Source organism: Corylus avellana, chromosome 10, assembly GCF_965113065.1.
Source record: "Corylus avellana chromosome 10, dhCorAvel1.hap1.2, whole genome shotgun sequence".
NCBI lineage: Eukaryota > Viridiplantae > Streptophyta > Magnoliopsida > Fagales > Betulaceae > Corylus > Corylus avellana.
The window spans coordinates 2391307-2461475 of NC_142499.1; the positions used below are offsets into that span (position 1 = coordinate 2391307).

The 70169-nt window shown below is 34.2% G+C and overlaps 7 protein-coding genes and 1 pseudogene across 9 annotated transcripts; 2 read left to right on the forward strand and 6 right to left on the reverse strand.

Moving 5' to 3' along the window:
• Positions 1-2226: 2226 nt before the first annotated feature.
• LOC132192281 ((21S)-21-acetoxyl-apo-melianone synthase SDR) lies at positions 2227-3755 on the reverse strand. 2 transcript variants are annotated; one of them, XM_059607563.2, is made up of 3 exons: positions 3648-3755; positions 2640-3441; positions 2227-2504 (listed from the first exon to the last, which is right to left on the reverse strand). In XM_059607563.2, exons 1-2 carry the CDS (start codon positions 3656-3658, stop codon positions 2649-2651), a joined length of 804 nt encoding a protein of 267 aa, XP_059463546.2. In that variant the 5' UTR covers positions 3659-3755; the 3' UTR covers positions 2227-2504; positions 2640-2648. The 2 variants fall into 2 exon arrangements, with proteins under 2 accessions (XP_059463546.2, XP_059463545.2); XM_059607562.2 differs by having other exon boundaries at positions 2227-2524.
• Positions 3756-10337: 6582 nt separating this feature from the next.
• LOC132161879 (small ribosomal subunit protein eS17-like) lies at positions 10338-11479 on the reverse strand. The gene has a single exon (XM_059572092.2). It carries the CDS (start codon positions 11171-11173, stop codon positions 10739-10741), a length of 435 nt encoding a protein of 144 aa, XP_059428075.2. The 5' UTR covers positions 11174-11479; the 3' UTR covers positions 10338-10738.
• Positions 11480-16777: 5298 nt separating this feature from the next.
• On the reverse strand, positions 16778-17690 carry LOC132191706 (short chain aldehyde dehydrogenase 1-like). Its single transcript, XM_059606799.2, has 2 exons — positions 17665-17690; positions 16778-17573 (listed from the first exon to the last, which is right to left on the reverse strand). Exons 1-2 carry the CDS (start codon positions 17688-17690, stop codon positions 16778-16780), a joined length of 822 nt encoding a protein of 273 aa, XP_059462782.2.
• A 4857-nt stretch (positions 17691-22547) lies between these two features.
• LOC132191707 (short chain aldehyde dehydrogenase 1 pseudogene) lies at positions 22548-23517 on the reverse strand (annotated as a pseudogene).
• Positions 23518-27411: 3894 nt separating this feature from the next.
• LOC132191708 (short chain aldehyde dehydrogenase 1-like) lies at positions 27412-28344 on the reverse strand. The gene is made up of 2 exons (XM_059606800.2): positions 28319-28344; positions 27412-28207 (listed from the first exon to the last, which is right to left on the reverse strand). The coding sequence occupies exons 1-2, from the start codon at positions 28342-28344 to the stop codon at positions 27412-27414; spliced, it is 822 nt and encodes a 273-aa protein (XP_059462783.1).
• A 3063-nt stretch (positions 28345-31407) lies between these two features.
• On the reverse strand, positions 31408-36397 carry LOC132191431 (TLD-domain containing nucleolar protein). The gene is made up of 8 exons (XM_059606445.1): positions 36315-36397; positions 36117-36219; positions 35929-36033; positions 35715-35800; positions 35072-35313; positions 34182-34371; positions 32872-33055; positions 31408-31915 (listed from the first exon to the last, which is right to left on the reverse strand). The coding sequence occupies exons 1-8, from the start codon at positions 36365-36367 to the stop codon at positions 31613-31615; spliced, it is 1266 nt and encodes a 421-aa protein (XP_059462428.1). The 5' UTR covers positions 36368-36397; the 3' UTR covers positions 31408-31612.
• A 140-nt stretch (positions 36398-36537) lies between these two features.
• On the forward strand, positions 36538-42562 carry LOC132191433 (uncharacterized). The gene is made up of 6 exons (XM_059606446.2): positions 36538-36643; positions 36749-36888; positions 37024-37198; positions 39224-39655; positions 39844-39925; positions 42425-42562. The coding sequence occupies exons 2-4, from the start codon at positions 36751-36753 to the stop codon at positions 39409-39411; spliced, it is 501 nt and encodes a 166-aa protein (XP_059462429.1). The 5' UTR covers positions 36538-36643; positions 36749-36750; the 3' UTR covers positions 39412-39655; positions 39844-39925; positions 42425-42562.
• Positions 42563-42576: 14 nt separating this feature from the next.
• On the forward strand, positions 42577-50178 carry LOC132162021 (uncharacterized). Of its 2 annotated transcripts, XR_009438194.2 has the most exons (4): positions 42577-42665; positions 43294-43473; positions 48992-49271; positions 49955-50178. XR_009438194.2 is itself a non-coding variant. In XM_088510965.1 (3 exons), exons 2-3 carry the CDS (start codon positions 43315-43317, stop codon positions 49157-49159), a joined length of 327 nt encoding a protein of 108 aa, XP_088367091.1. In that variant the 5' UTR covers positions 42577-42665; positions 43294-43314; the 3' UTR covers positions 49160-49361. The 2 variants fall into 2 exon arrangements, 1 of the variants encoding a protein (XP_088367091.1); XM_088510965.1 differs by lacking the exon at positions 49955-50178 and having other exon boundaries at positions 48992-49361.
• The last annotated feature ends 19991 nt before the right edge of the window (positions 50179-70169 follow it).

The window sequence follows — 70169 nt, forward strand, 5'->3', positions numbered from 1 at the left end:
GTGTCGAAGATGGTGACCCCGGCGAGAATTGGGTCATGGCCGGTGAAACCAACCGGCGAGACCCAAGGTGTGGGTCTGGTCGGCCAGACCCATGCTGTGGGTCTGGCCGGCTGGTCTCGCCGGAAATGGCTGGTCTTGCCGGATTTGTTTGGTTCCTATTTAGATTGGGTGTTTTTGTTCTCATTTTAATTTGTTGCATTTTTCTTGAAATGATGATGTGTCTCATACTTATTGGAGGCTGCAAAGTGGCTTGTTTATGCACCTTCTGCATAATAGGGGCTCCCAATAGAATATTAGCTAGCCTATCTTATTTGTAAACTATTTGTAATTTGAATTTATATTTGTAATTTCTTTGTAACAATCTATCTATATGTACAAATCCTTAACCACAATTGATGGCAAGACAGTATAACCCAAAGTTATATTTTTAACATAAACTATTCATTTTCTTAGGGGTCGTGTATCTCACCCCTTCCCATGCTATTGATTAGAAGTTTAATTATTGGATACCGAAAATTGAAGAAATAAATAATGAAATAGAAAAATAAATAAATTGCGGAATAAAGAATGTAAGAACAGAAAATTTTACATGGTTCGATTTATGACTTACACCTATAGAATAAAATTTTAAGGCTACATTATCCTTTTATTCACCTGATGATTAACCATCAAGTGAAAAAACGATATAAATATCAAATCAAATCAGATTTTTAATTATATTATTAAATATGATTTGATTTGATTACAATCAATGACAATAAAATCATATATTGTAATATATTCTAACAAATTAATATCATTGTTAAAATTGGTATTTTGTTTACAAAGAATTGAGAGGTTGTGTTTGGTGTTTATATCAGCAAAGTTCAAAAACTCCCTTTTTAGTGTATCGAACTTTAAAAAGTTTACAATCTCACTTCTCTGAATCCTCCCGTATAATTTTACCAAAAATCTTAATGGAGAGGTGTGAAATTTCCATAATACCCCTTGTATGTTTCCCAGCATTTTTTAATTGTAATTTAAGGATAATTTTTTTTTTTTTTTTTTTTTTGTAATTTCATAAATTTTACAGGCAGTGGCGGAGCCATGTTGCTCTTTGGGGGTGCCACAGCACCCCCAAAGATAATTTTTTTTTTTTTTCCTACCCACGGCACACCCATCTGAGCCTAACGTGAGGTTTCAGACCTCTTTTGAAGGCAAAATGAAAATGGAAGACAAATATTCTTGGATATAAAGCACTTAGAAGAGGTTTTTAGTAATTTTCTTCAATAAAGTGGCACAGTTGGCAAAAAATTCTCCTTCGCTACAAAAGGTTTCAAGTCATTTATTTGTTTCCAGGAAGAAGAACTCAACCCAATTAATTTTGCAGCAGTCACTGGTCAGCTTTGGAACTTTTGACACTTACTTAGCTTTGAATCCAAAAAATGCTTAAAAATTATTTAAAATTGACGATATATGTATGATTACGGAGAAGTATTATTCTCTTAGATTTTTCTAAGTATGACAAAATTAATTTGAGATATATGTGCTTGTTGATCCAACATTACAAAATTTATCTTCCATTGCAGAATTATGCCAAGGATTGGCAAAGACAGAAAAATTAAAAACAAACTATCTTATTGATAGATTAATTCGTCTTATTTTGACTTTTCTAGTGTCTACAGCAACTACCGAACGAGCATTTTCAGCAATGAAAATTGTTAAAACATGACTTTATAACAAAATGGAGGATGATTTTTTTTTTTTTTTTGCAAATAATTTTGTTCTCTATATTGAAAGGGAAATTGCTGAGAGCTTCGATTTAGATTCGATACTTGATATTTTGTACTTATAAAAGACTATAAAGTGCAATTCTAGACACTTTTTTTTTTTTTTTTTTTGTATTTCTGTCTTTTTGATATAGTGCCGACATATTATGTTTCTAATATATCAATTTAAGTATACATTTATGAACTTTTATAGATATTTTTTTGTGATGCATATATTGTGTGAATTACCAAATTTTTAGGGTGAAAAAAACTTTTAGGACGCCAACAAAATTTTGGAGTGCGGCACCCCCAATATGAATTGTCTGGCTCCGCCACTGTTTACAGGGGTGGAATTGTCATTTCACCATTTGACGATGTTTTATGTAACCCCAAACCCTAACAAGAGGGGTGATATTGTAAATTTTTTAAAGTTTGATATAGTAAATTAAGAGTTTTTAAACTTTTGAAGATATTGAAAAAACGATGAAAGTTCGGAGTTTTATTATTTTTTTCCATTCAAAGTGGAGGAAGGGAAAAGGGAAATTACAAGAAAATAAAAAACAAAGGCAACAGAGCCTTCTGAAAACAGTTGAGAATGGGTCAAATAAATGACCCGGCCCATCAAGCGAACTTAAATAGCCAATAAAAGATATAATAAATGGCAAGATTCTATAAACGGAACAAAACGCATCATGGTTACCATCACGACCATCAGTGGTTGGTAGAAGACACCAAATCCAACCATCGATCAGTAGTCTGTAAAGAGATGAAGAACTCTGTCAAAAAAAAACAAAAAAAGTGGCCAGTTCAAGGAACATGCTAGAAAATAGAAACACAAAGAACATAAAATTACAGGGGAAAATAAAAGAAAAGCAAATAAAATCTCTGTACCGTCTTTTATTAAATATTCATAAATGAGCTTTGAAGCTTCATCATGCTAGGATTGACCACACTATACCCTCCATCCACCAAAAGGTTGAGCCCACTCACATAATTTGCCTCGTCGCTAGCCAAGTAGAGTGCTGCCCGTGCAACTCCTTCTGCCTTGAGAACCTGCCCCTTCAGATTGCCCACCTCACTCAATACCGCTTCCATTTTGGGTACGTCAGCTTCATCGACACCTCCAGCCATACCAGTAATGACGCCATAAGGCGACACGCAATTTACTCTTATACCATGTTGCCCAAGCTCAGCTGCCAAGTTCCTTGCAAGGCCCAAAATTCCACATTTGGACGCTGCATAAGAATGAGATGAAAGCCCTCCAATTGCTGTAGCAGCACTAGCAGTAAACAGTATGCAGCCTTTACCCCGCGGAATCATCACCCTTGCGCCATGTTTGGCTCCTAGGAAACCTCCAACCAAGTTAACGTTGAGAACTCGCTCTAGATCCGATTTCTTGGTTTCCAGAATATTCATGAAGGGGATGTCCACGATGCCTGCGTTGTTGTACATTATATCAAGCTGTCCCTGTTTGGAAATTGTGGTGTCAATGAGATTACAGATGTCGTCTTCATTTGTGACGTCACAATGGATGTAGCTAACATTTTTTCCAAGCTTATCGGCAATTGCTTGACCCATTGTGTCCTGAATATCGGCTATGACAACCTTGGCGCCGTTTTCATGGAAGAGTTGCACAGCACTTGCTCCGATCCCGCTTGCGCCTCCGGTGATGATTGCCACTTTCCCATCTAGCCTGAACATGGAGGAACGTACATGGCACAATACCCACGTTTAAAATTAAATTTACTACTGTAAATATATATTGGACGTAGATGTAATACAAAAAAAAAAAAAAAAAAAAATCATAACAAAAACATGGGAAACGTAAAACCTAGCTATCATGCGCCCTCTGATAAATGGAAGTAAAAACTTAGCGACGCATCATATGTATCTACCAACCTTTTTGCCATTAAGCTAATAGAGAGAGATCAGAGAGAAATTAAGAGAGAAGGAGAGGATTATTTCTCACTCTGCGGAATATGGAACTTAGAGCAGAGAGACTTTTCAATTTATAGGCTTGAAAGAAAAGCCAAGGAAAGGATCCTGCCACAAGCAGCCATCAGCAAGAGGGCGCTTGCTCTAAAGTCTACGACGGACAGACGTCACGGACCCTAACGTCGAGTGCTAAATTGTGTTTAGATCGGCTAATTAATTATTTTAGGGGTAATTTTACTTTAGATCTCTAAATTATCACGCGATTTGATAAGTTCTTTCTGAACTTTAAAACTTCTCAATTTGAATTCATGAATTTTCAATTGCAGTCAAGTTACCTCTCTCTCTCTGTCAATTTTTGCCATTAAAACCCCTTCAATTTTCTTTTTATTAAAAAAAAAATAGAAAAATTTTTTTTTGAAAAAAAAGGGTCACAAGGTGGCCCAACCTTGTGATTTTTTTTTTAATATATTTTTTAAAATTTTTAATTTGAAATTAAGAGTAAATTTAGAATTTTATAAAAAAAAAAAAGATATAAATATCATTGTCTCACTTTTAACGTTTAAAATCAGACGGAGATGTTCAAATTAACTGCAATTGAAAGTTCATGGGTTCAAATTGAGAGGTTTTGAAGTTCGGGACTTGTCAAATCGCGTGGTGATTCAAGAGTTTAAAGTGAAGTTACCTCCATCATTTTATTTGATTAAGGGTATTTTTGTCATTACAAAAATATTGATATTTTTTTTTGTAATTTGGGTGGACATTGTTCTAATAAAAAATTTTGGAGAAACATTATCAATTTGGTAATAGTTTCATCAAGATAGTATAAATATATATGAATTTTCCCCATACATTTTACAGTTTAAAATTTCAGAGTATCAATTACACCTTTTTAAGTAATGCTATACAAGTCTTTATAGAGTCTTCCTAATTAATTAAATAGATTAAAAGTCAATAAATCACATCTTTAATTACATTTTTTTGGTTAAGGCAATGCCTTTAACCAACCTAGCGATTGGGGTCCTTTTATTTGGAAGTCTACCCCAATACACCGCGTGTGAAAGTCCGGATAAAACCGCATATTTTTTCTACAACTTCCAAGTAGAATCATTGTACCTTTTGATTAATTTCCAATAAAAAAAAAGGGAATGATTCGTGCATCTCTAGTTTTACCGTGGTTTCGTGTTGGTTGGGTCAACTAAAAAATGATCATGTCTGTATCTTCCATTGAGTTTGCTTTTTAGTGCATGGGTGTTGGTAAAGGATGTGCATATATCGTACATACATGGTTCCGGTCAACAATCGCATTAGACCCCCAACGAATTGAAAGAAGAAAAAAATGACATCTTTTTGTAATTTTTGTGGTGGATTTATCCTGCAGCGATCTGCATATTCAATGGCATAATTATATATATATATATATATGAAGACCGTCTTCCATCTCTTCCAAAGCACAGTCCAGGTACTCCCATGGCTACTGGGTGCCACAAATATCCTATCAAGGAAGCCACAAGCGTTACAAAGTGTATATTTAATTAATGGACTACGTTTTAGCCATGCGGCGTGCATGCCCACCTTATCCAATATAGTCAGTAGATTTAGGTGTGGCGGCCGCCCTTGTGGTTGTAATCTCTCAACCTACGCATTGGGAGGTCCTCCATCTATCCTATACATTTGCTACAAAGTCGGTTGCCACCAAACATATTCTTAAACAACTTGGACGTACAGCAAGGAGTACCGGAGCCTCCGGGAGCGGGTTGACATATATACTAGCTAGTATGTCATTCTGTGCCGTAGCTAGTTTAATGAGTTATTTAAGTTAGGTAATGTTTTGGTAAGGAGAAGCCACTTGGAATGGAGTGGTTTTTTTATTCTTCTCTTTAGTTGTAGGAACGTACATAATAGTAGTGGTGAAAATGCATATACGATTAGTGTTATTAGTTAAAATCGCTAACCGGAACTGCATAAGCGGATAGTAAAATTGGATAGCCACTTTCGTTAACTGTTTATGAGGTTAGCAATTATTTAATATGTGCCGGTTACCGGTACCGCACTGCTATTCACTTTTTAAAAAGAAAAAAGAGAAGAAAGAAAATTAGAAAATATCAAAACAATGTCTTTTTTACAGTAATACCTTACTACATACGATGTCAACCACTTATATATATATAGTGGTTAGCAAGTGGTTAATATTTCAGCCCTACATAATGGGCTTTTTATTTTTATTCTTTCTACAAAACCTAAATTTTATATTTTAAAAAAAACAAAACAAAACAAGTTCAATGAGGTGACAGATTAGGTGATCACCCCAAGAGATGGCCAAACACCTATAATACATACTATGGGGTGGTGCAACACCTCGATGCCATTGGAGGTGGTGTGACCGGCCAGTTTTTCCAGTGTTCTGCCATGGGTATTAACAGCCCCTTTTAACTTTATTTTTTTTTTAAGTAGAAAAAAAATATTGTGTATTTTAATAATTTTGGTTCAATTCTAAGAAAGAATCATGTGATGTCACCAAACTAAAAAGTAAGAATGATTATTCCATTGCAACTCTTTGTATTCCTAAAAGAATGATCATTCTTTGTACCTTAATTATATGCCCTTAAGAGTTCATTAGCCATTGATAAATATCTTAGTTCAACAAAACTATGTTTTATCTTGTGATGTTACTATAAATTAAAGTCAACAATATTTCAGAAATAAAAAACTTCAACATGGAATTTTTCATCTTTCCCTACTTAATAATGTTATAAGCAACCATATTGGAATGGAAATACTAGAATGGGCCCCGCGAAGAGGCTCTCAATACTAGTTCTCATTGGGCCATAACTGTGACCCAAGTGCATGATGGACTTCCGAATGGGCTATGTGAAGAGACTCACAAAACTAATTTTCATTGAGCCACTACTAAGGGATATGTTTTTTTAATAGTTATTAGACACGTGTTACTTTATTAAATTGGTTTGTATGAATTACATACCTACAAACCAATTTGTAGCTAATTTTTCTCCATTTCATTATGAGTTTTTTCTTTTTCTTTTTCTTTTTTTTCGTGAGTGTTAAATAAATTTAAAAATTGAAATAAATCCTATAAAAAAAGAGTTTTGAATGGGTCAAATTGATCTGACATATTATTACAAACATTCAAACATAATCCTAATACAACTTTATCAATTCACAAACGTTTTTATTTTTTATTTTTATATATTTTGGTCCCAATCCTAAACCTTAAATGTATACCGCACGAATACAATAATTCAATTCAAAGCTTTGGTCAAATTACGACCCAGTTCACAAGAAGAGCGTGAGAGCATCTGAGCAAGGACGTCTGAACTGAACATTTCACGTGAACGAAAATCCACGAGAATCTCTTGCTCGGTCACGCGCTCTTAGGGGTGCAAAGGCGGTTACGGTTAGCGGTTAGTGGCAATAACCGCTAACCGTAACCGCCCTAACGGTTAGTAAATTTCACTAACCGCAACCGCTAACCGCTTTTTTAAAATTGTGTTTTTTTTTTTGGGCTTTTTTTTACCCTCATTTTTTTTTCTTGTATTTTTAATATCTTCTTTGGCCCAATTGCTATAAATATTTGAATTGTCATTGGATCATATGATTAAGTGTTGATCTTATAAACTTACAAACAAACAAAAATACTTCAATTGTAGTTATAAGTAACACATTGTTTAATCCAATGTCAATTACTTAATTTGATATTATATGAATCACATTGTCATTGTCATTGTACATGAATAATTGATTAAGTATTGGAATTGTAATTGGATCATATAGTTAAATATTTATCTTATACATTTATATTATTCAATATGCATATAATATAACTATAAGCAATTATATATATATATATATATATATATATATATATATAAAATTCAAAATTGTTCAAAATTGTTAATTTTCTTTTTTTTTTTTTCTTTCAAAAAATGGTTAAATTTCTTTTTCTAAAAAATGTTCAAAAAATACATTAATACTTCAATTGTGATTATAAGTAACACATTGTTGAATCTAATGTCAATTACTTAATTTGATATTATATAATCATATAGTCTCATTAAATTATATCATATGATTCATATGATTAATTATTTAAATTCTTATCATATTTACTTATAATCTTTTTTCTTTGAATTGAACTTAATATCTAATGGTAAATGGTAATGTTCAAACTCCTAAATCCTAAATTCCTAAAGTATCTAATAATGCTTTAATTAAATTGTAGACTTGTAGTTATAAGTAACATATTGTTTAATTCAATTGAATCAATTGTGATTATCATTGTACATGAATCATATGATTAACTTGTAGACTTATGACTTATGAGTTATGTCATATTATATATGTATTATTTATTATTATATAATCATATGATTTAATGATCAAGTCATCATGTGATATAATCATATCAATTATAGTGATAATATATAAATTACTAAAATTATAATGATAATACATTAATACTTAAATTATGTTTATAAGTAACACATTGGTCATTGTTTAATCCAATGTCAATTACTTAATTTGATATTATACGAATCATATCATCATTGTACATTAATAATATGATTCACTTGAAGTCTTGAATAAAGTATTTGAATTGTCATTGAATCATATGATTAACTATTGATATTATACATTTATATTATTCATATACATATGTAGACTTATATAGACTTATAGGTTTATAACATACATTGGAAATAAGTCTCTAGATATTTAATTGTTGTATTAGTATGAATTAGTATACTTATGAGTTATGTCATATTATATATGTATAATTTGTTATTATATAATCAAATGATTTAATAATCAATCTCATGTGATATAATCATATAAATTATAGTGATAATATATTAATACTCAAATTGTGATTTAATTATTTTTTTAAAAAAATTGTGATTTAATGATCAAGTGATTATATGATATAATCATATAAATTATAGTGATAATATATTAATACTCAAATTGTGATTTAATTATTTTTAAAAAAAATTGTGATTTAATGATCAAGTGATTATGTTATATGTATAATTATAAAAATATATTATATAAAAAGGCGGTTAGCGGTTAGCGGTTACAGTTAGTAGACCCAATAACCGCTAACCGCTAACCGCTAGGCGGTTATGGCGGTTAGGCGGTTAGCGGTTAATGCGGTTAAATGGTTAGGCGGTTGGCGGTTATAGCGGTTAGCGGTTAGCGGGCGGTTTTTAACCGCCCACCTTTGCACCCCTACGCGCTCTGCATGCTTCTGTACACAATACTCTCTTCTTCTTTTCAATATTTTTCTTTTTTACATTTTGGTACAAGGAAATATAAGGAGATTCGAACTAGCGATCTCCGCTTGATTTACAGCTAATTGAGCTATTACCTTTTTTTTTTTTTTTTTTTTTTTTTTTAACAGCTGTAACCCACACAAAACCCCCTTCATTCATTTTCTTGACCCTTTATAAATAGTGTTAGGCCCAACTCGAACCACAAACCCACAAATTTAAAGCCCTTCGAAACAGCCGTTTCCCTTAGTCTCGTAGCCCACCACTCCGGCGACCAAGCACCGAGCCACGCATTAGCGCGAGAGCTGCCGATCGAACGGCTATGAACATGAGTTCGTAACCAAAGCTCTGTCATATAGATGCATGGTAGAGTAATCATTTCCATAATAGCTCGTAAAGCTGATTTTTTTTTTTTTTTTTTTTTTTTTTTTTTTCATGTCATAAAATTTTGACCGTTGTTATAAATTATTTCATTTAACAAAATTAAAGGCAAATGTTTAATTTTGATCGGCAAAGCTTTTTTTATTTTTATTTTTTTCTTTCCTATCATGAAATTTTGACTTTTATTAAATAACAAAAAAGAAAAAAAAAAGAATATTAATGTATAATTTGTTAAATTATTTTACATAACAAAATAAAAAACAAATATTTAATTTTAATTAGCAAAATGATGGTGCACATTTCTTATAAATCTTGGAATAATATTGTAATACATAAATATTGTAATGATATGTATTACAATATTATGACAACTTTCATTGGGAATGTCTATCTTCATTTTGTTGATCAAGACCCATTATTTGTTTTTAATTTTGTAAATAGAATAATTTAATAATTTAGATACTAATGCACTTTTTTTTTTGTTATTTAATAACCCTCAAATTTTTATGAAAATTATGAGAAAAAACTTAGTAAGTTATTATTTGGGATCTGTGCAAAACTCCTTTGATAGTGAGTTTGTAACTAAAGTTATCATAAAATTTTCACTGTTATTATATATATATATATATATATATATATATATATATATATATATATGATTTGTTAAATTATTTTTAATTAGCAAATGGTGATGTATGTTGCGGATAAATTTTGGAATAATATTGTAATGATATGTATTACAATATTAATTATGACAACTTTCATTCGGAATGTTCATCTTCATTTTGTTGATGATCAACATCTATTATTTGTTTTTAATTTTGTAAATAGAATAATTTAATAATTTCAATATTAAATTCCCTTTTTTTTTGTTATTTAATAACCCTTAAATTTTTATGAAGAATATGAGAACAAGCATAATAAGCTATTATTTGGGATCACTGCAAAACTTTAAATATTTTTCTAAATGTAAAAGCAGCCATGTAATTTTTATTCTGAATTGGTAACTACTTTTTCGTTAAGTGGATATTATGTGACTATTAATGGAAATATTATTTTGCTATAGTTGTGATGTTTGTTGATGCTGCTGGTGCTAGAATTGGGCTCATTATGCTATGACCTCAATTAGCCTATTACCACATGCACTACATTTAGTAGTTTCCCTAATCATATAATACTTCTAATTAAGATCTTGACTGGACATCATATGAACAACGATGATGATCGAGCTTCCTTTTTTTTTGTTTCGGATTTGGCTTAGGTTTACCGGAGATCTCCAGTAGTAATAACCAACTCAAGATGAAAAAAAGAAATCCATAGCCATAAGAGATAACATCAAAATTTCTTCAATTAGATTAAAAAACGTAAACTACCAAGCCCGGATTTCCCTCAGTACCTCTTTCCGGTGCCACCAACTGGTGCGCCCCGCCCGAACGCGGGCGGGTCGGAAACGCGAACTGGGTCGACCACTTCGAGGCCAGGGATCTCACCCAACCCAAGCGCCGCGAGCATGTCGAGGGTCTCCTTGTCGACCTTGATGAGTGCGGTGGAGATGGCGGAGACGTCGGGGACAAAGTCCATGCGGCGCTCGCGCTCCTCCTCCTGGAGCTTGAGGGAGATGCCCCGGACAGGACCCTTCTGGATTCGCTTCATGAGGTGGGTCGAGAACCCGGCGATCTTGTTGCGCAGGCGCTTCGAGGGAATGATGGACACCTCCTCCAGAACCTTCTTGTTCGTGTGGAAATCCAGGGTCATTCGCGAGTAGTACCGCTCTATCACCTGCCGCGATGACTTCTTCACCGTCTTCGTGCGGACGCGCCCCATGCTGCCTGCTGATATGTGACTTCTGTCGGCGTGCGTCTGTACGGCCGACAGCAAGAGTGCGATGGAAGCGAGGGTTAGGGTTTTGTCGGGGTTTTATATACGTGGGAGATCTCAGATTGGGCTTTCAATGGAAGTAAGCATTTGACCTTTTTATTTGGATGTTTTTAGACTTGGGCCTGATTTGTATTGGCACATATCTGGGCCTAGGTTTGGAGTTGATGAGATCATTTACTAAAGGGTACATGAGTACTTATATATTAGGAATAGTTAATTAACGCCTCATTGTCTCAAAATCAAAATTACTAATTTTACCACTAATTATCATTGTTGAACTTAAGAACTTAATTAGAGCATGTTTGAGATTGCATTTAAAAAATAGAGCTTTTAAGTAAAAAGTGTTTTTTGACAAAAGTTTTATCTTTAAGCTTTTGCCAAAAGTATATTTTGGCAATTTTTGAACTCTTAAAAGTACTTTTAATTTGTTTACTAAACGAGTACTTTTTTCTTCAAACAAACTTTTTATGTGTTAAACAAACTTTTAGACCATTCAAACGCGCACCCAAACATACTCTTAGCATACAGGCCAAGTGCTTTTGCCCACCATTGATAAATGTGTTTTGTCAAGACACGCATTTGTGCGTGTTTTACTGAGCTTTTTGATTACACAGGTTGGAAGGGTAGCCTTGATAATCGGAGGCGCCAGCGGAATTGGTGAGACTACGGCAAGGCTATTCGTTCAACATGGTGCTAAGGTTATCATTGCTGATATCCAAGATGACCTCGGTCACTCCGTTAGCCGCGCCATAAGCACCAATGATGATGACCTAAAATTTAAATTTGAAATACCCTTAAAAATTTGAAAAAAATTTAAATTTTAATATTTTTATTTTTATTTAGTATGGGTAATTTCATCATTTTATTAAAATAGGAGGTACATTGTCATTATTTTAGTAGTTTGGGGAATAAATTGTCACAATTGATAATTTTGGGGTAGATTAATGTCATTGAGGTGGTAGTTTCAAGGGGTTAAGTGGACTTTACCCAATAATTAATTTGATCATTTATGTAATTGTTTCAAGTTCCTTTTGTTTTTGTCTGCAATTGCAATGCATAATTATTCTATTCTATCGAACAAAACTTGGTGCAGTAAAATAGAAACCTCAAATTGGTTCGCAGTAGATTTATGTCACATTCAGACAACTATTCCTGCATCACCAAGAGCACAACAAATATCAAGACAAATATCGACAGATAAACAACTGTTTGCACCATCAGGAGCGGTAGCTCCACTACAACCACCATCACCATCAAAGCGGTAGCTCCACTACAACCACCATCACCATCAAAGCGGTAGCTCCATTTTCCTTCTATTCCAACCGAAGAAGGCCTTGGGCTGAAAAACGTGGTTGCCTCTAGAGAAATGCCATGTGTTTCCAGTGTTAGTGGGACAGGACTAGGAGCAACTTTGTAATTGAGTGACAAGTGATGACAATTAAGTCTAAGATCTACGTAATCAAGTTAAACTAGATAAATAAACAATTCAATGAAAATTTATAATACTCTACAAGATCTCCATTTAGCTCAGTTTATTAATATGTTTTGGAGAACATTTTTTTTTTTTTTTTTTTTTTTGGAAAAAGTAGTTTGATGTAACATAAAAGTGAACATAATTTTAATTATTTTGTGTTTTATGTTTTGGATTTGTATATTAACGTTTTTGTTTTAAAAAGAAGAAAAAAAACGAAAAGAAAAGGAAAAAGCTTTTACAAACAAAGTCGTGCACATTAATATTGTACTAATTAAGGTTATGTGAGACACTTAAAATCGTAACATATCATTACGCTCCGCAACTCACATCATCAACAACTCACTCTATCGATGCTGACCCAATGATAACATTCTCTCTTGACGGCTCCACTCATCCATAAGAATTCAATGACTTAACGCTATCCTTTAGCCCATAAGAAACACATAATTTTTTAATAGAAAGTGATTCTAAGCCGTGTTTTTTAATAACTTAAAAGAAACATATATTGCTTTTAAAAGCTGCTCTGTAGTTTGTACCCATAAATCTACTGTACGTGAACCAATTTGAGGTTTTTCTTCTATTGCTGTTACAACAACGCGAAGTATGGTTTGATGGAATACATTTCAATTGCAGTCAGACAAACAAACAGACTGTCTTAAGAACAACGCTTTTATTTGCCGTTCCTAATAGCTTTGTTGGTGGTGCTATGACCACCATGATGATAACCTTTGCACCATGTTGAACGAATAGCCTTGCCGTAGTCTCTCCAATTCCGCTGGCCCCTCTGGTTATCAAGGCTACCTTCCCTTCCAACCTGCATAATCAAAAGCTCAGTATACATGGATGGCAGATCAAAGAAACGTTATGTTCTGTGGACACCCTAACGCTCTGTTCTGTTTATTTTTACCAAGCCAACAACATTTTCTACTTGTGTGGGGGCTCCAACGAGAAAGAGTAAAAAATTAAATTTAAACCCTTAAAAAAATTAAGGGGATCTCTTGAAATTTGTTTTTACAACATTTAAACTAAAAAGAAATGCTACAATTTTTTCTAGTGTTTTTTTTTTATTCTACCTAAATATTGTTTTCTAAAAAAATATGAGAGACTAGCGGAATAAGTTTTTGTGTTTTTTTTTTTTTAAAAAAAAAAAGAATTTTCGTAAAATCAGAAAAATTTGACATGTCCGCATAAGAGGGGAGAGGGAGATTCAAACTAGTAACATCCGCTTCATTAAGCGTGATCCCAACTGATTAATCTACCTCTTAGGGGACGATGACATTGACTCTTAGCAAGCAATATAGAATATTACGTCCAAGTTGCATTAATGTCTCAACCAAATAAAAGAAAAAATTGCGATTTTCTTGAAAAAAAAAAAAAATGGAAGTCTAGGGGTTGGTGTTGTGGAAAAAAAGGACAGCACGACTGAATAAAAGTCAACCATGCGCATGCTATAATGGTATAACAACCCTGATCCTTCTTGTAGTTGTTATGGTCAAACAGTGGGAAATGTACGTCTGGTTCTTAATACACAGAGGAGTTGGATGATCTATCATGTGAAGCGAGAAGCAAATGCTGGAGCACATGGGCTTGCTAAGGAGGTTGTACGAGTAATTTCTGATTCTGTTTGGATAGAAGAAATTCTTCCTTGTATTTTTGATTTAGTTATTTTAGAGCTTTCTGCTCTTTAATTTAGGGTTTTCGAACTCTAGATGTTTTATCCTTTTATGAAATGAAGATGACTTGTTCTTATCAAAAACAGTCATTTGATCACCATTGATAACAAATCAAACAAAATATGCTTTCTTAAGATTTATTTAATTATTCTTTATTATTTCTTTTATTGAGAGGAAAAAGAATGATAATAGAGTAATATATATATATATATATATATATATATTGTGAGTCACCAAATTAAAGTAGCAATGGATGTGAGTAATTTTTCACCCAAATTTGCATCTCAATATATATAACCCTTGATTAACGGGATAGAAAAAAAATATATATAATGTTAAGATCAGTAAGATGATGATGGCTTGATCTGGGTTTTTATATTCCAATAATTAATGTTTAATTTACTTATTTCCGTGATCATGGACTCATGGCCAAGGAGATCAATAAAAATCAACTGCATTTATAGTTCCAGTTTTAATATAGTTAACTACAACTTACACATGCATACAAAGAAAAGAGTGAAAAAGAAAAAAGAAACAAGAAAAAAGATACATGATATTGATAGCCCATTCAAAGTCGTGGAATAACTGAGAGCTGCTTATTACATGAAGACCTTTAAGGTAAAAGAAATGTCAATTTTTTTTTTTTTTTTTTTTTGCCATATATATTCATCTTCCTCCATCCATTTTTTTTTTTAAAAAAAATTAATCATTGAATCCATAACACCTTAAAATAAGAGAGATGTCATATTACTTAGATGATGAAAAATACTATCCCATTTTCTCCTCTAAATTTTTTTCAAAATTCACCATATGGGTCTTACGCAATGACGGACCCGGTGGCCGTGGTCCCCCCCAAGTCACAAGAAAAAAAATTAATTTTTTTTTTGCTAATTGGTCCCTCCGCAAATTGAAACCTAAGTCCGTCCTTGGTTTTACATATACATCACTCCGAGCGTGCATGAACACTCATGCACGCCGGTGTAATTTTTTTTATTTTTTATTTATTAAAATATTAAAATATTATATTTTAATATTTTAAAATATTAAATCACATGCACGCCCATGTAATGTTTATCATCACTCGGTCTTACGTATCCAATGGTGGATCTGAGGTGGAAATTGATAGAAAAATGCTATAATATTGCATATGGCATATGGCATATGGGTCGATATATATATATATATATATATATATATGGGCAGAACAGGAATTTTGGAATTTAGTGATATTCACTATCACTAGACAAATAAAAAGTTTAGGCACTACTCCAAGCAAAAATCTAAAGTGGCGGACAAGGCCCATTAATTAACGTTGTATAATGTATACAGAGACACACTCCAAGCAAAAATCTCAACTGTTGACATTGACCGGCGGTTCACGTATGCACATTTTCCTCGATCGCTTGATGAAATTAAGCCTAAAAATCCATGGGATTCTCGATCGTCTACGACTCTAAATCAATTCTTTTTCTCGACATATATATATAAGTTTCTTAAAACACGTCGAAGGATATATAGCAAGCACGAAATGACAGAGTTTTTCTCTAAATTGAGTTGGAGAAACTTCCTCCAACTCAGTCTACAAAAATGACATGTGTCATTTGAACAAGTGAGTTGCACATATTTTTTAATAATAGGGACAAAGTTGAAATAAATAATATTAAAAACTTATGAGCATATCACATGTTATTAAAAAAATGGACACATGTCATTTTTATACTTTTTCCAATCCAATTTGAAGGAAAACTTTGTCCAGCACAAAATTCATTCAACTATATATATTCTTGATTTCTTGTAAATGTTCTAACGATAAAATAATAATAAGAAAAAACTAAATTTACTTATTGCCATAAAATATTCCGGGGGTGGCTACAGTTGGTGGGGTGGAATATTTTATGGCAATAAGTAAATTTAGCACCAACTGTAGCCACCCCCGGAATATTTTATGGCAATAAGTAAATTTAGTTTTTTCTTATTATTATTTTATCGTGGATGATGGAGTCAGGGTGTCTGAACCTCTTAGTCCCAAACAAACACTACAAAAAAAAAAAAAAAAAAAAAAAAAAACGGTTTTTTTTTTTTACATATTTACAGTAACCCATTTTTTGTAACACCCAAATTTTACAACCTAAATTCAATTGTACGGTTAAAAATCACATTTTTATCTCATAACCTAACTCAATTTCAAATAATCCCGGCCAATCCAGTTTTTGACGCATAAATTTACTGTGAACCAATTTTGAGTTTTTATTTTATTGCTGTTACTTACACCAACACCAAGTTTGGTTTGATGGAATATTCGAATACATTACAACTGCATGCAAACAAACAGAATGTGAAACAATCACATAAATTATCAAATTATTTTAATCATCTATATATATATATATATATAGAGGATTGTTAAGAACTATGCTTTTTTTTGCCGTCCCTAATAGCTTTGTTGGTGGTGCTATGACCGCCGTCCAAGACAAGGTTGAGGCCACTCACGTACTTGGACTCATCGCTTGCCAAAAACAGTGCTGCCTTCGCAACATCGTCTGTCCCGAGCACCACCCCTTTCAGATTTGCCGCAGAACAAATCATGTCTTCCAACGTCTTCTTGTCTTGTATTCCCGACACATTCCTTAGCAAAGGAGTGGCCACGCCGGACGGTGATAAGCAATTAACTCTAATTCCATGCTCCCCCAACTCCACACACAAATTCTTGGTCAGACCCACCAGCGCATGCTTTGACGCCGCGTAGATGTGTGGGGTTTCTCCATGTATCACTGACGCAGTGCTAGATGTGAATAGAATGCTCCCCTTTTTGGCTGGAATCATTACTTTGGCTGCGTGTTTGGCTGCCATGAATCCCCCCAAGACGTTCACGTTAAAGACCCTATTGAATTTCTCGCGGTCGAAGTCTAAGATGCCATCATCAGCGTTAGTAACGCCAGCGTTGCTAAACAATATGTCGAGTTTCCCATGTTTTGAGACCGCGGTTTCGACAGCATTTTCAACATCAGATTCGCTAGTGACATCGCAATGGACGTAGGAGATGTTGCCACCGGTTCCGATGTCGTGGCAAACAGAGTGACCGAGGTCATCTTGGATGTCAGCAATGATAACCTTAGCGCCGTGTTGAACGAATAGCCTTGCGGTAGTCTCGCCAATTCCACTGGCGCCACCGGTTATCAAGGCAACCTTCCCTTCCAACCTGCGTAATGAAAAGCTGATGATCATCGGTATATATATACATGCATGACAGTCAGACAGATGAAAGAGACACAAGTGTTAGCTTTGCTTACCTCTTGGCAATGGGAGCACCTTCCATCTTTAGCTTATTGTTGCTGATAAATACTGTGAGAGTGTTTTTCACTGTGAAGATCAGCTGGCATAGGGGGCCTTTTATAAGGAAAAAGGCTCTGTTTATTTCTACCAAACCAACAACATTTTCTACTGCTGGTGGGGACGGTCTAAAAAGGAGAATGTTGACAAAAATTATATATGAACACAAATTTTTGACAAGTTGGTTTAGAGAAATTCTTATTAATCAGCTTCTAAAAATGGTATGTGTTCTTTAGATTATTATGGAAAATATTTGTCCATATATTTATGCCTTCAAAAACATAAATTGTTTTATAAATTATAAAAACATGTTTCATGACTCATCAACAATATTTTATGGTGTCTCCAAGAGGTATCTCAATTGGCTTGGATCACGTCTTATGAAACGGAAGTTACTAGTTCGAATCCTCCTCTACCCTCTTATGCGAACATGTCAAAAATAAATAAATAAATAATATTTTATGGTAAAGCTAAAGTGATAATAAATTAGAGAAAACTTTCCTTAGAAGTTTTTTCTCCAGAATTCTGCTCTATTTGCGTCACTGTCTTCAACGGCCTTTCTGCGCTCCTTGTCGTCGCCTCATGCGCCTTCGCCTGCCTGTCGATTCTGTTCTTTTATTTTTCTTGTAGTTATTTATCTTGTATGTATATATAAAGAAACAATATTTAAGGCTAATGAATTGAAGCTCCTTAAGGGTGCGTTTGAGATTACGATTTCATAAGAATAATCTGTATTTTTAAAGGATATCGCAAAACGTAAGGCGTTTATTTGAAAAAATGTGAATTTAAACCAAAATCATGATTTCGCATAATAAATATTTAATAAAAAAATATTTTTTTATCATGTTTTACCAAACGCTTTTGTGATTTTAAAAAATTGCAATTTAAAAAATACAATTTTTAAAATCGCACTTATTGAAACCTAAACAACGACGTAGGTTGTAAATCGCTTAGTGGTAGGGCCCGTGCCGACAATTGACTCATGGCAAGGCAATAGCTATTGGATGTGGTGCATGAACTCTAAAGCGATGACCATTGACTTTTTTGTTTCGAGGAAGTTTCATGGTTTCATAAAATCACATAGAGAAATATTGTTTAGAAAGTACGATATTTTGAATTAAAAACAATCAATTATCTTCCCTTCACACTTGGTCAAATTGATGAAGAACTATTTTCGTAGCATTATTTGCTTCCCTTCGACTATTTCCTACAAACCACAATTAAAACTCATTGAGTATAGTTTGAATATATTCAAACTATATATGTCGATTAGCTGGTCATACGTACTGACTCCAACAAGAGCATTCATGGTGCAAATAATGCACGACTTTTAACACATTTTTCTTTATAAATTACTCGTTAGAGCCCAAACTTCTGTCAAATTATGCTGTCTTTCAAGTTGTCACCGCCTCAACTACAATTTGGTCAATAATAAAAAAACAATAACTTATAAAGAATAAAAATAAAAGGCAATGTAGTACACATATTTTGCCAAAACAAATCCCTTGGCATCTCTTGATGTTAACCACCCCTTTTGGAGGTTTCTTCTGCCTCTACCTCTTTATTCGATTATTGTCGTCTATATTATACGTACCTAGACTTGCATTGCTTGATGGAACAATCTAGTACTGAAGTTGAGTATCGTGCTCTTGCTGACACTACATCTGAACTTCTTTGGTTACGATGGCTTTTGTCCAACATGAGTGTTTCTCAGTCTACTAGTTCTCCTATTCATTGTGACAATCAGAGTGCCATACAGATTGCTCATAATAATGTTTTTCATGAGCGCACAAAACATATCGAGATTGATTGTCATTTCATCCGACATCATCTTCAGCATGATATTTTACATCTTCATTCTATCACCTCTGTAGATCAATTTGTCGATATTTTTACCAAATCTCATCCATCGAGACAACTCAATTATCTTATTTTCAAACTCAAGTTAGCTTTGCCCTCTTAGAGTCGGAGGGGGATATTAGAATATTATATTTCCGTAATATTTATGTGACAAAATATCCCCGTAATATAATTAATATATTACGGAAATATTCTCCACATATATTATTGCAATATTTGATACCTAATTCATTATTGTAAACATGCTGATTTTATTTGATTTTGTAATTATTGTATTTCTTTTCTTTTAAGGCTTTATTCAACTATAAATAAGTCATTCTATTGTACAATTGAATATACATTAGAAATACAAATTTCTTCTCTACAATTATCTTTTAGTTGTCTATTTTAACATTACTCCTCCATTAAATCTTTGACGTTTTTTACTAATTGAGAGGGAAGACCATTGAGGCATTGACTCTTAGCAAGCAATAATTTATTCAAGTTTTTTTTATTAAATTAATCTTGTTATTTAAAAGAATATAGGAGTTTAATATTTTTAGACTATATGTTTGGATTTTGTGTTATTTTGTTTCTTCTACTTGTCGCTCTTTATTAAAGTAAACCAATTTGACATTGTCAGATTAATTCGAGTGATTTTTGGATAGGTACCAATCATAGTAGAAAAATACTCTTCGTACCAACCAAATAATGAAAGACATTTTTGATATCGTATTCAAGGTCTCATCTAAACAATGAAAAATTAGTGATTTTCTCCGAAAATATTTTTCATCATAAACTACTTTTCGTTGAAGCAAATGCAAATGCAACCACTAAAAAAAAAAAACACAAATATCAACCCGTGAGAGATGACATTTTAAGCCCAAAATTCATTACTATTGACGTTTGAATAGCAACTCTTGATAGAAGACTCTAAACATAAGGTCTAAATTCAAAAATAGATCGAATCGTATGACTGTAAGTAATATATATGTCACTTTCTACATATTTGCTTGGTATTTCTAGATTCTACGTCATTAGTAATTACTAATATGTTGCAATGGATACTCTTTTCTTAAAATGGTCGGGACGGTCAAATTGTCAATTTGACAAGGTACAAGATTTTGAGATTTAATTAAACACATGCATCAGTAAATTTATTCTTGTGATGACCTTCACAAGTTTGTTAATTTCTATTGAGAGACTCTTTCAACTGTAAGTGTCCGAATAAACTATATATTAGACATTATTTTTCTGAGTCATGCATGTTACACGTACATCATTATTTATTCCATCTCTCATTCATTTTATTTTTATGCAAATTCAGCATTGGATTTGTAGAAATCATCCCACAAATCTAATAATAAATTAACTCATCCATTATTTGAAAATAAATGAAAAATAGAAAGAAAAATAATTTTAATCGTTTCTCTATTTTTCTTCCCCCACCCACCAACCCATGCAGCCTCTACATCTCCAGAGAAGGAAAACCAAGAAAACACAAAGGTAAAGAATCTAAAGTCAGCTTAGTAATGTGATGCAATTATCTTATTTATTAAGTATAGGATTAATATTTATTTTATATTTTATCGTTAATTAGCTTATCAAGTAGCAATTAAAAAGTAGTTTAGGTGGTTAAAACATCGTTAGGTAGTAAGAGTTGGAAGCCTTAACTTTAAGGGTTGGTGTTGTATAAATAATTATCGAATCTTATCAATTCCAGAGACTTTTGAAGGCTTCGGTCCCTTGAATCTGGATTCACGTTCATGCAGGGGTGGAACCACCCTGTGGCTTGGGGGTTCCCACCCATGCACCCCGCCCATCCGCCCCCCCCCCCCCCCCCCCCGATTCTTTTAAAAAAATAGAGCTTTATTTACAGTGACGCGAGATGTCACCTTTTTCAAATGGTGATGCGTGAAACTGTAAAAACGACGTTTTAGCAGCAAAATGGCGCCGATGAGAGGCGTCATTCACTATGTAAACGATGCCTCTCAAACAACACTTGCTTGTATCGTTTTGGTGAAACGACACTAAGCATGGCGTCATTGAATTGGGTTTTTTTGGTAGTGTATGTTATTTAATATAATTGCGTTGCTGGGAGACCTTGAAAACAGAGGGAGAGATGTATTGACCATCGCTCTCCGGTTGGGCAGCAAACTGGGGGACCTCAAATTAATTAAGGACATGTTTGGTATGTAGATAATGTGACTTCTTTTTGCTTTTTGGTATGCAAAAAGGTCAACCGTTGACACTGGACAGTGACACACCGTTGCTTTCTGGACGTTATAATGGTATTCACCCGTCCAGGTATGCACATTATCCTCGATCGGACGTCGACCTCGCATGACGAAAGCCTAAATTTAACAATATAAAAGGAAACAGAGCTTAGAAGATACTATTCCAGCGATAAAATTATAAAAAAGTATAAAAATATAATTAAAAAAAAAAACCTAAATTTACTGGCAACAAAATATTAATCCTGGTCATGTTATTTGACTGCAGTTGTAAGGTGGAATGTGGATGATGGAGTTGTGAGACTTTACTGTCCCTGCCAAGTGGGTCTTGCATTATGGAAATTTTAATAAAATTTGAATAATTTAATTTCAAAGAATATGGTTAGAAGTCACATTTTTATTTTATAATTTAATCTAAATACTTATATAGTAGTATAGTACTCTTTGATCAGTCATGGTTAAAAAATTTAAAAAAATAAAAAATAAAAACTTGGTAGAAATTGTCAAATCAAAATAATGAGATAAATATAAAATAAAAATATGATATATAATATTAGCCAATTTCAAGTAATCCCAATCCAGTTCTTAACGTATAAATCTATTGTGAACCAATTTGAGGTCTTTATTTTATTGCTGTTACACCAACACGAAGTTTGGTTTGATGGGATACATTTGAAATTGCGGACAAAGTCATGCAAACAAACAGAATGTGAAACAATTAAATAAACAATCAAATTACTTGAATTAAATAATTATAAGATATCGGGTTCTCAAGAACGATGCTTTTCTTTGTCGTCCCTAATTGCTTTGTTGGTGGTGCGCCCTATGACCGCCGTCCAAGATAAGGTTGAGGCCACTCACGTACTTGGACTCATCGCTCGCCAAGAACACTGCTGCCTCTGCAACATCATCTGTCCCAAGCACCACCCCTTTCAGATTTGCTGCGGAACAAATCATGTCTTCCAACGTCTTCTTGTCTTGTATTCCCGACACATTCCTTAACAAAGGAGTGGCCATGCCGGATGGTGATACGCAATTAACTCTAATTCCATACTCCCCCAACTCCACACACAAATTCTTGGTTAGTCCCACCAGCTCATGCTTTTACGCCGCGTAGATGTGCGGGGTTTCTCCATGTATAACTGACGCAGTCCTTGCTGTGAATAAAATGCTGCCTTTTTTGGCTGGAATCATTACTTTGGCAGCGTGTTTGGCTGCCAGGAATCCCCCCAAGACATTCACGTTAAAGACCCTATTGAATTTCTTGCGGTTGAAGTCTAAGATGCCGTCATCAGCATTTGTAATGCCTGCATGCGTTGCTGAACAATATATCAAGTTTCCCATGCTTTGAGACCGCGGTTTCGACAGCATTTTCAACATCATATTCGTTGGTGACATCGCAATGGACGTTGGAGATGTAACCACTGGTGCTTATGTCGCGGCAAATGGAGTGGTCAAGATCATCTTGGACGTCGGCAATGATAACCTTAGCACCATGTTGAACGAATAGCCTTGCTGTAGTCTCACCAATTCCGCTGGCTCCTCCGGTTATCAAGGCTACCTTCCCTTCCAACCTGCATAATCAGAAAGTTAAGTTTTCTTTCTTTCTTTCGTTTCAATGGCTAATATATATATATATATATATATATATGCAAGCAAGATCAAACGAACGTGTTAAGAATAAATATATAGAGACATTGTGAGCTAAGCTTACCTCTTGGCAATGAGATCACCTTCCATCTTTAGCTTATTGTTTCGTTTGTGATACTGCAAGAGAGTCTCTTTCGATCGATGTGAAGATGAGGTGGTATGGAGGGCTTTTTATAGGGCAACCGTAGACCCGTAAGGATCTTTCCAGGTGGATACAAATAGAAATAGTCATATTCCATTATCCATTACAACTTGCATCAGATCCCAAAAGTAAACATTAACAACTGCGTTCGTACGTTGACAATTTTTTCTTTTTTAAAATAAGTTTAGGAGACAATAGTTGAACGTGTGAACTCTACTCTTTTTTCTTTTCTTTTTTTTTCTTTTTTTTTTTCATATTTTTTTCCTGGAAAATACAAGGAAGGGGGAAGTGGGAACTCTCAGCTTAGAAAACAAAGAAAAAAATAGGAACTCTCAGGCGACGATCGATCATTGACTCTTAATGGGTATATATATTTGATAAAACATTTTAGAAAGTTGTATTTTGATGTACTTGTTTTGTGTTTGGTGTTATTTGTTAAAGTTTTTGTTTGTTTGCTAAAAAAAAAAAAGGAAAAAATGTTATCAAACGAAATCACTATTTTTTTTAATTTTTGTTTTGTTTTATTGTTTTTTAATAACAATTATTTATGTTTTTGGACGTCGTAATTGTGATCAATTTTATTTGTTTATTATAAATGTAGAGACTGATTATATGCCCTTGGGCCTTGGCCGGGTCCCCTCTCAGAAAGAGACAGAAAGAGTATTCGATATGAGCGGAAATAAAATAAACCGAGAGAGAAGAGAAGTATTACATCAATGATTTGTTTTGTCATTAAATATGTTTATTGTATTTTCTAGTATTTGGTGAGGGTGAAATCAGTGAAAAATATTTTTAAGTCAATAACAAATTTATTACTATATATATATATATATATGAGAGAAAATATTTCTTTAAAAATATTTTGTGTATTTTTTCTCATAAATTACCGTTGAATTTAAAATTATTATTATTATTAACTTTTAATCTATTGATAATTTTAAAAGTCATATCACAATTAAACGACACCAAAAAAAACACTAAAAAATCACCTAACATTTCTCTTGTCATATATTCTAATAGATACTTCATTCTTCAAATAGGACTATCAAATTGACAATTTGGTACCATTCGTACGAGATTTAAAAAAGTTGTTTTTATTATGAGATTTTTTTCAAATCTGTCCCGACAAAACTTTTAGACCGTACATTTTTCTTCCCCCACCAACGCAACGTCCAATTCCTGCGATATATGACTGAGGAAGTTCCACTTCCAACCCATTTCTTGTCTTTGACTGCAATCTCCCATATTTATTTAATTATTATAAAATAAAATGAAAAAGCACAAACACGCAGAAGACTTCAATCCCTTTGACCAACTTAATTAAAAATAAAAATAAATAAAAAATAAAAAATCCCTTTGACTTTGAAAAATTAAATTGGAGGATTGATTTTAATAATAACATATATTCATGCAACTAGAGGACCTAATAATAAAAAATTAAATTATATTCCTAACAGTTTTAGGAAAGCAAAAAGAAGTTGGTATATATATATATATATATATATTGAGGGGCGTCAGGCGTGCAAGACAAAGGAAAACCAAGGAAACACAAAGGTAAAGAATCTAAAGTCAGCTCATCATCTTCTTCTTCTTCTTATTATTATTATTTTCTAATTAAAGAATAGGCTTCCAACTCTTCCTAGGACCTAATTAAGCCAACTTTTTGACCTCCGATCCTAAACTAGCTAGTTTAACTCCTACTTGATAAGCTAATTATGAAAGCCAAAATAAATATTAATTAACCATGTACTTAATTAATAAGATAAGATGATTAAAAAACTGGCTTAGGTCGTAGGCCGGATGAGTTGGAAGCCTTATCGATCTTGAAGCTAGGGTTGTTGTTGTATAAAAAGTCACTTAATTCACGATTGAATGAATAAAAGTCATCATCCAATCTTATCAACTGAATCCACAGACTTGTTTAGTTTTGAAAAATCTGCATGTACATGTGAATCAGTCTTATTTGATTATTCTTTGCACATCGTAAGGACCTAATTGCATTGACAAACACATGTCACAATTCACAAGTCAAGACTGTTAAATATACTGAAGATATATATTGTAGAGAGGAAAGAGAGGGAAGAGAGAGAGAGAGCGGAAGAATATAATGGGTATTGAATAGTGTTATCCTGAAGTATTACATAGACTTATATTTATAGAGGCTATGAATTGAAAGATGAGCAAATAAACCTAATAGACTAAGGAAATGTAAATTTAGTAGAAAAATAACCATAGAATAATATTAAATATATATTCTTAACAAAAACCCAAAAAAAACACATACACACAACATAACAGATAAAGCTTTGACGCGTCTGTGTGCTGTGAAGAAGATCGAAGAACTAAAGTTGGGTCTCTGCGATTTGCGTCCAGGGAGCCACTTCTCATTTTGGGGGAGTTAGGATTAAGGAAAAGAGTTAAAATAATATAGTAAGTTTTTATATTAAATATTACAAATATGTATTTCTCTAGCTTTTTGATATGTAAAACTATTAATCAAATTCTTAAGTTTAAGTTTTGTTAATATATTATTTTCAATAGATAATTTGATTAATTCATTTTATCTGTTGTAATTACAATTTAATTAATTGTGATCGAAACTTGTAACAATGACCAACTAGCTAAGATCAATGGCGTTGACAGTAAGTATAACATCCAAAATATCGAAGAACTAAATTATAATAGAATTAAAAAGCAAAAGATTAGAAGTAATAAAAGAAAAGAAAAGGGAAATCTTGATTTTGCTAAACACTTAACTATGTTTTTTTTTAAATTCAGTTTTCATTAACTTAGATTTAAAAGTGTTAAACCAAACAGACTTTAAGTAGTTGTTTTGATTTCGCAGTTTTAAAATATTAATAAGTTATCTTACCCTAGCTAAACTTATCCCTATCATTTTGCTTTCAAAAAAACCAATAAATGGAAATTACTATAGCAATATTAACGAGGTCTTGAAAGTTGAGGCGTTGATCCTTGGGTCGCCGGGAGGAGACCTTGAAAACAGAGCGCAGCCCACTGGAACACCTCAAATTAATTAAGGGCATGTTTGGTATGCAGAAAATCTGACTTCTTTTTGTTTTTTAGTATGCAAAGAGTTCAACCGTTGACACTGGACAGTAATACAACTGTTGCTTTCTGGATATTATGGTCTTCACCGGTTCACGTATGCACATTATACCTCGGACCTCGCATGACGAAACCCTAAATTTACTTTCTGCACGTGAAAACAATATAAAAGGAAATAGAGCTTAGAAGATATTATTCCAGCGATAAAAAGTAAAAAAAAAAAAACCTAAATTTACTTGCAACAAAATATTAATCCTGGTCATGTTGTTATTTGACTGCAGTTGTAAGGTGGAATGTGGATGATGGAGTTGTGAGACTTTACTGTCCTGCCAAGTGGGTCTTGCATTATTGAAATTTTAATCAAATTTGAGTAATTTAATTTCAAAGAATATGGTTAGAAATCACAATTTTATTTTATAATTTAATCGAAATACTTATATAGCAGTTTTAAACAACTCTCGAATCCGTCATAATTAAATAATTAAAAAAAATTAAAAGTTGATAGAAATTATCACATTAGAATTATGAGATAAATATAATATAAAAATACGATATATAATATTAGTTAATTTCAAGTAATCCCAATCCAGTTCTTAACGCATAAATCTATTGTGAACCAATTTGAGGTCTTTATTTTATAGCTGTTACGTACTTACACCAACACGAAGTTTGGTTTGATGGAATACATTTGAAATTGCAAACAAACAGAATGTGAAAAAATTACATAAATTATCAAATTATTTGAATCGTTTAATTATATGCATGATATCCGGTTCTTAAGAACGATGCTTTTCTTTGCCGTCCCTAATTGATTTGTTGGTGGTGCTATGACCGCCATCCAAGACAAGGTTGAGGCCACTCACGTACTTGGACTCATCGCTCGCCAAGAACACTGCTGCCTCTGCAACATCATCTGTCCCAAGCACCACCCCTTTCAGATTTGCTGCGGAACATATCATGTCTTCCAACGTCTTCTTGTCTTGTATTCCCGACACATTCCTTAGCAAAGGAGTGGCCACGCCGGATGGTGATACGCAGTTAACTCTAATTCCATACTCGCCCAACTCCACACACAAATTCTTGGTCAGACCCACCAGCGCATGCTTTGACGCTGCGTAGATGTGCGGGGTTTCTCCATGTATAACTGACGCAGTGCTTGCTGTGAATAAAATGCTGCCTTTTTTGGCTGGAATCATTACTTTGGCAGCGTGTTTGGCTGCTAGGAATCCCCCCAAGACGTTCACATTAAATACCTTATTGAATTTCTTGCAGTCGAAGTCCAAGATGCCGTCATCAGCATTTGTAATCCCTGCGTTGCTGAACAATATGTCAAGTTTCCCATGCTTTGAGACCGCGGTTTCGACAGCATTTTCAACATCAGATTCGTTGGTGACATCGCAATGGACGTAGGAGATGTAACCACTAGTGCTTATGTCGCGGCAAATGGAGTGACCAAGATCATCTTGGACGTCGGCAATGATAACCTTAGCACCATGTTGAATGAATAGCCTTGCCGTAGTCTCGCCAATTCCGCTAGCCCCTCCGGTTATCAAGGCTACCTTCCCTTCCAACCTGCATAATCAAAAAGTTAAGTTTTCTTTCTTTCATGCGTGATAGATAATCAAAGAAACGAACGTGTTAAGACTCATGAATAAATAGAGAGACATTGCTAGCTAAGCTTACCTCTTGGCAATGAGAGCACCTTCCATCTTTAGCTTATTGTTTCGTTTGTGATACTGCAAGAGAGTCTCTTTCGATCGATGTGAAGATGGGGTGTTGTGGAGGGCTTTTTATAGGCAACCGTAGACCCAAAAAAGAAATATTATGCCTTCAAAAATTATAAATTGTTTTATAAATAATAAAATACATGTTTCACGACTGATCAAAAGTATTTTATTCTTTATGAATTTCTTTAAAATATAATTAAACGCCGAAAATATTTTATAAGGATCTTTTCCAGCGGATACAAATAGAAATAGTCAAAAGTAAACATTAACAACTGCGTACGTACATTGACATCCTTGAGAACTAGCTAGGAAGCAAGCAATTGTTGAACGTGGAGCTGGACTCTGCTTTTTCTGTGGGAACTTCAGGTTTTTTTTTTTGGAAAATACATGGAAGGGGAAGTGGGAACTCTCAGCTTAATTAGAAAGAAAGAAAAGAAAAAAACTAGGAACGTACTCTCAGGCGATGGACGACCATTGACTATATAGCAAGCAATAATGTAGTCGAGTTTTTCTATTAAATTAAGGGAAAATTATACTTTACTCCCCTAAGATTTGTTGCGATTTTCAATTCGACCTCTAATATTTCAATTTTTGCAATGCACTCCCCCAAACTTCTAAATTTTTGCAATTCGACATTCCGTCAGTCAAAGCAGCTTTGACTGACGGAATAGTGATTACTGTTGGCCTTTTTTTCCTCAAAATGCCCCCCATCCCAAACCCATCTCTCATGGCCACCACATTTGAAAATCTCCACCCCCACCATACCAGTCGAACCCACCGCCACTACTAGGCTAGACGTCGTCGCCACCAATAGCCTGTTCCAAGGGAGCATTGGAAGATTTGAGAAAATACCCTTTTCCCTAATCTGAAAGACATATCCCATTGAGAGAGAGAGAGAGACGGCGATGAGATTCTCAGATCTCCTGGTGATGGCGGCGTTCGGCCTAGGCAGTGGTGGCGGGTTCGGCTTGGGAGATCTGAGAATCGTCATCACCAGGAGATATGAGATTTTCTCAAAGCTCCTCGGCCCGGGTGTTCGGCCTAGGCGACGATGGTCCTAGGGCGGCGATAGTCCTGAATTTTTCTCAGAGCTCTCAGAGAGAGAGAGAGAGAGAGAGGAAGACAACTTGCCGGTGGCGTAGCAACAGCAGAATCGACATGTGTGTAACATGGGATGGGGGGTATTTTGGAGAAAAAAAAGGCCAACAATGATCACATGCGAGTCACGTGATCACTGTTCGGTCAGTCAAAACGACTTTGATTGATGGTTGAATTGCAAAAATTTAGAAGTTTGAGGGATGTATTGCAAAAATTGAAACATTCGAGGTCGAATTGAAAATCTCCCCAAACTTTAAGGGGATAAAGTGTAATTTTCCCTTAAATTAATGATGTTATTTAAAATAATATGTTTGGATTTTGTTTGTATTACGTTTTTGGTTTAAAAATAAATTTGTTTTTCTCAGTTATTTTCTAATTAAATAAATATGGAAGATAAAGTCAACGACAGGAAAGGGTTTGGAAACCGTATGCGCCTCCGGACAAAGGAAAACCAAGGAAAGAAAAGGTCATTAATTAAGAATCAAAAGTCAGGTTAGTAATTAATGAATTTAATGTCATGTAATCATCTTATCTTATTAGTATATAGGATTAATTAATTATTTTAAATTTTCCCGTTAGCTTCTTAAGTAGCAGTTAAAAGTAGTTTAGGAGGTTAATAAAATTGGCACTCATCACATTGGCTTAGCCATTTCTTCATTTTATTTAAAATAGATAAGTAAAACACTAAAAAACCATTTGGATTTGATTATCTATCTCAAATGCAAAATACATTCTTGTTGCATTTGTGAACAGTGCACCGCTACATGTAACGGGCACTATTCACACATTCATCTCATTAATATACTATTTATCTCTTCATATCTCTCTTTTTCCAAAATTATCTTACTATTTATCTTTCCATATCTCTCTTTTCTCAAAATTTTCTCCTACTATTTCTCTTTCCACATCTTTTTCTTTTTTCAAAAGTTAAAAAATATAATATTTAGGAAAAGAGAAATGCTCGGGATACTAACTATTTTACTAACAAGGCTTACTAAATTGATGTGTAACTCATTCATTAGAGAAAAAAAAAAAAAATTAATTAAGAGAAATCTAACGAGCTAGTACTAATGAATAAGCTATTGAGGTACACATTAGTTTAGTAAATTTCTGTTTGTAAAAGAGTTAGTACCCCTAATATTTCTTTTAGGAAAAATACAATCCTTATAAAAATAAAATAAAGAAGTAATATTTAAATGATATATATAGAAAAAAACAATAATAATAATAAAATGTATAGTGTTTTTTAAAATTCATTAACTAAATCAAATAAAATGAGTTTTAATTAGTCATTTTACATAAATAAATAAATATATATATATATATATATATATATATAAACCAAAGTAAATGCCGTAAAAGGAAAAAGGTTGGCGTTGAATAAAAAATGACTTCGCGAACCACGATCGAATAAAAGTCATCATTGAATATCTTATCAATTAGATCCACAGACATTGAAGATCTCGATCGATCGGTCCCCTTCTGAAAAATCTGCATGTACATGTGAATGGTCTGAGAGAGTTTGGCTAATTAAAATAAGACATATTTTTAATTTTAAAGATATTAATATAGTAATTTTTTTATATTAAATATCCAAAAAAAAAAAAAAAAAAAAATTGCGCATGATGATAATAAGCTATCGGAACTCATAACAATGACAAACACACAACGACATATGATAGTAAGAATAAAATACGAAAGATCAAAGAAATAAATAATGATAAAATCAAGAAGCAAAAAATTAGAAGTGGTGAAAGAAAATAAAGAAAAAAGATATACAAAAAGAAAGTGGATCAAGCTTTACCATGAAATTTTTAAGATTTTAAATTGTGTAATTTTTTTATTTTTTAAAGAAAATAACAATTTCAAAACACAGGTAATGAAAATGCAATTTTTAAAATGTGAATTTCTCAGCTAATTTTTTAAAATAGATTCCCAAACGAAACATGTTTAAAAACGCACTTTTGGCCGGCATAATCTTCATTAGACTCGTAGAAGTATTTACAGATCTAGTAAATATGTTCCAACTTTACAGCAATGACATTATAAACAATAAATGTTAGAACATCAACTCAAAGATATTGAGTGCAAATCCTTAGCTACAACGTGTGATTTTTCTGATTGTAGAGCAATAAAAAGGTGGATCACCAGATTACTCGCTCGAATTTGCAAGCCCAACCATGTTAAGCATATGGCGATCCTCCTTAAATCTTTCTAACACAGTACCTTTGACAGCATCATGCCTTCTTTGTGCTCCTTTGGGAACAACCCTCCAGCATTCTATCACTTCCGGGCATATTCGACTGGTCTTGGAAAGGCAAGGACTGCCAAATGTGGTACAATTGAATGTGTGCCCCTGATCAAAGCTTGCAGAGAGAAACAGACCAAAGTGATTCGCTTGTCCTCCAAGACCAATGCCATTTGGGATGTCCTCTGAACTGAAATTCACAGCGCACTGCAGATACATGGACACTCAAGATCTTAAGAGTATTATATGATTAGGGAAACAACTAAATGCAATGTAAATCGCCGAGATGCATATAATCACCCAAAAGAAAAAGAAAAAGAAACACTACGATGAAACAAAACATGAATAAAAATTACCAAGAAACACTCAAATGAACTTTGTTTCAGATAATCTAAACATAAAAATTGGGTTCCTTGCATCTCCGCACTTCAACTTGCACTTGCACCTTAGATCGACAGAGAACCAAATCAAAACTTTGTAAGACCTTATAGAATCTAATTTAGTAGTTTGCTCTAAAAATTCCAAGAAATTGATTAAACCTCCTAAGAGATCAACTTAAACCTATGTTGAAAAGTCGGCCTTGTTGGTTGCTCAATGAAAATCAGGATGTTAAGGACCATTGAGTCAAAACCATCAGTTAGCTTCAGACTTCATCGGTTATGTCCTTCCTAGCATATGACAATTGTTGTTGTTACCATGTGCTGAGTTTGAGGAGGACCTATCAAGGCATTTTGTAATAAATAACATGATAATACATATGTACATAGGACAGGTCTACTGCCATAGTTACCTTTAAAGTTTCCATGGCTAATTGCAGTTCATTTCCAACTGAAATAACTTGAGAGCATTCAAAATCTATTTGCAATCACATCCCTGGCCTAGATATAGAACAGTTATAACGGAGAGGAGGATTTCTTCCAAGCTGAACAATATCCTTCCAAGAAAGGAAAGTTCTTTCTTGTTTTCCTAAATTAGTAAAAGAACTTAACAATCAATTAACTTATTGATCTATCAGGAGAGAAAACTATGACAGTTCGGCAAACATAAATCATATCATGCATGAAATATAAAGAGCCAAAGATGAGACTAATACAAGATTTTTCTCTATAAATCACAATCAAAAACCTCCATATCAGAACCATATGAAAACAATAGAAACTTACCCATTGTATATTACTGTTTGCTCCGCTAGGCCTGAATATGGATACCTTTGGATATAGCTGAAAAAGAAAAGACTTCATGTCACCATAGAAATCACTATGCCTGTCCCATCGCTGAGAAGCATAACCTCCATATATGTAACCTTCTTTATCCTTAATAATCAACACAGTTGGCCCATCTTCATTTCTGCAGGTCAATTGAACAATTACCCATTGACTCCTACTTAAAAAATAGTTGCGGCAACCGAGAAACTGAAATAAAAATAGAAATCATTTAGCATTTGTAATTTCTTTAGCAAAAATGAAACCAAAAGAAGGTCAATGCATTAACAGATTATAGAACAAAATCAGTGTCTTTATTAATAAAGAGCTCTTTACTTTATGGATAGCCATTAACGCCATTGTCTACAGGATTTCTTGTCACCAGCAACAACTTGTTATATTAACTAAGGAGGTCCTTGTCAACCTAATAGTTAAATCCGTTAGGACCTCAACAGAAGCTGTTACTACCATTTTGCACAGTACATTCCACAGTCTAAGTATACACAATCAATTTAATGTTTATGAATTAATAAGGAAATGCCAACAAAGGTCAGGAAACCAGCACTAAAAAAACAGTTGGAACAATTTGGTGTATCTAGAAAAAATAAGCACACAACATTAGTTTCGTACTTTTCTAAAACTTCTGAACACCCAGGACTTGACACCAACTTCGAGAACATTTTATGGATAATGCACGCTACATCTAAGCATACTTGATGTTAAGAACCAACATACAATAGTCTACCCACATATTGAGGTCCATAATGTTATCTTGGCATTTATGTATCCGTCAGTTCCCATGACTTCTCAAGTAATCAACATCATGGCCTAATTGATTGTTGCTGCAGAATACCTGAATCCCCCAGACTCATTCTTCTTCTTTAGCACAAATTTAGCATTACCAAGTGCTAATACAAAAAAGACATGATACACTATTCCAATAAATAAAAGAAGAAGAAGCAACAACAGCAGAAATAAGAGGTTTCTGAACCTCTCAAGGGCTAAGAAAAGCAAAATCAGACGAACAGCTTGGTGCAACCATGAACAGCTTTTGAAGAATATATGCTACATGGTTTATCCTACTGAAAAACACATAATTAGCCTCAAACCTAATTTTGGACTCAAAAAACAAAAACAAAAACAAAAACAACCACACACACACACAAAAAAAATATCAACTAGCAAGATATAGGAATAGAATTTGATATCAGCAAATTCACTGAGATCCACATAATTAGCGGATATTTGTATGGGAAAAGCAAGGTACTTACGATATGTTGCCCAAGAATGTATTAAAACTCTGACCATTGTAAGCACTATGATATAAAAGTTTCCATTCCTCCAGCTCTTGCTGTGAAAGGGCTCCTCCTATATGCCAAGCATATTCCTTCCTCAATAACACCATGTTAGGATCAACACTCTCCCAATGCTGTAGATAAGGAACTTGAGATCCCGGCCTCCCTGCATAAAACGGTATCACAAGAAAGAGTGGAAATTTTATTTTTCTAAGATGTCAAAAGAAAGGAAACTCAGAACGGTAAAGTATATATTCTCCTAAGCTAATTTGGAATCCATAATATAGAGAAATGGAAATTATCAGGCCCAACAATTTGCCAGATAAAGTATTAAATGAGCAATTGACAAAAGTAGAGAGTGAACGAGAGATGCTTTACTCAAATACTGATTTAGTAATCTGTAAAAACAGAATCCATATTCATCTAAAGAAAAAGAAATAGAACGCAAGTTACAAGATATCTTAAATTCTTAATCCCTCATAACAACATGTCACATCTGGTGATCCATGTATTCATCTAATTAATAAAAACATCACAACTATTTTGTAAATAGTGGCCTATTTAAAAATTAAATTTAACTATAATTATTAAACTTAAAAGAAACAAAAGCCAGGCACTAGAACAGTGTTTACCATGGTTTATGAAACCCATGACCCAAAGTTCTGGTGTTTGAACATGTAAATAAGCCATTGAAAAGCATTACACCAAACAACTCACTATTTTCCATTAAAAAAATTCAAGCCCATCACATTAACAAAATGCACTCCACTTATCATGTTAAAGGAAATACTATATGTGTGTAAGAGAATAAAACTAAAAGAAACGGGAATCAAGAGGATATAAATGTCTGAAGATAAGCAGAACACCTGGATCAGGTGGCATCAACAAGCTTCCAAGGAACTTCCTGACAGATGGGACAAGAGTACACCAATTTCTGAAATCTTCCAAAGACATACATTTTTCAGCACACCCGTCCACATGCGTTGAGAAAGTTGCAGCATTAAGAAATATGTCCCCAATGCCCTTATGTGAACTTGATCCATGTTCACTGTCTTTCACGAAGAATACAGTCTCATACATTGCAATTAAAACAGCTTCCAGATCAGACCTGACATTAAACTCCCATCATTATACGCATCAACACAACCAACAAAAATGGGCACCAGGCCAGCTATTCTAGAAGTTGTTATATAATTACTTTTAACTTAATGAAAGTAAGCTAACTGCTTATCATGTATGATCAAGCTTAAAAACCTAGAAGCACTTATATTGTCATGATCCAAGAAAAAAGTAAGCCACATATGTATGGAGCTCCCAGATTATCACTTATAAAATCCAGTATCAACTACTAATGAACCAACGCGAAACTTAGCACCCATTTAACACCTTCACAATCAACTCACTCAAAGTGGAACTAACTTTCTATGGTTTCACACACATATGGGGAAAATTGAGACAGCGCAAAGAAACTAGACCTAGAAATAAAAAACAAGCAGAATAAACTCTTACCTCCCCAAAACGCCATCGCCTGATACGTCTATTAAATGGTAAATGAACTCTTCAATCTCATCTTTTGTTCCTTTCTCATAAGTCCCCTGCAATATATAATAAGGCCATTACAAAGTGCTACTTGGAATTTTGATGCTCAATTTTCCAACATATGTGATAGTTTAGAGTACATATTTTCAATTTGCGTCCCAAAAAACAAAGAAATGGAGATTACTTTAGCAATAACGAGGTCTTGAAAGGTGAGGCGTTGATCCTTGCGTTGCTGGGAGACCAAATCGAACATTCGGTCGCCGAGAGGACCGCGGAGTCCGAAATAGGTCTGAGAGAAAATCTATCAAAGATCAGGAACGCTCAAGAGCATAGAAGAATTAGAGAATTGAAGAAGTGAGAGAAGAAGAAGACCTTGAAAACAGAGGGAGAGATGTATTGGCCATTGCTCTGCGATTGGGCAGCCAGTGACGCGAATACGGACCTGAGTTCTTCAAGTTCCTTTTCGGCGAAAGCTCTACAATAAAACCAACGAAATCCAATTCATCAATGAATTCACCATAGTATTGAAGCATGCATATACACAAATGCGTGTATTTGAGGGAGACGCACCTGGAGGCGGAAGCGAAGCGGGGGTCTGCAGGAGGGGACTGAGCGTTGCCCATTGCTTCGCCTTTCAACCGCTTTCTTTCCTGTTCCGGTATATATAGATTTTTTTTTTTTATCAGCTTTTTCTGGAGCTTTTTCTGATTTTTCCCTTGCGTTTTGTCGTATTTCGTATGGCCCACAAACTTTTTACAGAAATTATATAAAACGCTGTCGTTTAGCATTGATCGACCTTGTCTAGAGAGCCCATAAACCTTTGCGGAATAACCCGCAAGCGGCAAGCGCATCGGGCATCGGCAGAACGTTTACCTCAGCCACTGCCATAGCCATCGCAGGTATGCGTCTTCTCTCTTTGAGTTTTGCCGTCTTTACGTTTCTTGCCTTTATAGTCGATTATACTGATATAATGGTTTGTGCGTGGCAATAACTCGGAAACCCAGAAATGAAGCTGAAGGTAGTGTGCAAGAAGGTGTACGATTACATTCGCTACGATCTCAAAGAAATCGCTTTCCCTTCGTCCTTGCCCGATCCCCCTCATATCAAAAAACGTCGTAAACTCACTTGGCATGAGCGATTCTTGGTCTCTTTCTCTCATTCTTCAACTTCTTTTTTCTTTCGGCAAACAATTGGTTAGCCAGTGTTTGACCTTTCGTGCAAATGCATTGAAAACATATGGCATATACCCATTTGCCTATATTGTTATGCTGCTGTGCAGGTCTTGAAGGAAGCCTCTAGGCTTTATGCTGCGAGCTGGGTCCGGGATATCGGTCCGGAGCTTCGGCCAAATGATTATAAGAAGCATGAAGAGAGTGAGAGTGAGAGTGAGGATAAGCCCAGTGGAGCAAAAAGTAAGACTAAAGAGAAAGAACCATCGACGTTGGAAGATCTTGGTAAGAATTTCATTAATTTCTTTCTCATGGTTTTTGTTTTGAGTTCAATGTCGAGTTTTTTGGCCATTCGGGTTTTGTGGCGGTGGCTTCCAAAAAAATTTTTAAGGAAAAAATTTCTTAAGGCCTCGCCCCCCACAACAAGCCACAGCCCCCCGGCGGATATGTGCTCTAAGTCTATGCCTATCACCCCCGGGATATGTGCCTCTAAGTCTAGGCCTATCACCTGCTTGTAGAAAAACCGTATGGACAAGGGGGTTAAGTGCATTTAAACGCGATAATCGGAGCAAAAGCAAAAATGAGTAATCCTCAGAAATTGAGCACTGGGGAAGATCTTTGCACGTCGGCGGTGCTCTATCTTGAGCTCAAACCCTTTAGCCGTCCATTCTAGAGATAAGCACTCTAGATGTCTCTATTTCTCTACCTTCTCATTGCTTTAATAGGATTCGTTTTTGTTGCCTTGTTTGGTTACCGAGAAAATATGACAAAAGAAAATACAATTTTGAGTTCTGAAGTTTATCTGATTCGTTACTTATGTTTTTCTTTTGTAAGTGACCGAGAGTTGGGTGAGAGAAAATTTGATATGACCAAGTTCATAACTTTCATTTTATCAGATTGATATAGTAGCTTACAGGTTTTTATTCTTAGTGAGATTGAAATTCGTGGGGTGCTCTCTTAGACTTTCTAGCTTTTTGTATCTCTTTGTTCGATGTTGATTTATGAATAATTCTCAAATGCAATTGGCATATATCTAATGTTTGAATGTCTTTAGCATCATTAGCTTCTTCACCATAGGTATTTTGAGAAAGAAGAAAGAAAGGAAGAGGTCTTGTTTTTGTTTTAAAAATTTTCTTATGACCAGGTCACGTTTATTGAGTCCTTCAATATGTATTTTTTGATGATTATTATCATTTTCGAAATTCTTTTCATGGGTTTTGGCTGTTGTGGTCTTATCATGTATTCTTCATTAGCACCATGGGCTTTTTCAGCAAGGTTCTGCATTCATTGGCTATGTTCACTTAAATGTGACAAATCTGCATTTTATGAAACAACGTGCCCGATGGCATTGCAAGTTTAGGAAATGAAAATAGTTTAAGGATACTGAAGACATATATGATCATTCTCTAAGTCTAAACACTTTTGATTTTTGATTGTTTCAGTAAAAAGTCAGAGTAAAAGGTTTTTAAAAGTGAAGAATTGCGTGTTACAAGTAGGATATCTAAGAATTCATTGTCTTATAAAATATTTATTTATATTTTAAATTGTTTTTATCATATTTTATATATATATATATATATATATATAATTGAAGTATAGCATATAAAGAGAACAAAAAAACAAATTATTTTGTCATTACATTTAATTTTCCCCCGGCCACCCCCTCAAAAAAAAAACCTAAATCACAAGGAAGTGCTTTTGTTTGGGTTGACTCTTGTAAGTTGACATTGTGTGTGTGTGTGTGTGTGTGTGTTTTTTTTTTTTTCATGAACAAGTTGACATTGTATTTGTGGTTTCTTTCCTGTATGCATCTCTTTTTCTACACAATAAAACCTTTATTAATGTCAAAAAGCACCCTGTAATTACACAAACTTAAGTTCAACAATGATAATGGTAAAAATAGTGATTTTGAGAACTGAGACATTAATTTGCTATTTATTTATTTATTTATTTTAAGTAGATTTCAAGTAATGTTATAAACAAAATGCGTTTTAAGGTAAACACAAGCTTGCAACGTTAAAAACATATTCTTACAGTTGGTTTTCATAATTGAACAGCAACATTTTAAATAACAAATATGTTTAAATGGACATATTGAGTATATACTGCCACCAAAATTGTAGGTTCAGCTTGTTCTGCTATGAGTATAATAATGCAAGACAAACCCCTTTTGTCTTGGTCGATATTCCTTTTTATTCTTTGAATATAAAGTATTTGGACAACGTTCTTGTAATCGATTTTCCTTGAATTTGTAGTTTATTGAGTTGAATTCTCACTGTGCCTCTGTCTTTCACTTGAAAAAATTAACAGCGGTGGCTGCCAGAGGGGGAATGGAGACACTAAGGCCTGCTTTGCAACGGGTGTACATGACAAGAGCTTCTGCCTATAGAGATGGTCTCAAAAGTTTTATACAAGGGTATCAAGAAGGTGTCCAACAGGTCAGGGAGAAGAAGGAGGAATCTAAATCTCAACAAGATGGCAATGCACCCAAAAATTGACCTTGACCTTTCGTAGGATGCAATATATATGTTTTTTCTTCTCCAGTTCATTTCATAGAGTATTCGCGCAACTTGTAGAGCTTTCTACAGCTCAGATTGTAGTGAGCTTCGAGCATGATCTATCCCATTCAAAGGTTTTACCTTATTGTAAAGCAAAACTCGAGAGCTATAGATGTACTGGAAAAATATTTTGTATAGCTGATTTCTTTTCAGATAACTTATCCATTCCCGCTTGACTTAAAAGGTAATTGGTTTTATGATTTGTTTATGTCTCATACTTGTGATGTTTTTGTTTATTTCTGGCCAAATGGAATAGTCATGGCATGAACTTGCTAAAATGTCTGGTATGAGGCTGTGTTCTTTAATACCTGCATGAAGAACAAGCCAAGTAATGCCTGATAAGTGCTACCAACTAAAGTTCCATGGTGGCAGGTTGGGTGCAGAAGGATCTGCTCGTTCAAAACCCTCTGCTGTTTCCAAAGCAAACAGATGCAACCATCACTTGTATGACCAGGTATTTTTTTGTCCTTCTCTTCATCTTCTTTTCATTCCAATTATTGGTTGCTACTTTTGATTGTGAATGAGGATTGGTTGGATTGAAAGTAAGATATCTTGCTTCAGTGAGGATGATTTCTCAACCTTATAGTTATATATTACACGACCTTCCAATACAGCTGTGTAATTCATGTCCTTTATAGTTATGATTAATTTAGAAAGGCTAATGGAGCTTTGGTTATGACATTTGCCTGTATCATAGATAATGACTCGAGTTCTCTAGTTTCTAATTTTGAAAATTAAAATTATGAGTTTTGTTCTTGTGACAAATATGTCCGTTTGTCAGATTTTTCGTTCAATCTTTCCCAAAAAACAAAAAACTTGTTTGTTGTCATATTGTCCACGATAAACCAATGAAAATATGACAAGTGTATTCAGATACATGTAATATTGCCACATAGGCAATTACTCCAAACAAAAAAGGAAAATTATTATTTTTAAATAATAATAATAAGATATGTGAATTCACCCCACTGCCACCCTCCATTCCATATGGGAAAGTGCCAAAGTGGTAGAGAATGGCTCGATCTGCCCCGTAGAGGGGCGATAGAGGTGAATCTCACACAAGGAGCAATGAGGGTGGACATTCACTCACAAAATGTGTGGGGTTGAGAGATCCACCCCTGCACAACTTTGTGGGGAGGGGGGAAGAGGATGGAGCCGGCCGTGAATCTCTAGTTAAGCTACGAGCGAGGGTGGAGTTACCGCCACCACCCATTTGTGGGGGCAAAACCACCATCTATTGGCTCTCTATGTGGGGATAAATCTCCACCCCCTATTTTATTTCTTACTTTTAATTTTTTGTCACGTAATTGCTTACGTGGTAGGCTAACAAGTATTTGAATACACATTGTAATGTTTTCAATTGTCTAATGCGGACAACATGTGAGGTGACAAGTAAAGACTTGACGAAAAATTAGAAACTCAAGTCCTATCCATTATAGAGGTACTACTCAAACATTCAAGATTAAAAACTTGACTCCTTATCTATCACATAGGTACAACTTAACAACCTTTGAGACAATTTCCTTTAAAAAATTAACAGAAAAAAAGGGTCTTTTGAAGAAATACAGTGGAAGGAAAATAAACTAAGGGATAGAAAAAGAACAATTAAAACATTCATAAGGATTTTAATGAAACATAAAACCTTATCAACGAAAATTATAAAGTAAGATACAAAAAGAATGTCCTACTAAAAGGTGTCGAACCAAATTGAATTCCAAATAAATATAAATAAGGTTTTTTTTTTTTTTTTTTTCCCCATATACAATAAGAATTACATGCTATTTTATGGAAATTTTATGACACTTTTTCTATATTTATTAAACTATGCTATGTAAACTAATATCCAAACCATCCAATGTTACATATTCTATGATTTAAATTTCTCTAGATTTCCTAAAATATTACTTGTAATTGTAAAACAGGTAATTCTACGCATACAATTTTTTTTTACTACTTTTGATAGGTGTTACCATGTGATTGGAATCAAAATTTGTAATCATTTAACGCTTCTAACACGCTCCAATCACATATCAACATATGTCTAGTTGTAAAAAAGTTATAAAAAGTTGTATATTTAGCATTTTTTTTAAAAAAAAATTTTCAAATTGAGTAGTTCATGTTTTATTAGCTTATTATACCGCCAAAGATGATACACTAAATTAAGAAAAAAATTAAAAATCTTCTAAAAGTTTTACAAGTAATAAATGTTGAAATAGCAAAATTTAAATTATTTGATTAAAAACAAACAAATAAATATTAAGGAAAAATAATAAAAAAAAAAACCCCTCAAACTATCAGTTGTTTGCAATATAGTCCCCTAATATTCAAAAGGTACTAAAGTAGCTCCCAAACTACTAAAATGTATCAAAAATGTCACTTTATATATATATATATATATATATATATATATATATACCCATATTATTTTAACAAATAAAATAATAAAATAATTGTAAAAAAAAAAAAAAACCAATGGGCCGAATAAATACAAAAAAAAAAAAGGAATAAATAAATAATTAATCACTGTAGTTGGCCTAAATTACAAATTACTTCATGTCATATTAAAGTAAAATCAATGGGCGAATAAAAATAATTTTTAACAAAATTTGACTCTAGGGATTAAATTATTATTTTTTTGAATATCTCAAGAACCGTACCTTTGATTTTACTTTAATACGACATGAATAGTCACTGTAATTGATCTAAATTATTTATTTATTCCAAAAAAAAAAAATTGTATTTATTTGCCCATTGGTTTTTTTTTTTTTTTTTGTATTTTTAAAAAATTGTTTGATTTTTTTACAATTATTTTATTATTTTATTTGTTAAAAGAAGAAGGGTATTATAGAAGTATAAAAAATAAAAAAAAAAATTAATAAGTTGCCTTTTTAATGCTTCACCAAACGGTTAACGGTAATTAGATAACGAGATTAATACGGTTAAATGTAAAAAGGAGATGGATGTGGCAAAAAGAAAGAAAAGAGTAAATACAAGGCGTCAGAAGATACACTACTTGCTCGAAGTAAGGTGGAAATTCCGATCCTCTGAGCATTGCAGTCGCAGGCCACAAACTCCAATTTCCCAAGGCATTTTCACACCGGGGGAAAAGCGACGCCGTTTCTTCCCGACTCGAATGACGGACTGGGACTGCTCCAAGGATTCCTATATACGCCGATTGTGCTGAGCCTCGATCTGTGAGCTCTCTCTCCCACATTTATTTTCCAAATTTCTCGATCCACTTAGTGATTCACTCATCGCTTCATGTCAAATTTTACGTTTATGTATCATTGTGGCTAGGTTCTGTTTGGTTAGTGAGAAATAGTAGTAACAGCTTTGTTGCAAACAAGAAAAATAGTAGTTGTTTTGTTTTAATCAGTGATGCAAAAACCTTGATTAGTGTAAGGGTCCGTTTGGTTGCTCTTTCAAAAGTGCAGTTTAATTAAAAAAAAAAAAAAAGTGCAGTTTGAAAATAGTGATTTCAAAACTGGTGAATGAAAAATTGTGATTCGGCCATTAAAATACCCCTTTGCGAAACCGCCATTTTTCAAACACATCCCCAAACAGGACACTTTCTGCTATTTTATTTAGAAACGCTTTCAGCCTGCAGGGCCAAACAGGCTCTTAGTTTTTGGCGTTTTCTTGTTTCTTGGGAGGTTTAGTTAGTGGCGCATAATAATGTTTAGTCACAGAAAATGGATAACATTTTCGCATTTGTTTGGTAGTCTGTTCTAGAATTGTTCCGTATTTTCGTCTTCGAAATCCCTAAAACGCAGAGCGAAAGCTATCGGCAACTGTTAAATGTAAAAGTTAATTGTATGACAGGTTATGTGAGAGCTGGTTGTGATGTCGAGGCCCTGGGTACTGGTGTGTCTGCTGCTGTTAATTGTTTTTACGTCGCAGTTTGAGTGGAAGCAACAATATGGCAATGAAGCCGAAGCGAGTCCAACCACTTCCCATAAACAGCACTACATATCTGAAAGAGAGGAGTCTGTGAAAGAAAAAGTGAGTTTGAAATTAGATGATGAGTTATTTTACTAATTATTATTATTGCCCAAGTATTTTACTTATTAGTATTATGTACTGTTAACTCTTGGAAATGCATTTTAGATGGTGCTATTTTTTGGTTAGTAATAAGAGTAGAAAATGGAAAACAGTTCTTTAAAACTTTAAATTGGAGCATAGAAAACAGAAACCTCCACTAAAGCAATGTTGCTAAGGTTTTTCATATTGGTACATAGAAGAAAATACAACAGATGCTACTGGATTTTTTTTATTGTTGTGATTGGTGTGACTTTTTGCTTCTTCTTTTTTCTTTTTTTTTTTCTCAAAAGTGACTACTATTTTCTTTATTGAGCTTAAAGCATTGTTGAAGTTTAACCTCTGTCCTAGATTCAGACCTCAATAAACTAACATTTGCTTTCACAAGTTTAGTTTCACAATAGGGTAGGGGCTAGAGAAGGGTAATAGGAACTGCAATCATACACAACTAATCTTCATTTGTTAGTTGTTGTCCATAATAATATCAATTTGGTGATGCAACAAAAAGATAGGACAGAAGGAATCTAACCTCTTTGAGATGATGGTGGACATTAAAGAATAGTTTTGAAAAATTATACCATCTTCGTGTCCTCATATTTTCTTGATGGCCTTTCTAACACAAGCTACACCAGTTGTCATTGATAACAAAGAATATGACTTCTACTATTAGAGGCCTTTAGGGTCATGTCTCATGCAACAATTCTGGTAATTACAAGATTAGTTACGTGAGTCCCAGAAAAGAAATTAGAAAGGTGGTGGGGTTGTCTTGAGGGGACCATGTTTTGGTTATAAGATTTTGAACAATTGACGCAGTTACACTAATCTGCATCATAGTGGAGTTTGCTTATTCATTAATGTGTGAATAGTGCTAAGCAATGTTTGGAAGATTTTTTCCTGGACAGGATGAGGGGTTATTTTGAGGTCTACTTATTGAAGCCTCTTTCTACTACATGGGCCTGGATACACAAATTATTTTTCTAGTTTGCTCAATTTAAGGTCTTTATAGGGCATGATGTCTTCCTCTTATGGCCATGACCAACAATTTTTGGCGTGACCTTATAGTGCATTAAACATAAATTAAATACTCTCTTTGCCAGGGTGGCCGATGGTATTTCTTTTGCATAACAATGTAAATAAGCCAACCTTTTTCATCTTATTTGAAGTTGATATTACCTCAAACTTCCTGTTAAAGCATTCAGTACTAAATCTTTTCTTTTCTTTTTTTTTCTCATCTTGTCCTAACAGTTGAGTGTCTAAAAATCAGCATATTGGTTTTGCTCAGTTTTAATAATACTTTTGTTTCTTCCGTTGGAGATGCTCTATTTTAAATAGCTGGGACTGTCATTTGGGACTACCTAGTCTGAATGAAGCATATTTGTTTTTCCGCTAATCATTTAATGGAGTTTATTTTAAGATCATGAATGAGCATATTTTAGGCGGCGTCAAACGTAACCAATAACTCAGCCGAAAGCCAACCCAGTGCTAAATTGCACCAATATACATGTTTCCCAAATATCGTTTAACATGTAACGTTTTTTATGTCTTTAAACTTAATTGAGTTAGTGGTGAAGTGGTTTATTTTAATTCAACCCGGGTTCAAGGAAAAGTCATGGGCAGCACATGCTCAAGCATGGGCCAACCTGCACATGGCGCAAAACTTGTTTAACAGTCACTCATTAGCTGCATGTGCTGAGGACCAGGTCTTAAGGTTTGGGCTGAGCCAAGAACGGGTTAAGTTCTTTATCCTTCTGGCTGAATTTGGACATTCCTAAGCCACGTGCAACCAGGCCCTTGACAGGCCTATAAGCATGTCTTTGCCAATTTTGTTGTTGTGTTCTGCATCTTCCAATAGATGACTTTTACATTCCTTTTTTTCCCCCCATTATCTGGAATGAGTTGATAGATTAACTGAAGGTGTTCATGACACTAAAAATTAGTCAAACTTAAGTGTGGCTGGTCTAGGTAAGGTGCGGCCTTAGTAGTTTATTAGGATGGTCAGATAAGACTGGTTAACATTTGTCACTTTAAATACCTCGAGCCACGTTTGAAATTGGGCATTTGATGATTTTATTCTTGGCCTGCACAGCATTATTGGTGAAAGCAATCTATTGGTTTTTAACATGTTTTTAAATGCATAATGATTCTTGCGTGAGAACTCTCAAACAATCAAGTTACAGAAACGGCTCCTATAAAAACGTTTTGGCTAGCCTTCATTCTCCCATCATTGATCCCCTTTAAAATAGTCATCAACCTCATTACTGGTCAGTCAAAAAGAATTTCAAAGATTCCTAATCACCTCTTTACCCTTGTCATCTAGTTGGTCACTTCACCTTCATTCTCCAATCTTGCAACTATAATCTGCATTTCATAGCCTATCAAAAACATGAAAAATATGTCTTTGATATCAAATTAACAAATTCGTTATGGAAATGTATTTGCAACCCTCCTCTCCTATTTGTGCCAATCTTCTTGGCATTGGCTAAAGATTTTTGGTACTCATCCGACATCCTCAATTCTTCATTTTAGGGTAGTGTTGTGAGCTTGATATACATTGTTGGCTCACTTCCTGGAACTCAAGCCTTTGGGATTAATGATACTAAAATGGTATAAAGGCCTTAATTTGACTAATAGGTCTTGTGAATGAATCTTGGGAACCTCCATATGTTTCCCCTTTTTTTCGGTTCTTTGTTTTTGCTTTGGCTCTACATGTGCAAGGCCAGTATAACGACCCAAGGAAAAACACTAGCTACGTCTGTGCTATCACCCCAAAAAGACTAGTCAATTTGGAGTTTCCCTAGAATTCATTATAAAGTCCAGTTTCACCTAATAACTAGACAATGTAGGACTTAGCACCCATGACTATCTTTATAAACCATTCACTCAATATAGGTTTCTTCTCATCTTCCCAATATGGGACCGGGGTGTTACAAACTCCCCCTCTTAAATTATTGACATCCTTGTCAAAGCTACGTCATGCAGTGTTCCAATACCACATGACCTGATGTTACTAGATGGAACTGCGCTTTATAATGAATTTTAGGGAAGCTCAAAATTGACTAGTTCTTTTGGGATGATAGCGCAGATGTGGCTAGTGCTTTTCCTTGGGTCGTTACAAATGGTATCAGAGCCACCTAGTAACGCTAGGTCATGTGGTACTGGAGCACTACATGACGTGGCCCTAACGAGGATGTCAGGAATTTAAGAGGGAGAGTTTGTAACACCACAGTCCCATATTGAGAAGATGAGAAGAAACCCACATAGAGATGGTGGTTTATAAAGATAGTCATGAGTGCTAAGTCTTACATTGCCTAGTTATTAAGTGAAACTGAGTTTTATAATGAATTCTAAGGAAGCTTCAAATTGACTAGTCCTTTTGGGGTAATAGCGCAAATGTGGCTAGTGCTTTTCCCTGGGTCATTACAGTTTGTGGGCTTCTTCTCATCTTCCTAATATAGGACCGAGGTGTTACAAACTCTCCTCTTAAATTCTTGATGTCCTTGTCAAGGCCACGTCATGCAGTGCTCCAGTACCACATGAACTAGCGTTACTAGGTGGCTCTGATGCCATTTATAACAACTCAGGAAAAAGTGCTAGCATCATCTGCGCTATCACCCCAAAAGGACTAGTCAATTTTGAGCTTCCCTAGAATTCATTATAAAGCTCAGTTTCACCTAGTAACTCGGCAATATAGAACTTAGCACTCATGACTATCTTTATAAATCACCCACTCTATGTGGGCTTCTTCTCATCTTCCCAATATAGGACTGAGGTGTTATAGCCAATATTTGGTTCAATATTATTGGTCTAGCCTGCAAGTGAGGGGGGTGTTAAAGTTAGTGTTGCGATGTCTAATATACATTGTTGGCCCACTGCCCGACAGCGTAAGCTTTTGCCACTAATGGTAACTGATGATTTATCTATCCCATTTCCTGTATTGTGGTTTTTTTTGGTCAACTAGGAGGCTTCCCTGTGCTCTCTTCCTATAAATGGCAACAATAAGTTGCATTGCTTCCCTAAAAGCCCCAAACCCTTCAAATGATGTTCGGAATGTCAATTCACTCCTTAATTCTTCTGGAACACTCCTTGGAATATTAGTTCTATATTCTTCCTTTTCATTCACCATTAGTCCTGCTTTAACTGATCTCAAGTACTTTTGACCTTGTTCCTACTTAGTCCTTGCACCATATAGTATTGCAGTCAATTAAATTTGCATATTTAACACAAGCTCTGTAGGACTGCCGTCCCTTATGCATTTAAGCAAATCTAATATTGTTGAATCTGGTGTAAGACACGGAAAAGTGTGTTTGAGATAAGAGAGTAAGCAAAAATGGCATTCATAAGAGGATAGCCAGTCTTTGTTGAATGCTATGTCATTGGAATCAGTATTTTCCTGTTACTTCTCGATCAGCAAAGTTTTACTGAACTTTCTATGCAATTGTAACTTGAGATATGATAATGTTTCTTGTCATTCATTGTGAAAGAAGCATAATGTTATCTAACTGTTTTTATATTTTAAATAGTTCCAGACGATTCCCTCCACTATAATACCTCCTGATATTATCTGAAGGCCTTATTACTATTGGAACTTTAATTAGAATCCCTTCCATACTTGTTTCTATAAAACTTTTATTCTGGAAGGCCCTCAGGCTTTATGAAAATGTTTTTAACTTTTAGCATGGACTGTTCCTCGCACTTTTAACTTTCGGTTCCTTTTCAGCCAATCTCTGTCTCATAAGAATCAGGCGTGTATATATTGGATATAACTCTTGAAACATACACCTCCACTTGAGTGCACAAGTCCATATAACATGGTCGCTTAACTTACAACTTTGTTGTAAATTCATAGTTTGGTATTGCTTCTGCTTTCATGCCTTAATCAGTGTTTCAAGGTTTGAGTCAATTCAGCTGCTTCATACTAGCTGAAACAGAAGTTTGTAATTGAATAAAATTTTGTCTACTTAAATCTCAACCTGTCGGACGAAAAGTAGAAAGCATTTAAGTATTTATTTTTCTTTTAATTTCCTGGTTTTTGTGGAAGGCAAATGCATGGGGTGATTCAGAATTTCTAGTGGTATTGGAATCTCAATCGGACCTTCTTCTTGTTTAATACTTCTATCTCATTAAAAATAAACAAAAATATCCATATGAACTTTTTAACCCTCGAGAACAATTGAAATTTATTTTTGTACTGTGTCTAATGTATTTATGCATATCTACTGCATTTCATGTAATCCTTCGAAAGTTCTATCCCAATCTTTCCAATTGCATGAACTTTTCTTTTTCTACAATGTGATATTGATATCATATTATATCAGAAGGTTCCATATATGATAATTTTTTTTTCGTATATTAATCTGGGTTGTATTCAGTATTTAGTTGGACTAAATTGCTGGAGTTGAAAGTTCCAACCTGATTGTCAAGATGGCATCTTAGAGTGCTACTAGGGTTTTAGTTTTCTTATTGGCTATCAATTTTACTGCAGATTATCCTCTCCCAAGAGAAGAATATTCAGAAACTTAATGAGCTCGTGCAGAGTCTTCGGGAACAGTTGCAACAATGCAGGGGTGAAAGTGACATTTCCAATGGCACAGCAACCTCTTTGACTGAACTTCTAACTGAGCTTGAGCGTCATCCAATATTGGAGGACTAGTTATGGGTCAGACGTGTTAAATCAATATTTTAATATTTTGAAGTAAGAAAACCTTGTTTCCTTTCTACGCTGTCTTGCTTCATTGTAAGGTTCTATCAACATTGTTACAATTGTAAGTCAATCCACAACATTAAATCCACATTTTCTGTTGTCAATACTACATTATTATTATTAAAGTCTGCATGTTATGCGCTTTACTCCATTGTAGTTGTGCTCTATGTAGTACTGCCCAATCTTATAGTGACGTAGTGGTTGGAAATCTAGGTAGCATTGGCTAGTAGATACTATGGTTGTTTGGGCAGAAACAAAAGTTCAATACATTCTTTTAATGGTAAATGGTAATTGAGTACTAGCAACTAGTATAGTGAACAAAAAGATTATTAAGAAGAACTCCCTTATCAAGCCATCACAATCACAAACTGAATTAGTAGTTTCAACCATATATGATTAAACCCCAGTAAATGAAGAATGTTGCTCATTGTTCCTGGAAAATCAGTTCTCCGAATGCTTTTACAAAATTCTGACATGAACTAACACCTTAATCAGATCCCGGAGCCTTTTACTTATGCTATCTCCCATTCAAGTTTGAGCATTAAATTCAAATTTCACAAAGGATGTTGTCATTTAGGAGCCTAAATGCTGATTATTTGTCTTATTTCTTTTAGCATTTTGTGTGGACTATCATGAGCTTCCTTTGTTTGTGTTACACATTTAGTGCTCTTCGAGTTTCGTCTGTTGTAATAATAGAACTCCTGAAAGAACCGAATCTGCAAGTGGCTGAAAATTTTTGGTTAGTTTGATTATGTGAAGGTAAACCAAGATGCTTCAATCACTGGCGCAATTATTACTTGAAGTTCTTCAGAGTCTTCATTGAGGGTAAGAACCTTATCAAGATGCCAGTTGAAAATTAATCTTCAGGAAATTTAGAACTTCTACATTTATGGAAAGTGTTGATTCCTGTTAGTTTGTTGTTGTAGGATCCAAGATTTTTATGTCATTTATATTTGCTGTTTCGTTTATGTCATCATCTTGGTAACAAACATGAATAAATAAGGGTAGCCTCACCTGCCGACATACCATCTTTTAGCTTACAATCTATTATAGTATGCAAAAGCATTTAGTTGGAATGGTTATCATGTTACCATTTTAGGAAACCTCGTGATTCACAAGACTGTCCTGCCTCTCCTGCCCACCTCCTTTTGTCTTTCCTTAAAACAAAAGAATTAATGTCAATTATCATACCATGCGATCTTGTTGCAGTGCAAATACATAGGAGTGGGGCCTTTTGTACTGGTATGTCACGTATGTGTATTATTGTTTGTATTCGAACTGAATAATGACACATGGGATAGAAACCTTGTACTGCTAAATGCCCAGGAAAAATAAAAAATAAAAAAAGCCCCTTGTACTGTTAATGGGAAGCTCAGGCCATTTTCATCTCTGGTGTAATAAGGAATTTTATTTTTATTTTTATTTTTTCCTGTTGTAATGTAACATGGAATTTTTCGTACAATATCTAGTTTTTTTATTTATATTATTGACATTTTTTTTTTCATTTTTGTCGGTTAATCATGATAGAACCTATTAGGTTTTTGTTTTTGTATTATCTGCAATCAAATTTAAGTCAACAATGGAATTGTATCATACATATTTGTAAGAACAGAACCAAAACTTTTCATTGGGAGGCTAAGTATGAATAAGGAGTCAAGCTTAATTTGGTCCATATATATAATAATATATATAACCTCCGTTAATTCCATCCCTAGCAGTTGTGTAGGTGGGTGGTGACAAAATAAATTGAGTATGATTGTTGATGCAATTTTTTGGATGGCCGGGGTGGCGATGGGCAACAAAATAAAGAAATCATCGCCAAAGACATTTGAAGTGAAAAAAAGATAATAAACTAGGGTTTGGGGGAGATCCTTAGTCCCTTTTGACCTGGTGCTATGCTATAGAATCTAGCTGAAATACTATGATAAAGAGATATTGAGATCGTATCTCTTCATCATAGATTTTTTCTAGAACCAGCAACATAAACATAAATACTATAGATAATGAACACCATTAGGGTAAGAAAGAATCCAATTAGGGCTTGAAACATTCAGACAAATTTTTGCTCAATAATTTTCCTATTCATATCTATGCTCATTAACACTATTTCTGCTACTAAATGAAAATGACGACTACTGCCAACTAGATATAGAAATAGAATGGGATCATCACTTAAGCCTCAAGCTTCAATCCCTTATTGTTCTCTCAAATGCCTTCTAGAGGCAGAAAACACATAATTTAGCCGCCTTTATGTAGTCAATTTTCCTCGACCCATTTGTTATTTCTTTTTAAAGATAAGGATTCTAATAATTTGTTGTTCAAATTACTCGGTTGCACATGTGAAAGAGCTTGCATGAGACTCATCTGCCGGAATAGGTGGTTAGACGGTCCAAAATTTATTTGGGCAAGTGGGTCTCATGTGGGTTTTCTCGCAAAATGTTACCCAAATTACTCAAATTGTTAGAGATCTCAATCCATATGGTACTTTCTTTTATTTTTGTTTGAAAAAAGTGTTATGATGTGATATAAATGTGAAAGTAATTTTGAGTGTTTTGTGTTTGAAATTGTTTGTTAATATTTTTGTTTTGAAAAATAAAAACAAAAGGGACAAGAAAAAAGTTTTACCAAACAAAGCATGACTTTTCTAGATCGTGCTTTATATTATATTCTTCTGACGACAATTTTTCTCCAAGTGTGTATTCTTTCAATTTAGTTTATAAAATTGTTATATGTCATTTTGAACATGTAAAAAAATTTAATAAAATTTTCTCAAACTCAATTATTGTTATTAAAAAAAAAAAAGGAGAAAAAAACTGACCCCAGATGGTCTTTTTCTTTTTTTTTTTCTTTTTCCCAAAGAGTATAAAGATATGAGTAGTGATAATCATAACATCAGCGTAAGTAAACAGTCACTCATGCTGGTGTATTCTATAATATTACTGTCCAAATTTTTTTTAATAATATAATAATATTATAATACACCAACGTGGTGTATTTTATAACATTTATTTTTTAGTATTACTGTTCAATTTTTTTTTTTTAATAATATAATAATATTATTATAATACACCAGCGTGAGTGACTGTTCACTCACGCTGGTGTATTTTATAAGATTATTTTTTTAATATTACTGTTCAAACTTTTTTAATACTATAATACATTAGTGTGAGTGAACAATCACTAACGCTGGTGTATTATAATATTATTATATTATTGTTCAAAAATTTTTTAATAATATAATAATATTATAATATACCAGCGTGAATAAATGTTCACCGAATATCCTTACTCATAAAGATATAGATACATTTGATCTCCTTTTGGTACTCTTTCTGGAACTTGATCGAGCACCTTCCAAAGTTGTGTTGGCTTACATCAAACATAAATTGTAGTCTCACCCACCCCATTTTTTGAGCCCACAACAGAGTTACTTATTGATTCGGAGTGCAATTATATGAGCAGTTAGCAGTTTATTGAGAGAAGAAGACGTGTGCAATCAAAAACTAAATGCAATTCTCAAGGAAAGTTGGGTAAAGTGGGTTACTTTCATACCCAACTTCCTTAATGCTTTGAAAACGACAATTCGCGGCCGCTAATCTGTTGCCGTCGATCTTTATATCACACACTAATTGGGGGATCATTTATGGCTCTTCTAACTTTTCATTCATATGTACTTGTAAATTTAATACAACTGTCTAATGAGTAATGGCATTTCACTTCAAGCCAAAGTAACTAATCAATCACCTTTGCAAATTGCAACCACACATGCCAATATGCCATGCCTTTATGTATCTTTTTTTCCACTGTTTCAAGTCTCTCAACACGTGTCAAAAAAGCAAACAAAAAAGTCGGCAGGTTTGCAGTAGTTATACGGCCATCATAATAAGTTAGAGATGAGTAAACAGACATTCCAACTGAATTCAGGTAGCCGTCAGATTTGCGATAATTGTACGGCCATCACAATAAGTTAGAGATGGGTAAACGGGCATCCCAACTGAATTCAGGTAATCGCCACTCCTCTTTTTCATCAAAAGTTGCCATAGGGATGCTCTCTATTTAAATTTTCTCAAAATAAGCATGTACGCTCAATAGAAAATATTTTATCAAATGTCAACTCTACTAGAAATACTATTAAAACACTTCTCACAAAACAATTTTTCAAACCAAAAGCAAAAAATTCTTACACAAACACACTAACAAAAAATTTTAAAATATTAATTAAATAATTACAATGACCATTTTCCTATCAACTTTTTTTTTCACTTTTTTTTTCAGATAAATATAGATTTAACATTGCATTACAACGCCATAAGTTACGTATGTGTTGGGCCTCACTTATTGATGGTGAATATTATAATATTAATTAAATAATTAAATTTTACCATTTCCTATTGGCTAAGAATTGATTTAACAAACATAGCCCAAATTATTGTTATTCCATGTTTTTTTTTTTTTTTTTTACATGTAATTTTGTATTACTAAATAATGCACATGTATTACAGCAAAGAAAAGCCGTAGTCATAGGCCATGGGCTTAATCAAATTCAAGTGAAAGCCCACGACATGGCTGTAAAAACCCTCTCACATCGTGATTAATTGCAGAATGAGCATGGGCCTCGGGCTATAGTGTCAGCCTGTCGGGGAACAGAAAGTGCTATATACCTATATGGACCCAAAAACAATAAGTCATAAAAAAAAAAATTAGGGAAACTTTATTTATCCTCTCCTAAACTTTCGCGCTTTTTGCAGACACCTCCTATTGTTCAAAAACTCTCACTTTGATGTATCAAATTTTTATTTTCTTTCACTTTGCCCCTTCCGTTAGGATTTTGCAGTTAAATCAAACGGTCAAATGAGTAAAAGTCTTTTATACCCCTAAATTTTTTTAAAATTCCAAATTTACCCTTATTTATAAATAAAAAATTAGTAAAAACTTCACTTATCTCTCCTGAACTTATGCGTCTTTTGCAAAAACCCCCACATTCTTTAAAGTCTTTCACTTTGGTGTATCGAACTTTCGTTTCGTTCCAAATATCTTCTACCATTAGATATTGTAGTTAAATCAAACGGTAGAATGAATAAAAGACCTTTATACCCCTAAAAATTTTTAAATTTTCAAATTTATCCTTATTTATAAATAAAAAATTATTATTATAATTATTATATTATAAAAAATAAAAAATAAAAAAAATAAAATAAAAACGTAACCCACACTTGTGACCCTCTAATGGGTCACTTGGTGACCTACCGAGGTCTTTTAAACTGTTAAAATGCAGTGTTGCACTATTTCGTGAAAGTGTAAGGAGCGGATAGAACACCGATGAACCCACGGGTCAAGAGTTTTTTTTAATAAAAATAAGAGCATTTTAGGAATTTCATACTCCTACGTTAGGATTTAACAAAAAATCATAATGGAATGTGGTAACTGAAACGAAACAAAAGTTCGATACACCAAAGTGAAAGACTTTGAAGACTGAAGGGTGTTTACAAAAAGTGCGTAAGTTCAAGAAGGGTAAGTGAAGTTTCTTCAAATCTTATAATTATTATATTAAAAAAAAGTAAGGGCAAGATTGAAATTTCACACCCCTCCGTTAGGATTTCACAGAAAATCCTAATGGAAGGGAAAAAGTGGAAGGAAACGAAAGTTGGATACATTAAAGTGAGCTTTTGAACAATGGGGGAGTGTCTGCAAAAAGCGCGAAAGTTTGTAGAGGTAAGTAAAGTTTCCCTAAAAAAATCCAACAAAAAAAAAAAAAAAACACAAACCCACCAAAAATATTTACTAGTACAAAGTATGTACGTTACAACCCCAATGGTTGACCTATTTACTAGTACAAAATATGCACGTCCAAAGGGTTGGCATAGTGGTGGAGGTTTGCCGCTTATAGGAATATTACATTTTGAGGTTTCGAGTTCGAAACTTTTTAGGGCCAGTCACTCAGGCAAGGCCTGCGACTCAATGTCCGTGCTTTGAGCAGTGCGGAGTATTGGACTAGGGATTAATCTGGTGAATCCGAACCAACTGACACGCAAAGTGGGGCGGAATCAGGGTACTGCCTGGAGTATAAGTAAAATCAGGATCACCCTCATAAAAAATAAAAGGAGAGAATACACTTTATCTCCCTGAACTATCCACTCATTTGCACTTTAACCCTAATATTTAAAAAGTGACATTTTACCCCTCCAAAGTATTTGACATTGAAACTTGATATTCATGAAGTACACTTTACTACCCTGAAATATTTTGAATTGACACTTTATCCCCCCCCCCGCGCGCGCGCGCGTGCGAAGTAACTAAGTTTTGAGGGTAAGGTGTTAACTTAAGGGGTAAAATGTACTTCATTGGGTCAAGTGTCAATATTAGATACTTTGAGGGGGTAAAGTGTCACTACATTGAGGTTAAAAGTATAAATGGGTGAATATTTCAAGAGGGTAAACTGTATTTTCTCCAAAATAAAAATAAAAATTTTACATTACATTACAGGTGTTTGGGACATGGTTGAAGTTGAAGAGCCTCCTGTAGTCCTGTGGAGGGAATCTGAAGCATAAATAAGTATTGGTGCAAGCAGTGTTGATGGCAGGAAAAGATGGGTCGGCTTTAAAACCTCCTTTTGAAAGTGGCAGTGGGTGTGTGGGTTGATTTTACCAAAAGAAAAAGAAAATGGAATATATAGTCTATAGAACGAGCAGCAGAGGAAACTTGAATTTGAATTGAATTGCCTGAGAGGGGTTTGGTTGGCACATGAAATGGATCCGTCCATCATGTTTTCAATGCTTCTCTGCTTGCAGATGCTAATCTGTATCTAGCCAACTAAATGCTTTGCATGCGTGCATTTAAAGGGCTCTGAATTCTCGTTTCATTGATGGAGTATAAATAAATTATTTCATTCTACGGCTTGCTTGGTTGATAGTATATAAATTCTTTTATAAATGCTAGAATCATCATCATCACCGTCATCGTGATCACACACACACACACACACACACATATATATATATATATATATATACCTGGATTCCTTTTGACTTTCTTCTCAATTTAAATTTATTGCTAAGTGTTATTGCTACAAACCTGACTATGGTTTGGGGGATTATATTTTTTTTATTATAAATTTATGTGACAGTTCAAACTTCAAACGAGAGTATCACAATATGGGTAAAGAAGTTGAGCAATAAAATTTGATATATAATATTTAATTATTTAATAGTTGACGTGGTAAGTGCACGTGAACTACCGTACTATTTTTTGACACATAAAGTTTGGAATGTGACTCGAATTAATTGTAGAATATCTCTCTTTTAAGCATTTGCTATGTATTTTTGATAAAAATTGTTGGGTTATGATTTGGCACATTCGGTTTGCCTGTAAAATTATTGAAAATGAGCACCTCAACATGTTCAGAAACAGACTCTACAAGGCCATGTCCGGACCCAGTTTCCAGAGAATACCTGTTGAAGGACCTGTCCAGACCGCCAGAAGAAGGGTCCGGACACAGAAACCAGCAAGGCTGTTCTAAAGAGCAGGTTCGGACAGCCAGAAGCAGGGTCCAGACCTGATTTCCAGAAACTATTATTTGATGGGGAGGTCCGGACCGCCAGAAGCTGGGTCCGGACCCCATTTCCAGAAAGCCTCGATCTTTATGAGATGTCCGGACACAAGTGTTGGAGGTCCGGACATCGCTAGGTTTCGCATATGTAACCCTAGCCATGTCCGGACCCAGATTAGCCCTGTCCAGACATGGCTGCTTTATTTTGTTTTATTTTCTATTTAAGCTAACCTATTTTGCCATTTACAAGTACGTATTTTGGAGAGCAAAATCAAAGAGCTTAGAAAGAGATATTGTTCTAGCTTATTTGAGAAGGGATTAAATATGTGAAGCCAATCGGAGTTCCGATGAAAGGAAATCTTTTAGAAGAATTGTGCCAGATGTTCTGAAAAGGGCTACTGAGGTAGAAGTCAAGTAGGTCGCTTGTCGTGTACAAGGAAGAGTAAATTGCAAAGGTTTTGTAATTCTTCTTGTATTCCTTATTCTTCTTATAGTGGATTGATTTCTTGGGTTTAGCTGCTCCGGTGAGATTTTACATTTAGAGAGTTCTCTAAATGGTTTTTTCTTCGTAACCAAATATCTGTGTTCTTAATTGCTTATTTCATATCTATATTTGGTTGATCTTTTAACTGCTAGGTTAGATCTTTTTCTGGATAATTTATGTGAAACACCTAGACATTTGGATAGGTGTTGTTTGGAGTCGTTTTAGAATTTTCAAAAACAATCTCTATATATATGTATAGAACCTTATATTCAAAGCATAAGGGTTCATTTTAGAAAAGAAATAGCACATCTAGTAGAATTCCAACAGAAAACTCTCTGAGATTTGAGATGTCATTGATGTTAGTTGTGTGCTTTATAAAGTAGAAGCGAAGTGATAATGCAGGTAATTTTTTAGATTATTTTACAATTAGTTCAAAGTTTATAAGACAAACTCAAACTCTGCTCCCGGAAATATAAAAAATATATTTAAACAACACCATACACCTGTCTTCACTAGTTAACGTATTTTAAGTAACTTTTTATGTCAGTTACTTAAAATAAAATAAGATAAAAGTCACTTAAAGCACGACAGCCAGCGTAAAATGAGTGTAAAAAATACCATTACTCTATTTAAACTAATAATTTTTTTTTTTTTCTAAGCAATACATTCAAGGGTTAATGAATTCAGTTGATAAGTAAAATTATAATTATATACCTTGACCTTAAGGGACTTTAAGGGATTAAGAGACTGCCTTCCTTCCATGGCAAAATTATACCTTTCAACGGCTTGGTTGGTTGATAGTATAGTAAATGATTGCCCGAGGTGTTGTCAAGTGTGGGTGGGTGGGGGGTGGGGGGCGGGGGGCAAGGGGATAAAGGCAAAATCAAGATTTTAAATGTTCTTACTAGTTTCGGGCCCAAGCTCAGCCTGGCCCCAGTCCTATACTTGAGGTACACGCACGAAGGAGGAGGTGGTGAATGGTTGCGGCAGCTTGCAATGAAGGAGGAGACGCGCGTGGGTGGTGGAAGTCGTGGGTTTTAATAAATATAAAATCTAATAACCCAAATAAAAGAATTTGATTATTGAAGACAGCATTTATGAGCAAAAGTAAATAGGGCAACGACCTACCTAGGCAACCTGGTTAAGGTTGTGAACCGGAATCTTTTTTTTTTTTTTTTTAAACCCAAGACAGAGAAGCGGGGTTAGAGCCAAAACTTCGTTTTGGCATTGGTATGTTACTGTAACAACAAAAATTAATTGATGTAAAAAAAAATAAGAATGTTCGGTATTGAAAATTATAAAATGAAGAAAAATAAAATGTTCTGTAGTTTTTTTTTTTTTTTTTTATTTGAGTAGTAATAAAAAATGATTAATATAATGTAAAAAATAAAAATGTTAAAAGTTGAATTTTTTTTTTGATGAATAGTAATTGGCTGTTGGTAAACGGTGTCATTACGATAAAACAACACCTTACCTGCGACAAAGCCAAACAGTTCAAAAAAATGTAAAATAGTGGAAGGTGATAAAGAGGATGAGCTTTTGAAAAATATTAATGGAACAAGTCGTTGAAGATGTGAAGAAAAAGAAAAAAATCATTTCTCTTCTCGCACGCCGCTAGATGGGAATTAACAATAATATTAATCTGTTTCATCAGATTTCCAAAATATAAAATAAGAGACTCATGAACAACTTGGTTTGTGGCAAATTCAGATCATATATGTCAATGCCTATAATTGCAAAAATTTGAAAATTCCAAGTCTCCCTTTTGGAAATTGATAGACACCGATGAGGATCTAAAATCACTTCCACCCAAGTAGAAGTAGAAAAGTTTTCAAAATTCTCTGTACTTACAGGCCACTCCAAATAATTCTAGGAACAAAACCATCACCTAGGAAGCTTCGTTTAAGGTATGTGTACTATATATATATTCTTTTTCTTTTTTAAGTAAAAAGGGGGTGTACACAACTTATGACCCATGAATTTTTACTTTTTAACCGTTGTCAGAACCCATAATTTATGTGTACAACTTATATAAGTTTGGTAGTAATTAATGACCTTTATTATTATTATTATTATTATTATTATTATTTTTTAACAAACTTTGCATTCAAGAACAAACCAGAAAGCAAAACTATAATGGAGAGGGAGGTGGAATACAGTCTAAGCAAAACAGTCTAAGCAAAACTCTTGCCACAGCCCAATATACCACATGATGGGCGTAAAAGTTTGCACTTCTGTTAATTTTCCTAGCCTTCCAATACAGCTGAGACTAAAAAAAAAAAAATCAGAGATAACTTTCTCAATTTGCCAATCCTCGGAAATAGAGAAAAATTGCAAAGCTGAAATTACTAGTAAAGAGTCTCCCAAGAGAGAGATAACTTAATGACCTTTATTATTTCCACAAAAAAATTACTAATGATTTAAGTAGTACATAATTTTGAATTTTGATGAGTTGTTCAACCTTTAGTTTAGACATGTGATTCTCATGTGAGCTCTCACATATTGCCGGAGATCATTATCTTTCCTCTGGTGAGCAAGGAGTTGGAGAAGAATAATGCTAAAAACGAAACATTTATTTTATTCTATTAATGTAGTCATATTAATCATACGTTGTTTAAAAAAAAAAAAAATTACAGTTTGGGGGTTTCGATATAATTTTTTTTTATAATTATTTGTACCGCTTTCTTTAGGAGTATGTATATAGTAAGGTACTTGGGTCAGTGACGGAGGGAGGGAGGACCGGGGTAGGCTCCCCCCCCCCCCCCCCCGGCGTTTCCAAAATAAGGGGAAAAAAATTATAAGTTAAAAAAATTATTAAAAAAAAAAATGTAAGGTTTTAATTTTAGTAATTTGAGCCCCAAAAATATATATATGTAGGCCTTTTTTAAAATTTGTTGGCCCTATCCAATAAAAAAATTTGGCCCTATTCTTAAAAAATAAATAAAAATTGGCCATACCCATTAAGTTTTTTTTTTTTTTTTTTTTTTGCCCTTACTTTTAAATGCCCACTTTTTTGGCCCATACATGGTAGTCTTTAGTTCATACAAAAATAATCAAAATATTTTTTTTTAATAAAAAAATTATAAAGAACCAAAAAATTAAATAATAATAATAATAATAATAATAAATATATAAATAAATTTAGCTTGCCCTTTTTAGCTTGCCCTTCCCATAAAATTTCCTAGTTCTGTTCTTGGTGAATGTTGATCTCAAACATATTGATTTAAAAGGGAAACAAAACTTTGTTGATTCCAAAAGAACACCAACAAATTTAAAATAGAGAATCACGATATAATTTAGCTCACGAAAAGTTGTCTCATGACAACTACAATGTTATAATTTTTAAAAATAAAAATAATAAAATAATAAATAATAAATAAAAAAAACCTAATGAAGTTCTGAAGAAACAAAATTACTAGAGACCAATGTCTAAAATTAAAATTTACCCCCTTTTTCTTTTTGCTTATTTTGCTTTTGTTACAAGCTTAAGCTCCACTGCTGCGCCGAGTGTGTCATCCATCATTTATGTCGTGTCTTTTTTTGGGGTTGATGAGGTTCTCAGATCAGACTGTTCAAAGCTCGATCTACGCCTCTCTGTCAGGCCCACCTTGACATGCACTACTCCACCATGCGCACTTCCAACGACACCTGTCACTTCTGATTCCGGCAACCTTGTGACGGATTATGACTCGCACGCACCTGCGCATGGTTTTTTCGCTATCTGGCTATAATCATCCTGCAGCCTTCCTCTTGTGGTGTTTTGTGGGCTTTTGTGCCTTTTTTTTTTTTTTTGGCGAATAACAAGTCAAAACAAAACCATCTTGTTCAGCTTTTATGTTTTTCTTGTATGTTCTGGTCCTGGCCTGTTGGGTTGAGGATGTGAATAATTTTCTGGCTTGCAAGTCGAGGGGGATGAGTCTCGGCAGGAGAATGTTACTACCTATGTATCGGAATGAGTCTGTTTAAAACAGACATGTTGTTACAACTGAAGATTAATCATGGGTTAAAAGATTTTGATGTCATAGATAGGTCTTGAATGTCAGATTGTTAGGTATATATCTATGACTTGTAATCTTATAGTTTCGGGTATAATTATTTCAAAATTTTTGCTATGTGATGTAAGAGTTTTATGCTCGTGATCTTTCATTAATTGACTGGAATGGAATGATTTTTTCTTTAAAAAAAATTTTAAAAAAAAATCAAAATTTACAAACGATTGTTCAATAAAATAACAACAAAATTAGAATGGATACAAAATCAGCTACATTCGGGAAACAAGAATCAATTCTACTTGAAAACAAATTCAGTCGTCTTGGAAAAGAAAATCGAACCCACGTGGCCAGTTGTCATGCCTTAAATTTCCGATGATTTTGTACTATCATGTAATCTTCTATTTGAGAACCGTACTTTTTAAACATCTTTGCTAGGGTTTCTTTTTTTTTTACCGTCAAAGTGAGGACTGAGGAATGAGATTTGAGACCCATGTGTGAAGGATAAATCCTCCAACAAGATAATTATGGATGAGAGATGAATCGAACTCAAGTCTTATAACAACAGAGTCAACAGATTCAAGATAAAAAGCGGTAACTCGAACACTTTAGATTAGGATGATAATATATTTGAAATTGTAAAGATAGTTTTACGTTATCTCATGAGATGTTTTGTATATGAATTGTAATTATTCATATTATAAATATAATCAACTTATGCTAGATTATAGTAAGGTGGAAAATAATATATTTTCTGAGTTTACATCAAAAAGACTAACGTCTGCACCTCCAATTTTTTTTTTTTTTCCCCTCTTCTGCAATCCCTCCCAATGGCAATCGTCTCCACCCACTATCAACCCCTCAACTTGTCACCTTCACAAACTTCAATTCATCGTGTTAAACTTACCCAAGATAACTACCTTACTTGATTGCCTCAAATAATCGCACACCTTAGAGGTGGAAACCTATTTGGCTATGTTGATGGGTCGCTCAAGTGTCCACCCACCGTCAGCTATGTTGATGGCCCACCGTCACCACAGTGAAAGATGACGTCTCCGCCACCTAGCTGGCATGCACTGGGAGATGTGTTAAGTATGACTTGAATTAAAAGTCATGGTGAGATCTAGTGGTTTGTCTCATTCTCCAAGTAGGAGAGGTTCTTGGTTCAATCGGTTTTCCTTGTATTCCTACACGAAAGTCCCGTTTGGTTTGCGAAATAAACCCTTTGATTGAACTATCTAACACTAGGTATAGCTAGTCGTTTGTTTGGTAACACTCTATTCCTGAGAATAGTTTATTCTCACGGGACTACTAATCCCATACACACTGAGTTAGTTAAGCCACTAAAAAATGAATGGCTTAACTAATTCTTTCCTGTGGGATTAAATTAATCGTGTAAATTACCACAAAAATCCCCACTTGTGGGATTAAATTTCGCTCTCTGATTATTCTATATTTCTTTCTCTCTTTCTTTCTCTTTTCTCTCTGATTCTTTTGGTACGAAATTTTTTTTTCTCTGTACCGTTTCTCAGTTTTTTTTTTTTTAAAAAAAAGAATTGCTTTTTTATTTCTTTTGATTCTCTGTACTGTTTCTCTCTAATTTTCTTTTCTTCGCCTCTCTATTTTTTTTTTTTTAATTTCTGTACCTTTTTTTTATTATGTTTTTCTGTCTCTCTTCTCTGTAGAGGTGAGTGTTGCACCTCTTGGGATTTTTTTTGGCTTTGTAGAGCCGGTGCTAGAGGGAGAAAGAGAAAGCTATAAAAGGTGAGACAGGAGGTACAAGGGCTGCTACGGTATTTTCTTGTTGGTGTTTTTGGAGGAGCCAAAAACAAGTGATTAGAAGAAAAATGTGTTGCAGAGTGGGAGAAGAAAATAGAGATCAACCGCCATCTCTTCCAGCAAAAGAAGAGTTTGTATATCTGTCTTTTGTATTCTATTTTTGAGAATAATCTCTCTTATGTGATAGTGAGACTTGGGTGTATTGGGGCTTTGAGATCTGAGTAATTTTCTCTCTCTACTATTTTGTACTCCATCTTTTGATAGTGAATTTTCTCCGTATCGCCTCCACCAGTGGAGGTAGGCTTGTTAAGCCGAACCATTTAAATCTTGGTGTCGTGTGTGATTTGATTGCCGCATCTTTGTTATTCTGCATACTTTTTATTTTTTGCATCTCACGAATCTTGGGTAATGGGATTAATTTCCTAACAAGATGCAGGATTAGCTCATCCTCCGAGCTATCAACTCCGCCATATCCGAAAAAATGTTATCTCATGTAGCGAGATGCACCACGTCCAAGCAAGCCTGGACGTCAACTCTTGTTGTAAGAGAGGTGACAAATAGGTTGTATTCTAAGCCAAGTCCCGCAAGTAGGAATGATTGTTTCTCAAGATCATTGAGAGGTTGATTTACGGCTGCAAGGGCATCAATGAGAGTCTAAAATTTGTGAAAATAAGCAACAATGGAGAGGTTGTCTTTCTTCAAAGTGGTCAACTGAAAATGCACTTGTAATACACAAGCTTTGGATGAGACGTGAAGAAAGTCTCTAATTTGGTCTAGGCTTGCTTGGACGTGCAGCATCTCGCTACATGAGATAGCATTTTTTTGGATATGGCGAAGTTGATAGCTCCGAGGATAAGCTGATCCTGCATCTCCTAGTGCAAGCATGCCAGATTCGGCTGGGTGAAGGAGATTCTGTCTTTCTCTGCGGTGACAGTGGGTGGTGGACATGTGAGGGACCCATCAACATAGTGATAGTGAAAATCATGGAGTAATTCCTAGAAGGGCATGCATCAAGGAAGTGGGGGGTAGTAGCTTAGTGGGTAGTTATTATCCTTGTTTATGTTAGTGCTACATGGGTAGTTAGTATTCAGCTGTTATGTTATGTTAGTGGGTAGTTATGTGTTATGGGCTAGTGGGTATCATGGGTGGTTACTAAATGTGTGTGAGTAGTGGGTTGTAAGCCTAGTATAAATCAAGAGTCTAGAGATTGGTTGGGGTATTGAATTGTAATCTGACTTGTGTCTTGTGGTTTGTCTCCAACCCTTAAGTGGAGTTCATTATCTATCACTTATCTACATATTTCTGTTCAATTTATCGTGGGTTCCTATCAACTTGGTATCAGAGCATGGCTACCAATAAGGATCGTATCGAGAAATTGGAAATGGAAATACAAGGGATGAAAGAAGGAGTGCAGAAGATGAGTGTGGAGTCGCAGTCTAATTTTCGCGAACTTAGAGAATTATTCTCAAAGTCTCTCGAGAAGGGTGAGTCTTCTCTAACAAAGGATAAGGGGTCATTTCTAATGGTCGGGGAAAATTCCTCCGGACATTCGAACGGATCCAAGGGGTCGGGTGGTTTTGTGAAGCTGGATTTTCCACGCTATTCGGGAGATGATCCAACAGTATGGTTGGATAGGGTAGTTCAATATTTTGACTACAAACAAACGCCGGAAGATCAAAGGGTGTCGTTGGCTGCCTTTCATTTAGAAAGTGAAGCCAATCAATGGTGGCAATGGATGAAAAAAGTGTATAAGGAGGAACGGTTGCCCATTATGTGGGAGGTGTTTGAAAGAGAGCTATTGATCCGATTCGGTCCTACCGAAGTCGAGGATTATGATGAGGCACTCTCAAGGATACAACAAGATGGGACGTTGCGAGAGTATCAACAAGAATTTGAGCGTTTGGCAAACCGAGTGGAGGGATGGCCTCAAAAGGCACTCGTGGGAACATTCCTTGGAGGGTTAAAACAAGAAATTGTGTCTGCCCTTAGAATGTTCAAGCCGAAGACCCTTCGTGATGCCATTGAGCTAGCACGGATGAGAGATGATAATCTCTCTAAAGACCGGAGGACTTTACGAGATGAAGGGACGAAGCAACAACAAGCTAACACCATGCAACAACCGACGTCCAACACACCTGCTGCATGGACGTATTCCTATGGGGATGCTAAGAAGCTCTCATGGGAAGAGATGCAGAAACGAAGAGAGAAAGGCTTGTGTTTCGGGTGTAATGAGAGGTTTACGCCGGGACACCGGTGCCAAAAACCCCAAGTGCTTTTCATTGAAGCTCGTACAAAGAACGAGATGCATGATGATTTCGAAGAAAGTGATGCAGAAACGGTGAGAGGCAAAAAATGGTATAAAGAGGAAGAGCCGCTCATCTCATTGAACTAACAACAACAGTTTTTCAACCAACAACCTTGCGGACAAGGTTCCTCTTCAAGGGGAGGCAAATGATAGTGAAAATCATGGAGTAATTCCTAGAAGGGCATGCATCAAGGAAGTGGGGGGTAGTAGCTTAGTGGGTAGTTATTATCCTTGTTTATGTTAGTGCTACATGGGTAGTTAGTATTCAGCTGTTATGTTATGTTAGTGGGTAGTTATGTGTTATGGGCTAGTGGGTATCATGGGTGGTTACTAAATGTGTGTGAGTAGTGGGTTGTAAGCCTAGTATAAATCAAGAGTCTAGAGATTGGTTGGGGTATTGAATTGTAATCTGACTTGTGTCTTGTGGTTTGTCTCCAACCCTTAAGTGAAGTTCATTATCTATCACTTATCTACATATTTCTGTTCAATTTATCGTGGGTTCCTATCACATAGCCAGATAGGTTTCCACCTCTAAGGTGTGGGATTATTTGAGGCAACCAAATAGGGTAGTTATCCTCGGTAAGTTTAACAAGATTGAAGTTTGTGAAGATAACAAGTTTGAAGTTTGTGAAGATAACAAGTTGAGGGGTTGATAGTGGGTGGAGACGACTGCCATTGGGAGGGATTGCGGAAACGGGGAAAAAAAATTTGGAGGTGCCGAAAAAAAATTGACATTAATCTTTTTGGAGCTTTGATACTATGTAACCACCTTGCTATAATCTAGCATAGGTTGATTGTATTTATAATGTGATTCATATACAAAACATCTCTTGAGATAACCTAATTTGTTGTGATAAGACTTGAGTCTGAATTGTTATAATTTCTTATCTTGAATCTGTTGTGACAAGACTTGAGCTTGAATTGTCTCTCATCCATGATTATCTTGCTGGAAGATTTATCCTTCACACGCTGCGGAAAAGAAGTAGTAAAAGGAATTGTGTTTGAAAATGCACTTGTATAAGAGATTGAGGTCAAATATCATGATGTATAAGTGAATAAGGTATCAGACAAAAATAAAATACTTGTAATTTATATGATTAAAATTAAGAAAATTAATTCATTACACTCTCGTGGTTTCACGTTTTTTAATATTGAGACCACATTTTCCAATTTAATGAAATCGATGCCTGTGTTTTGGGTGTTTATAAATCGAGACATTCATTACTGTTTTTCATTATATAAATAACAAAAATGACATGAAAACACAATTATAACCCTCAAATAATAAAAAAATAAATAAAAATAAAAAATAAAAAAATGGCTATTGGCTATAGGGGCATCTCAAATTGTCTAATATAATATATAATAGGAGAGTTTTAGACAGGAGTCTCTAAAATTTTAACAAGTGGCATCACATATGTCTGCCACATGTCTCTTTTAGGACAGTTTTAAACAGGAGCCTCTAAAATTTTGACAAGTGCCAATCCTGTGCATAATGGTTTCCACAATTCCACCCTGTCAAAAATTTTAAACGACAAAACATCGTTTCAGATTTAAATGAAACAGTGCAAGCAGTGGCGGAGCCACGTTGCTACTTACGGCACCCCCAAGGATTTTAATTTTAATTTTTCTTCTTTTTTTTTCTTTCTTTTTTTTTTTTTAACCCAAGGCACCCTCAAAATAAATAAAAAATAAAAAACTTATTCTTTTTACAATTTTATTTACCCATTACCCAAGACACAGCAACCCGTCTCCCGTACCCCCATTTAACCCATGGCAATTTGAACACATATTTATGAATTTTTATAGATATTTTTTGTGATGCATATATTGTGTGAATTACCAAATTTATAAGGTGAAGAAAATTTTTAGGACGATAAAAAATTTTAGCGGCACCCCCAATATAAAATGGCTGGATCCGCCACTGAGTGCAAGCATTCAAAACAAGTCTTATATCCCTTCCCAACCACCCTCAACCACAAACACCCTCAACTATTTAAAAAAACAAAAGAAAAAACGGTTGAAATAAATCATTCGAGACAAACCACTCGATATACAATTCCATTATCATCTCTTCGTCATTGAAACCACCATTGACCCTCTCTCTCTATGTGATTCTAAGGGCCTTAATTTCAGACAGGTAAGTCAATGTTTTTTATCATCATTATTTTATTATTTTATATTTCGTAAAAATTTAAATGCTACAAAGTCAATATATAGTTTGAGTGATTGCATAAACCCTAGATCTTTTAAGATTTGCTTCTGGGTCAAGATTTGCTCGAAGTTATCAGTAGACTTTTCTATCGGATGTGGATTTCAAGCAACATAAAAAGTCTTAGAAACAAATTATCATTAACTAATTTGGTTTCCTTTTGAAGTATGTTAGTTTTTTTTATTTACTTTTAAGTAGTTGGTTGGATTGACATTTTTTTTTTCCCTTTTGTAAACACAGATGTTGTCGATTGATTTTTTTTTTCCCACTTTTTGTAAAGACAGATCAATGTTGTGAATTTCATTTTTATGTTTGGCTTTAAAATGGACAAGTTTGTGAAATTATAGTATGTATACTACATTAACTATTATAGTTATTATATATTTAAAAATTCTCACCAAATATATTTAGCATATCTTGATTCTGTTGAAGCCCTTCTTTAGTGCTAACAAACCGTATCCAGCATTTCAAATTTGAGATATCACTAATGAGAATCCAAACCGAATGCATACAGAATCGGAATAGTAAAACATTCTTTTGTGATCTTTTGTTCATTCTTAATAAAAACATTCTGTTTTATTTTTATTTTTTCAAATACATCTAAAATTTTGTGCCTACAAACACAAACTTCTATTTAACAGTGTCATTCCTTTGTGCCAATTTGCATGCTTGAACGTTTACTATATATATATATTTAATCCTTATCCACACTGCCTCATTTTTACTTTTTACTATGATTATTTTATATCTATTCAAAATAATTTTCTAATTAAATAATTTCAAACAGATTTTCTTAAACTCAAATAATGAGCCTAAGGAACTATTTTAAAAATTACTTAATGCAAACAGAATATTTTCGCATGACTACAATTAATTCATTTATATTTTAATATAATGTGTTATTCTAGATCTATGTTATATTCTAATATAAACATACACATAATAATGAGATTATGAACAATTGTCCCTATACATAATTTTTTTTATTTATATTTTATCTAGGTGTTCTGGGTTTTTGAATGACACTTATTTGTGTTATATTAGTATCAATATTTTAACAAGTTGCATCGCATATGTCTGCCACGTGTCTCTTTTAGGAGAGTTTTAAACAGGAGCCTCTAAAATTTTGACAAGTGTCAATCTGGTTTCCACAATTCTACCATGCCAAAGTTTTTAAACGGCAAAACATCGGATTTCTAAAAGTCCATCCTTGGGTTTTAGTTTCGGTTTTTCAAGTGATTTTTAGTAGATAGTTCTGTCAACGGGTGTTTAATTGTCCCCTGTTTTTTTCAAGCAGATTTCTATAAGTCCATCGTTGGGTTTTAGTTTCGGTTTTTCAAGTGATTTTGAGTAGATAGTTCTATCAATGGGCGTTTAATTGTCCCCTGTTTTTTTTCAAGTAACTTTCGTTTCTTTGGAAGATAAAAGAAGGAGAAGAAGAAGAAGAATTGCCTGAAGCAAGAGGTTGTCGTAAATATCAGCGATCTTTTCAGAGTAAACTATAGAATTCATAAAGAGAATACGATGAGTATTGATCTTTTGTGGGATATTCCGAAAACTCCTCCGGGAATGGAAAGTTGGGTAGTTGGCAAAAGATAGTACGTTTGGTTTTGCCACAAAAAGGCAAAGCAATCATAAATTAAGAGAGAAAGAAAAAGATGAACCATCACGTTTTGCTCATCCAACCGAGTTTTGAAGGTTTCCATTTTTTTTACTTAAAGAAATTTGGATTTTTTTTAAAAAAAAATTCTTCATTTGTGATGTATATTTCGGTAGTTGTTAGAGTCAATTTGATTATGAAAATTACTCTTTTCAAATTCGTCAGTTTTGAACTTGGTTTAAAACTCCATGATTCACACTTTCACTCAAACACCACTTCCCATCTTTTTCACATATAGAAATTTGGATTTTTATTTTATTATTATTATTTTTTTGTGTGATGTATATTTCGGTAGTTGTTGGTGCCAATTTGATTAAGAAATTACTCTTTTCAAATTCGTCAGTTTTGGACTTGGTTTAAAATACCATGTTTCACACTTTTACTCAAACACACCACTTCCCCTTTTTTTCACGTATAGAAATTTGGATTTTTTTTTTTTCCTATTCTTCATTTGTGATGTATATTTCGGTAGTTGTTGGTGCCAATTTGATTAAGAAAATTACTCTCTTCAAATTCGTCAGTTTTGGACTTGGTTTAAAACACCATGTTTCACTTTCACTCAAACACCACTTCCCTTCTTTTCACGTATAGAAATTTGGATTTTTTTTTTTTTTTTCATTTTGTTTTGTTTTTTTTTTGTTTTTTTGTTTTTTTGTTTTTTTTTTTTCTATTCTTCATTTATGATGTATATTTAGTTGTTGGTGCTAACTTGATTAAGAAAATCACTCTTTTCAAATTCGAAACGGACACATTCATTCCCTTCCCAAAACTCAGTTTTGGATTTGGTTTAAAATACCATGTTTCACATTTTTACTCAAACACCAATTCCCTTCTCATTAAATGTAAGTTTTAAACTAATTGTCAGATTTACATTTCGAATGTAAGTTTTGCTTTGAACTCTCAAATATCTCTGTCTCACCCTTGACTTCGACAAATTTTCAATTTCTTTCCCTGATCAATATAGATTCATGAGGATGTATTTTG

Excerpts from the sequence above, each read along its gene's own strand:
- LOC132162021 (XM_088510965.1), top strand. The coding sequence starts at position 43,315 with ATGTCGAGGCCCTGGGTACTGGTGTGTCTGCTGCTGTTAATTGTTTTT. Across the intron at positions 43,474-48,991 it reads AGGAGTCTGTGAAAGAAAAA|ATTATCCTCTCCCAAGAGAA; the intron begins GTGAGTTTGAAA and ends ATTTTACTGCAG.
- LOC132191431 (XM_059606445.1), bottom strand. The coding sequence starts at position 36,367 with ATGGGCAACGCTCAGTCCCCTCCTGCAGACCCCCGCTTCGCTTCCGCC. Across the intron at positions 35,801-35,928 it reads AAGACCTCGTTATTGCTAAA|GGGACTTATGAGAAAGGAAC; the intron begins GTAATCTCCATT and ends TATATATTGCAG. Across the intron at positions 34,372-35,071 it reads GTTGATGCCACCTGATCCAG|GGAGGCCGGGATCTCAAGTT; the intron begins GTGTTCTGCTTA and ends CGTTTTATGCAG.
- LOC132191706 (XM_059606799.2), bottom strand. The coding sequence starts at position 17,690 with ATGGAAGGTGCTCCCATTGCCAAGAG. Across the intron at positions 17,574-17,664 it reads GGTGCTCCCATTGCCAAGAG|GTTGGAAGGGAAGGTTGCCT; the intron begins GTAAGCAAAGCT and ends TTCATTACGCAG.
- LOC132191708 (XM_059606800.2), bottom strand. The coding sequence starts at position 28,344 with ATGGAAGGTGCTCTCATTGCCAAGAG. Across the intron at positions 28,208-28,318 it reads GGTGCTCTCATTGCCAAGAG|GTTGGAAGGGAAGGTAGCCT; the intron begins GTAAGCTTAGCT and ends TTGATTATGCAG.
- LOC132191433 (XM_059606446.2), top strand. The coding sequence starts at position 36,751 with ATGAAGCTGAAGGTAGTGTGCAAGAAGGTGTACGATTACATTCGCTAC. Across the intron at positions 36,889-37,023 it reads CTTGGCATGAGCGATTCTTG|GTCTTGAAGGAAGCCTCTAG; the intron begins GTCTCTTTCTCT and ends GCTGCTGTGCAG. Across the intron at positions 37,199-39,223 it reads ATCGACGTTGGAAGATCTTG|CGGTGGCTGCCAGAGGGGGA; the intron begins GTAAGAATTTCA and ends AAAAATTAACAG.
- LOC132161879 (XM_059572092.2), bottom strand. The coding sequence starts at position 11,173 with ATGGGGCGCGTCCGCACGAAGACGGTGAAGAAGTCATCGCGGCAGGTG.